Raw genomic sequence first — 72089 nt, forward strand, 5'->3', positions numbered from 1 at the left:
TTAGATGTTCAACCACTATATTCGGCTTTTTCCTAGATCTCAGCCCATTTACATTACAGGTGATAATTGTGATCTCAGGGTTCCTATTAGCAAGTTTTTTTGCCCTTCGCCCCCCATAATTCACCATAAATTGGGTCTGACAGCTGTCTCTTTCCTCAAGTTGGAGCACTGCCAGAAATTTCTGATGTGCGATCTGAGGGCTCCTTTTTTTACTTTTTCACCAAATGCTCCCCACCCCACCTTGATGTACCCTTCCCTCAACCTTTGGTGTTATGTGCACCATTTGAGAGCCTGTGCTGGGGATGGTCCCTCAACATGTAAATATAAATGCCCTATCCTCCTAATACAATCCAACCCTTAAAAAGCCACTTTTACTTCCACTATTAATTTATCTACCTAATCAGAATCTCTAAGATTGTACATCTTGTTCTTCCACATACTCCGCAACATCACAGGAAACTTCATCTGAACTTTGCCCACTAGTTTTTGTAGCTCATCCTTTCTGGCTTTAAGGCTCCCACTGTTGCTGTGCTGCCCATATACCAATATCTTACCCAATTTGACATGACCATCATCCATAAGTCAAGGCTTTCTCACTCAATGCACAAGTTGAAATTTACTCCTTCACAGTATAGCTATGAAATTTGACAAGAATGTTCCTGGGGGGTTTCCAATTTGAGTTCAGCTCAGAGGCATTCTATGATTTCCTTGTATTTCCAAATCAAGATTGACATCCAGTCTGTCCTGCAAGATCCCTTCTTTTTGAAAGTTTGGTCACAAAGCTCTTTAAATCCCCAGCCTCTCTCCCCTCAGGGGTGTTTACCAATCTTAAGTTATTACATTTTGAATGATTCTCTAGCCTTTCAAGATCCTCCATTAACACTTTGTTTTGTTATTCAAGCTCCCCTATCTCCAAAGTATTAGACTGCAGGATAAGACTTGCTTTCTCCATATTCTCCTCCAAAAGGCAAAGTTGCCCTGCAATATCATCAAACGTTTTCTCTAATGCACAGCACAATCCTTGACTTTCTTTCTGATTGCGCTCAGACATCTCAATCTTTTTCATTATTTCAGATCAGAGGCCCAGAAGGATATCTTCCAATGAATTATTCAGGCTGGCCTTTTTATTGGCCAGGTCGACTGGCTCTTCGACACCCCCTCTACAGCCTCTTCAGAGACATTTACACTTTTCTGCACATCTACACTCTCTAACAAGGGGCTCAAGATTCTAGCAGAGGGATCCCCCATGTCACCATCTGCCAGGAGTGTCTCAAAACGATTAACTAATGGAATGGATTTATTTGTTTGACAATCCAACTCTTCCCTCCCACTGTGCCTCTGACCTGGCAATGCAACTCTGACTTCCCTTTCAGCCGACTACGCTGACTCAACATTTTTAGACTGTGCCATTATTCTAAAAAAGGAGTTAAATGAGGGGGTGAACGTTCTGACCACCCCACCAGCTTTCCTCCCAACAAGGTTACAATGTAGTATCCTTGGGATGAGTAGAGTTTTTCACAGACCCAGTTCTGTTGAATACCACATCCTTATTATGTGCCCTTATAAGGGGACTCTCCTGAAGCTGCATCCTTTCAAAACCAGAACACAGTGAACATTTATTTCTGCCTCTTCCTAGGGATGGAATCACAAAATTAGCTGCAGGGGGGTCCAATGAGGTGGCTGGATCCTGAACTAAAGAGTTCTTAGCTGGAACCTACGCCCACAGATCTGGCAGGTCTAGTGCACAGGGCCCTAACCCCTTGTCTAAGTTGTCAGAGGCAAGTCTTTAATTATTGTCTGTTGGTGGGACAGCTGTGACTGTGATGAGAGCAGTCCTTTGGCAAAACAAATAGCAGAACTGTTTGCAATGACCTAATAGTTAAAATCATTCCTGATTGTACACAGTTCCAATAAAATAAAAAAACTAAAGAAAAACAGGTACATTAGTGGTTGGTGCTCTTGTTTGAGGTTTTTAAGGTACCCACATCCATACCACCTTAGTTTGTAGTGGGAATAACTTCTGGGTCTCAGGCTTAGAGAGCCCAGTATACATAATTGAGCTTTGAGAGAATCAGTTATCTTGTACATTCTCTTCAATGCCACTGGTTTTGCACTGTAAATATATTAATTAGCATGAAAGTACAAAAACAAGTTTGAGGTCATACAATTCATATTCACGTGATTTGTTAATGAGAAAACTTAAAAATGTTTAAAAAATATGTTGATTCCAATACATCCAATTTGTTCCATAAAGTTCTACACACACTTTCTTTAAAGTAAATAATCCAATATCTATTCCTTTGGATTACAATTAAAATCTCTCACTCGGCCAAGACATATTTACCAACTTATTTAACTATCATATGGCTTCCTCAGGGCCTCAACATGGTATACATGGAAATTAAATAACAGTGTTAAACGAAAATTAACAAATAAAGGGAGAGAGGATAGCCACTTGCCATATGATGCATTCATAGTTTACAGGTTTGTGCTGAAAAATAATAGAAAGCATAGAACAAAAACAAATTAAAGAACAGAAAAATGAAGATAGATACAAGAGTGAAAAATAGACACGTTATAAAAAGCAAAGTATTTGTCAGATATTACAAATGATACAATAAAGCTAAAATTCTATCTTGAGATGTAACAGTGCCAAAATGTGAAAATGATTCAAAATTAAGAAAAGTTTAGGCTATTAGTTTACAAAAATATACCATATATCACCATGCCAAAGAGTATTGGAACAGATAGTTATTTTCTCTGATTCAATGTTACAAGTCTGTTAAATCTATTATTGTATCTTACATACGATTTCTTGTATGTTTATTTTTCATTCTGAGCTGTTGCTCACCACTTACTATACCAGGAAGTATTGGTCAGTGTGAAGTATGATGCCTAGCATCCAGATGTTCACTTCAGTTTTGAGAGAATTCAAAAGGTCAGATAACCAACAAGTTTAAGCTGCTGACCAGACAGAAAAACTGTATTTTGCACTTAATAATTAATTGTATTTAGTATACCCCAGCTAGTCATGACCCCTACCCTTTGGAAGAGAATATGCTGGACTGGTTAGCTTTCTCTATTGGTTTTCATCATAGGGGTGAATATAATATTGCACTTATCTCTTTAGACCATTATTCATGCATAACCATTAATAAGAGTATTTATAAAAGAGGGAATAAGATGTGAGATTTATAAGCCAGATTAATATTTGAAGGTAAACACAACTTGATCCTTATCGCTTATTTCCATAAAAATCATTACAGGCAAGCCAACTGGATTGTTTTCAGTAACACAATCATTAAATATAGCATGACAGAATGGTCTACTCAGAATCTTTTCTGCTGACAGTCCAGGCATACCCCAGCCTTTATGGGGTCGCACGATTTCTTCTACTTGTATACCCCCCACTGAGTTCTACCAAAGGCATGGGGCCCTTGTTTGGGGCCTTCATTTTGGGTCCTGCTTTATATCCTTGTTACTCCCTTCTTTTCTCGTTGGGGGACTGACTCCTTTTCTTAGGATCACCTCCAAAGAACATTTTGGATACACGTGTACACAGATGTCTTACCCTGTTCTCTGGGGTTATACAACTTTGAATCCACTAGATACTGGTGTAACAACTCTGAAGAATAGTTACTCATGATGAGGTCTTTGACAATCAAATTATACAGATCAATATAAGTTGTAACCTTATTACCTTTAATACCTTCGCTGAAATATCCAGTGAGTCTACCCAAGACTGTAGTGCATCTTTGTGGGGTTTCAGAACATTTTGCGATACAAGTCAGGTGCTCACAATTAATCACCTAACAAACACAAGATATGCTCATTGATCCCATTCAAAAAAGTAAACACTCATTCACAAAACTGGTTTTCAGTACATCCAATTACTATAATAGTCTGCATGTTGGCTTTCTTTAATATTCCTACTGTAGTAAAGTTGAATAAAATGTGGTGTGGCTGGTTAGCCTTACCATGTCATATTATCACAATACCCCAAAGATGGTCCTTTGATTCACAGTAATAAATTCTTAGCTCAGTCCAGGAGGAGTGGCAACAAGCAGTCAGGGATTACTAGAGAAACATGTGTTAAGCATTTCAGAGTACCAGCATGGATGATAAGTAATTGGCATGACTTGAGAGAAATCTGACACGAATTTATAAAAATAGAGTGTATTTCTATCTTAATTTAGACACCAAAATGTATGAGATGTCATACATATAACCAGAGTTATACATTTTTGAAGCAATATAAAATCAGTGCAATGAAATACATAGACAAAAGAAATTGTGATTATTGGCAAAAACCACTAGTGAAAATCGGTCACTTGCAGGTCGAGTTACGTGAAACCCTTACAGGGTTAAGGTCATGTGGGCCCAGGACTAGGCCACAACATTCAAGTCAATTTTACCTACCCCTTGGAGTGTGGGGTTAGGGTTGTTCTGGCAGTCTTTGGTGCTGCAGCAATGTAGGATGGCAACAGTTCCTATAGGGAAAGGAAGAAGAATAAACAGCCAGGTAGGCTGTAGGGAAGTGTAAGGTATCTCCAGATAGGTTAGAGTGTGCCAAGAAAGGGTAAAGGTACTCCTGTGTGGGTCTCAAGGTGCCCTCACACACTCTTGCGGGTATATAGCATCATCATCGGGCTGGTGCTCCTCGTGGGGGTGGCGCTGCAGTCCCTCACGGGCCCGTTTTACGGGGCTCTTTAGTGGAGATCTTTTAGGAGTTTACCGTATTTGTGCATGGGGGTGTGTGGGTCAAAGAGGTGATGGTGAGTGAAATATAAAAAGAGCCCAAGGACACTGACAATTTATTGAGGATGTCCTGAGAGTCTGGTTAAAATATATCACGGGGATGGAGAAGCAAAGTCTGTTGCCTATGTGAGAGGGGAAATTGAACTAATACGATCCCTCTTCTCTCACCCGTGTAGTGAATATGTGTAGATATATCATGGGGTCAACATGTTTCGCGCTATAAGTGGTCCCTAATGGATCCTGAAGCACTTCATCAGGACCTAAAAGAAGGGTGTGTCAACTGGGAATCGGGAAGAGACGCCCTATAATCCCAAGGGTCCTTATTATAGGAGAAACTCTAGAAATACTAGGTAAGGAACACGTCGTTATGCGTGTCCCTAGATGTGGCCCTCCCTCGCTCAGGGATGAGCCTCCTCAGCGTGGCCGTGGAGAGGTAGAGACAGTTGGCGCTCTTCCTATATGCTCTGGATCACCTACCCGGTAGCCACAGCTGCTGGAGTTTCTCCTATAACGCTGTAACGCTTTTCGCCCTAAGTGGGATGGGTATTCCCAGACGTGGGACCCGTGCTCACTACACCACTGGAGTCAAGCTATCCTGGCTGATGACGGCTGATAGCCAGAAACCGGACCTAGGATGCTTGATTCCGGTCCAGGGAAGACATGGCTTGGCAGTTCGGGCTGGACTGTTCCCATGAGGCACAGGGTCAAGACTGATTTGCATATGGCCATGTCTAAACTGGGGTGGTGTAGTGGGCAAAAGAACGATGGATTTAACCCAGATCTCTTGACTGGGGGAGAATGTCTGCATTGTCAGCATTCCGTCCATCATTTGTTTGTTGTAACGCTTTTCGCCCTAAGTGGGATGAGTATTCCCAGATGTGGGACCCGTGCTCACTACGCCACTGAAGTCAAGCTATCCTGGGTGATGACGGCTGATAGCCAGAAACCGGTCCTAGGATGCTTGATTCCGGTCCAGGGAAGACATGGCTTGGCAGTTCGGGCTGGACTGTTCCCATGAGGCACAGGGTCAAGACTGATTTGCATATGGCCATGTCTAAACTGGGGTGGTGTAGTGGGCAAAAGAACGATGGATTTAACCCAGATCTCTTGACTGGGGGAGAATGTCTGCATTGTCAGCATTCCGTACATCATTTGTTTGTTGTAACGCTTTTCGCCCTAAGTGGGATGCGTATTCCCAGACGTGGGACACATGCTCACTACGCCACTGGAGTCAAGCTATCCTGGCTGATGACGGCTGATAGCCAGAAACCGGTCCTAGGATGCTTGATTCCGGTCCAGGGAAGACATGGCTTGGCAGTTCGGGCTGGACTGTTCCCATGAGGCACAGGGTCAAGACTGATTTGCATATGGCCATGTCGAAACTGGGGTGGTGTAGTGGGCAAAAGAACGATGGATTTAACCCAGATCTCTTGACTGGGGGAGAATGTCTGCATTGTCAGCATTCCGTCCATCATTTGTTTGTTGTAACGCTTTTCGCCCTAAGTGGGATGGGTATTCCCAGACGTGGGACCCGTGCTCACTACGACACTGGAGTCAAGCTATCCTGGCTGATGACGGCTGATAGCCAGAAACCGGTCCTAGGATGCTTGCTTCCGGTCCAGGGAAGACATGGCTTGGCAGTGCGGGCTGGACTATTCCCATGAGGCACAGGGTCAAGACTGATTTGCATATGGCCATGTCTAAACTGGGGTGGTGTAGTGGGCAAAAGAACGATGGATTTAACCCAGATCTCTTGACTGGGGGAGAATGTCTGCATTGTCAGCATTCCGTCCATCATTTGTTTGTTGTAACGCTTTTCGCCCTAAGTGGGATGGGTATTCCCAGACGTGGGACCCGTGCTCACTACACCACTGGAGTCAAGCTATCCTGGCTGATGACGGCTGATAGCCAGAAACCGGTCCTAGGATGCTTGATTCCGGTCCAGGGAAGACATGGCTTGGCAGTTCGGGCTGGACTGTTCCCATGAGGCACAGGGTCAAGACTGATTTGCATATGGCCATGTCTAAACTGGGGTGGCGTAGTGGGCAAAAGAACGATGGATTTAACCCAGATCTCTTGACTGGGGGAGAATGTCTGCATTGTCAGCATTCCGTCCATCATTTGTTTGTTGTAACGCTTTTCGCCCTAAGTGGGATGAGTATTCCCAGATGTGGGACCCGTGCTCACTACGCCACTGGAGTCAAGCTATCCTGGGTGATGACGGCTGATAGCCAGAAACCGGTCCTAGGATGCTTGATTCCGGTCCAGGGAAGACATGGCTTGGCAGTTCGGGCTGGACTGTTCCCATGAGGCACAGGGTCAAGACTGATTTGCATATGGCCATGTCTAAACTGGGGTGGTGTAGTGGGCAAAAGAACGATGGATTTAACCCAGATCTCTTGACTGGGGGAGAATGTCTGCATTGTCAGCATTCCGTCCATCATTTGTTTGTTGTAACGCTTTTCGCCCTAAGTGGGATGAGTATTCCCAGATGTGGGACCCGTGCTCACTACGCCACTGAAGTCAAGCTATCCTGGGTGATGACGGCTGATAGCCAGAAACCGGTCCTAGGATGCTTGATTCCGGTCCAGGGAAGACATGGCTTGGCAGTTCGGGCTGGACTGTTCCCATGAGGCACAGGGTCAAGACTGATTTGCATATGGCCATGTCTAAACTGGGGTGGTGTAGTGGGCAAAAGAACGATGGATTTAACCCAGATCTCTTGACTGGGGGAGAATGTCTGCATTGTCAGCATTCCGTACATCATTTGTTTGTTGTAACGCTTTTCGCCCTAAGTGGGATGCGTATTCCCAGACGTGGGACACATGCTCACTACGCCACTGGAGTCAAGCTATCCTGGCTGATGACGGCTGATAGCCAGAAACCGGTCCTAGGATGCTTGATTCCGGTCCAGGGAAGACATGGCTTGGCAGTTCGGGCTGGACTGTTCCCATGAGGCACAGGGTCAAGACTGATTTGCATATGGCCATGTCTAAACTGGGGTGGTGTAGTGGGCAAAAGAACGATAGATTTAACCCAGATCTCTTGACTGGGGGAGAATGTCTGCATTGTCAGCATTCCGTCCATCATTTGTTTGTTGTAACGCTTTTCACCCTAAGTGGGATGGGTATTCCCAGACGTGGGACCCGTGCTCACTACGCCACTGGAGTCAAGCTATCCTGGCTGATGACGGCTGATAGCCAGAAACCGGTCCTAGGATGCTTGATTCCGGTCCAGGGAAGACATGGCTTGGCAGTTCGGGCTGGACTGTTCCCATGAGGCACAGGGTCAAGACTGATTTGCATATGGCCATGTCGAAACTGGGGTGGTGTAGTGGGCAAAAGAACGATGGATTTAACCCAGATCTCTTGACTGGGGGAGAATGTCTGCATTGTCAGCATTCCGTCCATCATTTGTTTGTTGTAACGCTTTTCGCCCTAAGTGGGATGGGTATTCCCAGACGTGGGACCCGTGCTCACTACGCCACTGGAGTCAAGCTATCCTGGCTGATGACGGCTGATAGCCAGAAACCGGTCCTAGGATGCTTGCTTCCGGTCCAGGGAAGACATGGCTTGGCAGTTCGGGCTGGACTATTCCCATGAGGCACAGGGTCAAGACTGATTTGCATATGGCCATGTCTAAACTGGGGTGGTGTAGTGGGCAAAAGAACGATGGATTTAACCCAGATCTCTTGACTGGGGGAGAATGTCTTCATTGTCAGCATTCCGTCCATCATTTGTTTGTTGTAACGCTTTTCGCCCTAAGTGGGATGGGTATTCCCAGACGTGGGACCCGTGCTCACTACACCACTGGAGTCAAGCTATCCTGGCTGATGACGGCTGATAGCCAGAAACCGGTCCTAGGATGCTTGATTCCGGTCCAGGGAAGACATGGCTTGGCAGTTCGGGCTGGACTGTTCCCATGAGGCACAGGGTCAAGACTGATTTGCATATGGCCATGTCTAAACTGGGGTGGTGTAGTGGGCAAAAGAACGATGGATTTAACCCAGATCTCTTGACTGGGGGAGAATGTCTGCATTGTCAGCATTCCGTCCATCATTTGTTTGTTGTAACGCTTTTCGCCCTAAGTGGGATGAGTATTCCCAGATGTGGGACCCGTGCTCACTACGCCACTGGAGTCAAGCTATCCTGGGTGATGACGGCTGATAGCCAGAAACCGGTCCTAGGATGCTTGATTCCGGTCCAGGGAAGACATGGCTTGGCAGTTCGGGCTGGACTGTTCCCATGAGGCACAGGGTCAAGACTGATTTGCATATGGCCATGTCTAAACTGGGGTGGTGTAGTGGGCAAAAGAACGATGGATTTAACCCAGATCTCTTGACTGGGGGAGAATGTCTGCATTGTCAGCATTCCGTCCATCATTTGTTTGTTGTAACGCTTTTCGCCCTAAGTGGGATGGGTATTCCCAGACGTGGGACCCGTGCTCACTACGCCACTGGAGTCAAGCTATCCTGGCTGATGACGGCTGATAGCCAGAAACCGGTCCTAGGATGCTTGCTTCCGGTCCAGGGAAGACATGGCTTGGCAGTTCGGGCTGGACTATTCCCATGAGGCACAGGGTCAAGACTGATTTGCATATGGCCATGTCTAAACTGGGGTGGTGTAGTGGGCAAAAGAACGATGGATTTAACCCAGATCTCTTGACTGGGGGAGAATGTCTGCATTGTCAGCATTCCGTCCATCATTTGTTTGTTGTAACGCTTTTCGCCCTAAGTGGGATGGGTATTCCCAGACGTGGGACCCGTGCTCACTACGCCACTGGAGTCAAGCTATCCTGGCTGATGACGGCTGATAGCCAGAAACCGGTCCTAGGATGCTTGATTCCGGTCCAGGGAAGACATGGCTTGGCAGTTCGGGCTGGACTGTTCCCATGAGGCACAGGGTCAAGACTGATTTGCATATGGCCATGTCTAAACTGGGGTGGTGTAGTGGGCAAAAGAACGATGGATTTAACCCAGATCTCTTGACTGGCGGAGAATGTCTGCATTGTCAGCATTCCGTCCATCATTTGTTTGTTGTAACGCTATATTAAACTGTGTCATACATGGTGAACTGTGTAGAGAGGTCTAGTGCCACTTCTTCCCGAACCAATGATCAGAGGTCCCGATGCTGACGGAGAGGACGGTGACTCTACATGACGGCTAGAAAACTTTAACTATTTGCTGAGGACCGATTCTGACTTAGTAAACGACTTTTAGCCAGAATAGGTAAATATGGGAAACATGATTTTGCATTTAAATTGGCTTTTCTTACAATTTTAGATAAACAATATTCTGTTTGAATTACTGTGTCGGGTGGTTATTTCATTGTCATGTTTATTGAATATTTAGAGTGTTAAGTTGTTTCACCAAATCTATAGCAACTAGTTGATGCCATTGACCTCAGGGTACATGCAGATTGGTGAGGTATAGAAAAGTGTTTCCCCTTATACATGGCACGAATAGAGTGGTAGAATGAATGTTGGTGTTATGGGCCTCACCAGCGTGTGATGTGTGTGTGCGCGTGTGACTTTGAAATCACTCCGTCCGTGGAAGTAGAGGGGATTCGGAAGCTCCGATCTGCACCAATGCGACAGTCAAGTGTGAGCAGTTTGCACTGGCAAGCCTACTGTCAGTAGTTTGCTTGGGTTACCCAGTGTGGCACAACACCGTGCTGCAGCCCTGGAGACCCCTTTACCACCTATGACCTGGGTACCCCATGTACCGTAAACTTGGGACATATAAGGGGGTAATCTCTTTGCCAATTTGGGATAACCAAGTCGAACATAACAGTTTCGCCAGAGAGCACAGGGACAGACCTATTGTTTGTTTAATTAATCATTAATCCAATTTTCTGGGAAGTAGTTAAGTGGTATGATGGAAACTGAAACAATTAAGTGTGTTCAGACAAGGGACATCTTTAGTTTTTACTGGAAAATTCAGGTAGAGCTCTTATCATTGTTATAGGTCTGCAGGCCACATGCGCTCAACACTGTGTAGTGAAGTATAAACCAGCATTACATAAGAAAGTGTTACAAAGAGCACACAGGATGGAATTTTTTTTGAAGAGTGAAGGAGCATGATTTTAACTGTCCAATCATGTCTCTCTGGTCTGTGACTCGGTCACCCAGACCCAGTAGATGAAAAAGAAAAGAACTGCTCTTCGAGGCCGATTTTAGCTCATACATCGGAAGTAATAAACATGGACGAAAATGACAAATAGCTTTCTTCACTCTATTAGTCCACATTCAACACAGTACATTGGAGAGCTAAAACACATTTTGCCTTCCAAAATGTTACTATTTTCATATCATAAAATGCAATCGATTTAAGGATGGAGGTAACAGCAATCAGCTCAGGAAGCAAATTTCGTAATAGATGATTGAAGTAGGCAGACACAGCTTTCATCAATAAATCTTTTTAGTCATTTGCAACTGCATTATAATATAAATGCATAGAACACGAATCCTCGTTACAATTTTAAATAAACCGTGCACTAATAAATCCCATATTTGAATTCTTTCCCAGTCTCCTGCACAATAAAAGCTGTACATTTATTATGCTGCTCATATTCAATTAACTAATTCTCATGAACTTTCATCATGGCTAAAACACTGCTGTGGCAAGTATAAAGATCATGGTAGGCTTGTTTTGAAATAATTTGAGAAATAACATTATATATTTGAGAATTAGCATCAAACGCATTCTATTTCAGCTTTTGGGACATCTATCCATTACTCACATGAAAAAATCTCTAAAAACTGTTTTCTGTCCACCATTGTATATGGTAGCCAAGGAAGGGATGTTCATATTTGACATGCAGAAATTGTCTCAGATTCGATGCTGCACAACCAGCAATTCATTCAAACTGGAGATAAATGCTCTTGTATAGATTTTACTGGGTTGTTACGTTTTATGACTCTCAAAGCTAGTCTCCCACTATGAAGCATTTCAGCTGAAATGAGTCAGCGATTAAACGCTCACCTCTCACATCTGTTGTGAACAGCAGGTCATGAATTAAAATCTAGGAAAGTATAACTCAAATGTCCTTGCTTCTATCAGCAGTAAACTAATTAATAATTAATTCCATCCATTAGAAATCACAAAGGTGCAGTATTTAAAAATAGTTATTAGTGTGATTGTCATGGTAGTGAGTTCAAGGAGAGAAAATGCCGGTGCCTGGTCCCCAAAAACAATGCAGCAGGGTTATACTTTTTCTAAAAATGCACTTATATAGCACCATGAAAAACACATCTTACAAAATCACCCCTGCAGCCCCTAGAAGCAACATGGTATTTACCTCCATTTAACACTTTCTTGTGATGAGCGACATAAGGGACGAAGCACACGACCACCGGAAAATGTCCAGTGTTGACTGCACCTGTATTTGAAAGCAAAACAAAACAAAACAAAAAAAACTTTTGAGTATTGAGACGACATATACCACAATGCATTGGGATGGTTGGTACATTAATGTCATTAGTGTGCAAACCACACCATAAAAATTCTGTAGAAGGTTCAGCTCAATGGTGCTTTCCTTGTTTGCCTGGGCCTGTGGGACGGTTCTGAGCTCGGTTAGGTATTTCGGTGCAGGAAAAAGGAAAAATGTATTATGTCTGCCTATGGAGCCCTACTCTCCCATAAATGCCACATAGAAGTTAACACAAAGGACATGTCTAGCGCAGGCTGCAGCTGTGTATTTCATAGCGAAAATGTTAAGATTGTGAGTAATGAGACTGTGTAGCACCTTATATACCAGAGTGCATTGGAAAGACTGGTACAAACAAGTCTGCACTGGGTAAACCACCCCAGCATACATTTCACAGAAGCATGTGAAGTGCAGAAAACATTTCAATGTCCTGCGTTACACGAACACTTATCCAAGGGACTGGGTGCTAACACATAGGGGCAGATTTACAAGAAAATTATGCATCTGCAGAGATGCGTCACTTTCCCTGCGCCACCCTGCGAAACCCTTGCACCACCATGGGGGCGCCATATTTACAGTACAGCACACCATGGTGCAAGGATTGACAGTTGCGTCAGAAATTCTGAGGCATGTAAATGTAAATGTGCAGATATTTATATAGCGCAAATCACCAACCGGTCTCTAAGCGCTTGCTTAGGGAACCCGTCCTGGTATTCCCCTGTGAGATAACCCAGCAGGGAATCCACAAGGTGAAAGCCAGACATCCCGCCGCGAGGGGCCATTGTGGAGATTAAGCAAGCTATTGCCCAGAGTCGCAGAGTGTGAACCCATAAATCAAGTATGCACTGGAGCGAGAATTATCGAGTCCATGGACAATTTATGGACTCAAGACCCAGCGGAGCCGGGAATTGAACCCTGGTCCTGGGCTGACCTCTGCTTCCAGGTCTGCCTACTCTAACCAGTGAGCCACACTTCTCCACATCTCTTGGGGAAAAAGTCACGCATTGCTGGAGTCGTGTTGCAAGCATGACCCACTCCAGCAATGCATCTTGAGGCCTATTCCCACTACACTGCATCACTCCTTACACCTGCATCAAGTAGGCGTAAGGTTTTGACGAAGTGGCGTCCTAGAAGTGATGCAGTGAAATCCTGCAGGACTTTACAAAATGATGCATCTCCCTGGATGCATCGTGTTGTAAATTGGCTTCATTTGTTACGCTGCTGCTGCATCACAAAAGTGACACAACGGTGGCGCAAAAGTGTCGCAAGGGGCTTGTAAATCTGCCCCAAAGTTTTTGGCTGTGGGTGAATAAGGGCCCTCACATTTGACTGCAGCCTACATCAAATGAATGCTAGAAATGATTTCTACTTTGAATAATATTGCCTCACTCTGAAGTACTCCAATTTTTGAGACCCCAGAGGTGCTAGGGGTAGCACCCTATGACTTCGAGTACTTCCTGATGTGGTATTATAAAATTCTGCATATCTTGATAGTATAACAAAGAACTTGGCAACAGAAGCTGAAATATGAAAAGACATCTTTATTAAACTCAAATGAGTGAGACTACGTCGCACAGAAGCCTTAGCAACTGAATGAGGCAGTCTGCAGAACAGAAACCAGTCTCCTCTTTTATAGAGAATGTTACGCTCTGGGCAACACCGCCCTTCTCTTGCAGTTGGTCATTCACATATTTTACTTCAAAGAACAAGCAGAGTCATGATTACAATCCCACATTTCAGTTCAGCCAGCCCGCAATTATTTACCCAGCAAGGCTCAGATCCCTCATCAGATATCAGCAGGCCCCAATAAACACGGGCACCTCCTGTTTGTAAAACAAGCCATAAAGCAGGAAGAGTCAGGTGTGAAAGAGGTTAGTCAGGGTTCGTGTGGGAAGAAGGAATTTATGATGCCTTGGGCCCTGATGCTAATCCCATTTGGCCGCAGTAAAAGGAACCGGCCGGACAGGGCTGACCTCGGGCAGTGGAGTCAGTTTGCACAGGTCACAGAGAAGTCAAAGTAAAGTGTAGCCTATGTGAGGGCAACTATAAGATGGCCACCGCTCCAAGATGGAACCCACGGAGTCAATGTATAATAACGTATATATAGTGCATTCATAGCTAAAACGTTACACAAAGCACTTGTACATACCGCATTGACCATTCGCGGTTCGCTTATACCGGGATAGACAGGGGTAGGGCCCTGCCTCCTACGCGGTCCCAAATTTTAAAGTACGACAACTCTAAAACGAAGGGAAATCATTTTCTGTTGCTCTGTGCTTAGATGTTACAAAATCAAAATATCTTCACAAGTAACTGGGCCGGCTTTAGAGTGGTGCTGCACCTGGTGCTTACCTGGGGGAGTGGAGTTGTTTGTTTAAAAATTACATATGGCTTAAAAGCACGTCCTGCAGCGATCTTTGTGTGCCCAGCACTTTTCAGACAATATTTTAGCGTAGGACAGCACTGCAAGCCTTCTAGCTGCACTGCCCTATGTAAAAAGAAAAGGGCAGGAATGTGCTGTATCTACAAGATGTGGTGCATTCCTGTCCTTTCTTCCAGCGCTGGCATGCAAACTGCAGCCGAGCACCAATGCAGACACCTTTGTGCCATGGTGCAAGGGTGTCTGTGTTGTTGGCATGATTGTTTTTGTGCCGGAAATGAAATGAAGTATTTTAAAATCGCTACATGTACCCGAGGGTGTCTAGGCGCTGGTTCAGATTAATGGTTTCTTGAAGATTGCGATGGAGTCACCATTAGAAAAGCCAGGTTTTCAATCCTTTCGTAAATTTAAACAGATTGAATGCTGCGCTTGCTCTCACTAGTCAAAAGGGTGTTACAGTAGTCAAGCCTAGATGCATTAAGTACCATGACCACAGTTTTTCTTAAGTCAAAAGGGATAAAAGCAGTAGCGGTCCGTGGAGGGAGTTCCGTGAGGCAGTGAGGCGGGGCGAGGAAATGTAAAGACCGGATTATGGGTGAACAGAGGTAAGTACACATTTAAATAAATAAAACGAATTTCGTTGCACGCGCTGCATCGCATTTTGCGATGCAGCACGCGCAAAGGAATTTGTTTTATTTATTTAAATGTGTACTTACCTCCGTTCATCCATATTCCGGTCTTTACATTTCCCCACCCTGCCCCTCCCCGCCCCGCCTCACCACCCCACGGAACTCCCTCCACGGACCGCTACTGGATAAAAGGGAGCACTTTCTTCAGAATTTCAAGAATAAAGAAGCAGGGACGCCTTCCTGCACAAAAGCAATCAAAATAGGTGATTTCCTTGCTCTCTGTGCGCTGCAGACTGCAGCACACGAGGAAAGAGGAAAAAACGAGGAAATATCTAAACATTTCTCCTTGTTATGCATGCTTTGAGAAGGCATTCGTTTTGGCACCATCCCAGATATAAGCCTTGTTGTAAATCTGGAGCAGTGTCCAAACCCCTGGGGGTTGCGTGGTAACACCTGCAAAACATTCATGGAACGCCCTTTCCACGCAGAGTAAGGCATTGCCTTATTCCATATTTACAAGGCATTAAAAGCCATGCAGGGTGGCTTTGAGTTGCCTTGTGGGCCGGCACATTGTACTCCAGAGCATCAAAAAAGAGACGCTGCGGTGGCGTAAAAGTGCCACAATGTAAATATGTCCCAAAGTGTGAGTGAACTTAGTGGCACTATAGTGTTAGAGGGTGACAGTGAGGGAATCCATGGAGAAGGAAGTAAATGAAGATTGCCAAAAAAGGCTGGTCCTCGAGGGGCCACGAATGCTAAAGCCGGCTGTAACAAATTGAATTTCATTGTATAGATAGAGTAAGCTCATTTTAAAAATAACAGTACAAGGGTGAGATTACAGCTATAATAGCAGTGTTCTGTGGGCATAAATGTAATAACTGCAAACGTACAATGCGAACCATGTTCTGTTCTTAATTTCTCCCATGCATATAGGTTGATTGGAAAATCCTGGCAGTGTTCAAGGACGATACCAAAGGGGATGATGGACGGAGCGTTCGGGCTGGACTGTTCCCATGAGGCACAGGGTCAGACTGATTTGCATATGGCCATGTCTGAACTGGGGTGGTGGAGTGAGCTAAAGAATGATGATGGATTAAACCCGGATCAGTTGACTGGGGGTGAGTGTTTGATTTGCTCAAGTGCTCTGTCCATCATCACCTTTGGTACAGCAGTGTTCAAGGACACAAATATAGTGTATCTGGATGTCATCTTAAGTTCAGTCTCTGCGCCCTGAATCAGTACATCTTTGAAATGCAGTTAAATGTTATACTTCATTAACACTTTACACACTTGACCTCGATTAGCATTCCGCCTAAATTATTTTCTTAACATTTTTCATTAATAATAATGTCCTCAGAGTTGTTATTTTAGAGACGAACTTCATGCCTCTTTCTAGCTTATTTTCAAGGTTAAGTTACTCTGCCCCCACTGAATGTTAACATGTCACACAGAAGTCTTTGGTGTGCACCCTTCAGAGTTACATAGGTGATTTTTTTGCATACTGAAATGTACACCTTGGTTTTCACCCACATGTATTTGTCAAGGTTTACCACATCCTCTTACGCAAAGGTAAGCAAGGGAGTAGCCAGGAAGATAAAATGCCCGCACATTGAATGACACAAAATAACGGAATAACATGAGCGATCATGGCCTTTTCTTTGGAAGCCATTGAGAATTGTTCCTCCCCTGTTGAAAAGCTGCATAAAATGGTGATAAATTCTGCCCTTTACAGTATGACAGAAATTTGGTCAAAAACTGGTCTTACCTATATAGACATATTTCGTTCATTCTTTCCCTTTTGCATCTTCTTTCTATCCTTATCCTCTTCTCCCATCCTGTCCTTCCTTCAATTCATCTTTCTTCTCTACTTTCTCTACTTTCTTCTTTCCATTCTCCTTTAATTCCTCTTTTCCTCTTTCTGTCTGTGCATTCTTTCATTCAGTCTCTCATTCCTTCTGTCGGTTCTTCTTCATTCTAATGTTTCCTCTTATTTCCTTATTTCCTGAGTCATATTCTTTCATCCTGTTTTGTTCTTGTCTTTCTTTTTATCATCCTCTTGCCATTTCTTTTCCCTTCCTTTCATCCTTTTTCTTTGTTTTCCGTCCATTTGTTAATTTTTTCTCGTCTGCCTACATATCCTTCTTTCCCTGTTTGCATACTAGTCTCCTTCCTTCCTTCCTGTGTTTTCACTCCATTTGCCTCAAACTTATTTTTGCTTTACCATTTCAATAATGTCTTTTTTTTCTTCGGATACCAAAAAACAGGAAGCAGTGATGTGGATGAGCTGAAATAAAAGACAAATGCTGGATAAGAAGAATGTGAATGATTTCAGTAGTTTCTGTGACTTTTTTCACGTGAGCATCGGATCTCTAGCATGCTGGAGGCTGGTGACAAGTGAAGGAGCTCCAGGAGGCGGGGTCATGGGTGTCAGTGTCCCTTACACATGATCTTGGACCTGGAGTTTTGTAGTCAGTACTGTTGTGAAGTCTGTACTGGTGTAATTTCAACAGTTTGTGGAGATCAAGTTGCCTAGAGAGAGTGGGTAGCAGACCTCTTTTGATGGAGAAAAAGGGGGAATGGGGTGGTTAGAGGCTTTATCTGAGTCAGGGTTACTTCTTGGAGTTGAAGGATATGATCTCTAGTTAGAGGGAAAGGGATCTTTCATCTGAATAGGGAAAGATTGAATCTGGGTGGGACTTTATTGAGAGACTGCGTTGGCAGGGATTTCATGATTGAAGGTCATTGTTGCCAGTTTGGGAGTTTATGACACTGGTCTGTTGGATTGGAAAGGGTTTCAAAGAAGAATTGAGTGATAGGAGAAGTGGAATTATGGAGTGTGAGAGTTAGAGGTGTCAATTTCTATTAAACAGTGTTTATAATAGGAGGTAATTATTACTGTTGGTGAATTTGTGTGTTGAGTGGTGGTGAGGTGTGGAAGTGGATTGTCCACACCCATCAACAACTAATTGCTCCTATGCCAACACATTTGAGCCTTTCCTTTAACAAAATCACTCCTCATTTGATATGCAGGTTAGAGAGCCGTAACCTGCTGCTGAAAGTGCTGTTTGCGCTTGTTGATAGCCCTTGCACCACGTTGAGTTGCCATATAAAAAGGCCAAGCCACAACACACATTTGACAATCCCTATTATGGCTGTATACTAAGGGAAAAATGCAGGTGGAATGCAGGGACATATCTATGTGATCCTGCATTCTCAGGAGAGGTGAAAATAAGAGGACACGAAAGACTTGATTCTGAACAGCCTTTTTGAAACTGCACAGCTGTGTAAGCCTCACACATGGATTGTGCAGTGTTTCTCTTGAAAGAGGAGTTCAGGAGACATGATCCCAGCAATGGTGGCACAAAATCTAAGGGCCTCCCAAATGTCAAGGACCAGTGCCTTCGTCCCACAATCATTCCATTTTTGGGTCGCCACCTCACCTACTTCTTGAAATCTCACAGAGCTGTGCAACAAATTGCACAGACCCACGGGGTTTGAATTTAAAATACAGTTATATCTCTGATGAAACAACTTTAAGGCCCATACCTCAACAGTGGAACTATCTTGGGTTACATAGATATGATAGTCTGAAGCTCCTAGATGACTGAACTATGCCCCAGGAACTCTCCAAGAATCTACAAGGAGCTGGTAGTGCCACTTTTGAAGCCCATCAGTTCAATTGCCCAGGGATATCTGTTTGGGACATTGGGGGTCCTGTTCGTAACAGTTTTTGAATTTAGGATCCAATTTCAGCACATTAATACCCTCTTTGTCAGTGCACAGACACACTTGTCTAAACCCTGAATGTGTTTACATCTAATATTCAGAGATAGTGATGTGTTTTTCAATATTGTAAAACAGCAGCAGCTCACTAATATTACTGCAATAATCTCTGTGATACCCTCCCAATTCTCATATGTGAGATCCTGTTTTGATCTATAGAAACTTTTTTTATGGATGTTGCATGAAATATAAACACAACATTTCTCTGCAAAATGTCTGTAATAGACTCTCCAACAACACCCATATTAAAAATAGTTTAAAGGAAAACTGTATTCAAAACAATCTGTTAAAAAAGTATTAAAGGTCATCAGGGCAAGACTTTCCAAAGAACAGAGCTGACTATCATGGGTGCCCTGAAAGGCTTGGATCCTGGACCAGAGACCACTTTGCCCATGCCTTAAAACGTCTCTAGAATGGCCTGTCTGCTCTCAACCTCCCCACTCACCCTTCTCCGATGGATAGTGAATCAGGGGTTTCAAACACCGTCAATTCACTTGGTCTATTTGGATTACTTATAATAGTTTCAGTTGTCCAACAAATCTCTTTGCATTGTGGAATAACACTGAGGAGTTAAGTAAACTGTCGGCCACAAAATCACTGTAGTAATGGTGACCTGACTCCGGTGAAGCCCTCTCACTAAAGTTAAAGTTCCACATGATTTTGGCAGAGCTAATTTGCTGAAAGCACTCCCGCTGGGATGGAAGGAGAACTTTTGGTGAAATTTTAATGCCAGTTAATCCTTCCTGTCATGACAGGCCATTTTGCTTTTTTATTGTTTTACACAAACAAGTGTTTAGTCCTGTCACAACATGTAGGATCATTGTTTTCCCCTATGTGATCACACTACTTTTTATTGTGGTTGGTAAGAGGAAGAACACAGTAGTGAAAGGTCTGCCTTTAAAAGGCTGGGTCTTCTAAAGTTGCTTTACTTGTTGTCCTGGGTAGGCCTGGGCAAAATTTCCGTTCCGTTCGCGGAATTTGCGATAATTTGGCATTTCCGCGTTCCGCGGAGTGCGCGGAAATGTCAAAATTTCCGCATTCCGCAGCTTTGCGATAATTTGGTTCTTGCTCGCGCTGTAAAATAATACATTCTCGCGCGCGCGCGATCGCCTTACCTGAATCCCCGCATTCGCCGACAAGTTTTCCCGATCCGGTCGCGTTCTCCATGAGATGTTGTATTGTTTTAGCCATTTGCGCTGTCTCGCGACAGTTCGCGTCCGCAGTGACGTCATGCGTCGCGCGATCTCGTCTTTCTTCTCGCGATCATGCACCGCGAGACAACTGAAAACAAGATGGCCGCGCCCGCGAGCAACCGCAGGGGTAAGTTAGCGACCCGCAACCATGCAGAAAATATCGCGAACGGGCGGGATAAAAACTTCCGCATCTTCGCGATATTTCCGCTTGTTTGCGGAGATTTTTAACATTTTCGCGATAATTTGCGAAAGTCGCTTCCGCAAATTCCGCCCACCCCTAGTCCTGGGTCCACACCATCCGAAATCCAGAGATTCACCATCTCTTTATGAACAGGGAGAATGCAAGTGGAGTGGGACATCAGGCGTTTTGTAACAGGTGCATTGCATATGTCACACTTTATATATAAGACACAGATTTTGGGTATATGTGCTATTTATTGCACTTGATAATTATAAATCCCACAGGGAATATCATTAATCAGGTGTGATAAATAGCACTATTACGAGCTTGTGGAGAACAACCTGGTTTTGGTGTTTAATTCACTGAAATCCCCATGAAATGGGTAAGCACCAATGGTTTTCCACTGTTGAATTTTGGAAGGTTTGTCCTGCTCAAATTCAACGAAGGTTGAGGAATTGAACACATCTGATAATGAAATAATTAAATGATAGTTAAATAAAAACCTCAACTCATAATTCAGATCTCTGCACAAAAAAGGATTTATGCAGGTATTGGCAAATAATGGCCCACTTGTAATCAGACCCTAACCACTTTTCCCATAATCCTTTCCTAGTCTCTCTTCTAAAAGCGTGTTATCTGCTTCCATGAGTTTTTGTATAATGCTCATTTCTCAGTGCCTGTGCCCTGGCATAGTGAAAGCATGAATATCTGGTGGATGATGCTATACCCACTAGCAATGCGTGCAGCCCCAAGTTAAAGTACATAGGCAGCATGTCAATGTTGATCGTGGACCCCAGCATGCACATGACACATACGAATGCTGCCATATTCTAGACTGTGACTTGTATGTTCAGTTACTGACTGTTCTCTGAAGCAACCCAGAACCATTTTTTGAGCCAGTTCCAAGGATTTGAAATAAGCCAAACACGATTAATGTCAATAAATATTAAATAACTGAGAGCCCAGTTTGTGATACCCTTTGAACATCACTGCTGTACCAAAATCTGGCCAAATACCTTAGTGGCACAACCTTGTTTTTCCAGTCATGGCACAATTTAGCCAGCATTTTAAAGTTGGTCAGCCTCTGTGCAGTGGCATCTTTCATTGAGGAAACCTTAAATATGCCATGCCCAGGACCTGTTAGCATCCATGCCTGCATGAGCATATCTCCTGACTCTTCTTTACCTCTCATGTTTATTTCCAAAATCCACCTGATGACGTCAAATATATAGTAAAAATATCTGGTCTGGAACCTAAATGTCAGTATGATGCCAAAAATGCATTCCATCTTTATTTGTGTCTATTCTACTGTGTCTTATTTGTGCCCATATTCCAGGAAATATGTTGAGTGCCACAAGGCTGGCGCTACCACCTGTACCCATTCAGTAACTAACACCCTGCTCCTGATTAACAAAATTAAACCACACTGCCATCCTTGCCCTGCCAGCACAACCACAGTGGATGCTACTCCACCTCCAGTGAGCACCCATCACTGGCCCCAGAGCCTTTGGGTCATGGCTCTCTACAGAATCTGAATTGCACATCAAATACTGATACTGCCCAATGTGGGATCAAGTGAGGAATTCTCCTGTGCTAGACATAACCAGCTCATGCTAGCCCCAATTTAGAGGGATCACTAGACGTAGGCGGACATAGTGTACTGGCTCAATCCTACACTATGTCCTCAGACTAACAAGTCATCTGTGACTCCACCTAAGAAGAAATTAAAAATATAGACCAAAAAAACTAAAATTAATACAAAGCAGGAACTACAGCCATATTCTTTACAAAATCACAGTGTTCAAATGGCTACTATTCTTTGTGTGTGTGTGTGTGACAGGATCCCACCCACACCTCCAGTAAAATCAAATGCATGCAGTGGGCCCCAGGTCCCTCACGTTCTTTGACATGATGGGCTCTCCGTTCTCGTTGACATTGTGCTGGCATTATTCTGGTGGGCAAAGAGTTTAACGAACTGTCCTGGATCCTGCAATGCATATGACAACAGGCAGGAACTTCACAGCTCTGATTGCTCTCAGCACATGAACAGAGCCCCTCGTGAACCCAGATTGTGAACGTTTCTTGCTCCAGTATTCCAAACAGGACAGCCTGACTGGAGTGAGACCTGATGAAGCAAAAAACAGACATAGAACAGGGCCTTATGGGTCCTCTATTTCTCTCCTTTGATAGTGAACGCAAGAAACGGTGCCTTTCTGAGTGACGTATGCCTGAGTCTCAATGGTAGAGCACCTGAGAACCTTGTGGTAGAGGAACAAAGCAATGCTGTGAGGCCATTGGTTTAGGCTTCGGCTTTCCTGTCTCTTGGTGGGACTGGGATCTCAGCCTACCAGTGATAATCGGCCAACTTGATAGAGGTCCATTCAATACTTTTTAATGCAACCACTACCAGAATTGAGCCTGTTTCTAAGCACTCAAAATGTGTGCTGTAAAAGAGTCAGTCATTGTCAAATTTGTCCGATGATGCGATAGCTTGATAGGACAAGTATTCGAGTGTTACTCCACTAATAACATAAAAACCGTCATAAGTCATTATTACACTCTTCTTCCCATATTCACTTAAACTTGCTTGAATTCCATTCATATATGACTACCAAGCAGTGTGCTGTAAGTTCTGTAGAAAACTTGTTTGTAGCTGTCTGTCGTAAGTACTAAAATCCTGAATCATTATACTTTCATACTTCTTCCTCTCAGTGAGTTCTCCAATTGCTTTGGTTTCATTGAGACAAATCCTATGGAGTAAAACTACTGCCATTTACTCTCCAGCGAGTTTTTGAATCTCAGAATGTCACTGTAACACATCAAGAAACTCAACACACTAAATCCAGTTTTTTAGTTTTGAGCATGAGACGTTGGGCTAGGGTGTCCAGCAGTAGTACAGCACCACTCACTCTGTTTTTAACGTCTTGAACTCCACAATATTGATGGACCGTAAAAGTTAAATAACGATTGCCTCTATTAATTCTCACCATTAGGAGATTTACGATAATTAATTCTTAATGAAAACGTAAAATGGCTGACACAAAAAACGTGAGATTTCATACTGCATCTTAAAAGCATGCAGAAGTGTTTGAAAACATGGAAAATGCGTAAACATAAACAAAGAAACATATATTATTTACCTATGCATGTAATTACATGGTTTGAGAAACTAAACTTAATTAACATAGAAAATGTGCCGACAATAGCTTTTAAAAGGTGTCAAAATGAAATAATGTCTATAGAATAAAGCACCTGAAATAATTCAAATACTTAATTTAGCAATGACAGATAGTGTGAAAGCTTGCAGCTTATTCTAGTATTGTGTGATTCAAATGTGTACTCTAGAATGGAAACGTAAATATTTATGTTTTGAAAATGAAAAACGCACGCAAAGGATTTTATGAAGTAGAGCGTAATATTGACAGGTAACCTTTAAAAGAAGAACAGTGATTAAATTAAATTATGGAAAACGTGAAATATAATTATTAATGTGTGTTTTATATTAATCATGATGTGGCAAAGATTCAACAGATTTCCTGTAGGCATCAGACGCTTTTCTTTCCATTGCTCGAAAGGCAGAATCTAGCTGAAGTAGTCATCTTCAGATGCTGTGAGAACTTTTCTTGAAGTTTCTTTCCTGTGTTCTAGGACAATGAACCTACTTTGATTCAGCAACATTTTTGACAGAAATGTATCGATAAAATTACAAACCCAGAGAGAGCGTTGGGGAATGGACAGACTGTGAGCAAAGTGAAGTGTCTTACTTCCGAGGAAAGGATGGAAATAATACCAGTGGCGGCTGGTGACATTTGAAAGTGGTGAGGTGTAAAACAATTGCTGTACAGCACTGTAGTGTAAAAGTGTAGCGAGCAAGCCTGAACCACCTACTGGAGGTTTGGGGGGGTTCTCCCAGAGACGTTTTAATGCAGGGGCAAAGTGGGCTCTGGCCCAGGGCCCCAGCCTTTGAGGGGGCCCCCTGACAGAGTCAGCTCCATTCTCCAGAGTTTTGCCCTAATGACCTTGATTATTTCTTAAACGGATTGTTTTAAATACTGTTTTCCTTTAATTTACGTTTTATGTGCCTGATGTGTGAGAGTCTAGTACAGCCATTTTGCTGCGAAATGTTGTGTTTATGTTTCATGCAGTATACAGAAAAAAAGTTTCTTTTAGATCAAAACAAGGCCTAACACATAAGAAATGGGAGGGCGTCACAGAGATTATTTGCAGTAATATTGGTGAGCTGCTGCTGTGTTACAATATTGAAAACACACATACCTATCCCTGAATATTAGATGTAAACACATTTAGGGCCTTATTTATGAGAAGTGATGAATCACTGTGTGAAAACAGGGATGCGTCACTTCTTAGTGCACCCTCCTTGCGACATGACGGATGCGTCATATTTACTGTATGTCGCATCATGTCGCATGGAGTTACAGATACGTCAGTATTTCTTCCGTATCTATAGGCGTAAAAGTGATGCATTGCTGGGGTGTGTCTGAAAATAGACACAAGTCCAGCAATGTGTCCTTTCACATGGGGGAAAGGGCCTGCATCAGTCTTACACCTGCTGTGAGGCAGGTGTAAGATATTGACGCAATGGCCTCCTAGAAGTGGCGCACTGAGTTCTCATAGATTTCAATGTGCCACTTCTACGAGGCTTTTTGCGGGGGAACACCCACCCTGCATACATTATACCTGGTGCAGGTATAATGTGGTGCAGGGGTTTACAAAGTGACGCATCTGCCTAGATGCATCACTTTGTAAATAGGGCGCAACATGGCACATTTTTTTCGCTGCCGGTGAGTCACAAAAAGTGACGCACCGGCGGCATTAAAGTGAAACAAGGCCTCATAAATAAGGCCCTTAGAATTTGGACGAGTGTTCCTTTGCACTGTCAGGGACCTGATGAAATTAAATTAAAAAAATGTATTTAATAAAGTGCACAGCCACTCAGACTAGAGTGTCCTGGCACATGACAGCGGGAGGAAAACGTGCGTAAAAGACCCATCAGTTATTAAAAAGCCAGGTTTTTAAGTTCTTCTTGAAAGAGAGTAGGTCTGTGGTTAGTCTCAGAGACTCAGGGAGTCTATTCCACAATTTTGCGCCTAGAAAGCAGAGGGATCTGCCTCCAGTGCGGCCACGGCATATTTTAGGCACGATGGCCAGGTAGGCATTGGAAGATCTTAGGGGTCTTGATGTTGTGCAGTGATTAACACGCTTATTTAGGTAGCCGGCTCCTAAGCCATGGAAAGCTTAAAAGAAAATGGTCATCGCTTTGAAGTTGATCCGTTTTTTTATGCGGAGCCAGTGTAGAGACTTAAGAATAGGGTTCATACTAGATCTGGGTTTAGGTCTCAGGATGGCTCTGGCCGCGTTTTGTACTACTTGTAGGCGCTGGATAAGGGCTTTGGGAAGACCGAGGTACAAGCTGTTGACATAGTCAAGCTTTGATGTCACCAGAGCCTGCACCACGATCTTTCTACTCTCATGTGGTAACAGTGGCGGGAATTTTTTTACCATCCGGAGTATGCCAAAGCAAGCTTCAGTTATATTTTGGATTGGAAAGCGCATGGAGAGTGTCTTGTCTATGACAATTCCTACGTTTTTGACTTTCTCCTTTTCCGCGGGCGGGGGCAGCAGATCTATTGGCCACCAAGAGCTCCAGTCAGGCGTTTCTGGATTACCAAAGAAAATAACTTCAGTTTTGTCAGGATTGCACTTCAGCTAATTGATCTTAAGCCAGTTAAAAACCTTTGTGAGGCAGGACCTAATCATTGCACCGTCAAAGTCGGTTCCTTTTTCACATGTAAAAATCAGCTGAGTGTCATCAGCATAAGAACCAATTTTGACGCTCTCTTCCTCTACCAGAAATGCAAGGGGGGATAGATATATATTAAAAAGGGTAGGACTGAGAATGAAGCCCTGAGGGACACCTACATTCATGGCCGGAACCGGGGATGAGAAAGGTGGGAGCCAGATGTCCTGAGATCTATTTGCCAAGAAGAATGACATCCATGTTAAGACGTCCTCCCAGGTCGATGTTAGCAAGTCTCTCCAGGAGCCTCTCATGTGGGACCGTATCGAAGGCCGCAGACAGATCGAGCACTATCAGAACAGCCTTGCCTCCCTGGTCCAGCTTACCCTTGAGAAATTCAGTCACATCCAGGAGAGCGGACTCCGTACTGATTGGGACTCATGAAGGAGCTTCCCATCATCAATGTGTTTTTGGAGGGCCTTGTTTACATGCTTTTCTAATACTTTGGAGAGGGCAGGAAGAAGGGAGATTGGCCTGTAGTTGGCAGGGTCCGTCAGTTTGGCGTTAGCCTTTTTTATCAGTGGAAGAATCTTAGCATTCTTCCATAATTTCGGCATGTTGCCTGAGGAGAGGGAAGCATTAAAGAGCTGTTTTACCGTGGGGTTTATGGTGGGAGCTAATAGGTTCAGGATATTCGCTGGACATGGGTCGGTAGGAGAGCCAGACTTAATGCTTTGGAGAAGGGTCAGTGACTCTTCAAGCTAAAACTCAGGGAAAACTAGTAAAGATGGAGGATCCAAGAGGTGAAAGTTGCTATTGGAACTAAGGTAGAAGGTCAGTTCTTCCTCTGAGATGTTACTGAAGGCTTGTTGGATCACAGAGATCTTTTTGTGGAAGAATTGAGCTATTTGCTTAGACCATTCTTCCGTATATGGCCCTTCCTTTGTGCCTGCTTTCGGGACAGTAAAGGATTTAACTATGCTAAAGGTTTCCTTACTCTTATTTTGGGCATTTTCTATTTTGGTTTGAAAGACGTTTTTCTTGGCTGCCTTCACAAGAATGTAATGAGCTTTTAAAGTGTCTTTATACACCTTCCTGTCCTCAGGTAGATAGGATTTACGCCATTTCCGTTCCATTTCTCTACAATTTCTTTTGCTAGATCTGAGGGAACTGTTAAACCATGGAGCTGGTGAGGCCGACCTCTTTGAGGAGCGGGAAACAACTGGTACCACTGTACCAATGTTGGTACGGAGCCATGAATCTATTGAGAGGGTGTCCGAGTCGGGGCAGCCAGACAGCTCCAGTGAGGAACAACCGAGGGCATCTGCTAACATCGTGATGGATATTTTATGGAACGTCCTGTAGTTAGGGACCCTCTGCCCTGTGTTAGTCCGAGGGGCTGTGGCAGAGTTGGGAATGACACATTTTAATAGGAGGTGGTCAGACCAGGTAATGGGAAGACGTAGGCTTGCTTATATGTCAACGTTGTGAAAGATTTGGTCTAGGGTATGGCCCTTCTCATGGGTGGCCGAAGAAATAGATGGAAACATGTTGCAGGCCTGCAGCGTCCCCAACAAAGAAATTGTTTGAGGGTCTTTTCCACTGTCCATAAACATATTGAATTCTCCCAGAATAAGGCAGTTGTTGTATTTTAAGGCCAGGGAGGTGGTGGCTGTATTAAGTGCAGTAATAACATTTCCAATTGCACCGAGAGGTCTGTAAATCAGAAAAACAGCTATGCTATGATGGGGGGATAAGGTACAGCAGAAGCCTAAGGACTCTGCACCCTCGATGTTTTCCATTGGTATGGGAGAGCAGTCTAGTTTTTAATTGTAAATTATGGTGACACCGCCCCCCTTCCCACTTTGTCGGTCTCTCCTAAAGATTTTATAACCCGTAGGGATGGCCAAGGTGATAGCAGGGTTGGAGGCTACAGACAGCCAGGTCTCAGTGAGAAATAAAAGATCAGGCTGTTTGTCTAAAAGTAGGTCATAAATGTGTGGTTCATGCTTTTGCATAGAACGACAATTTAAAAGGGTGGCCTTTAAGTCCTCTGTTTTCTTATTGTTTTTACGCTTATTGTTGCGTGGGAGGATCTTGGATGCAAGTTTCCTAGGCTGGAGGAGAGACCAGTTGCACTTATTAAATCGAAAGTCTACCTCCAAGCTCGGATCAGCGGCTGTACACTGACATAATGTAGCCGCCAAAGGCTAAGCAGTTTTTCCCTATTGTAATATAGTGGAAGAAACTCACCGGAGGGGAACTCGGCAGCATGGCCAGAGCCAGACGCCTCCGGGATGCTGACGGGCGCAGAGGGCCTTGCCTTTGGCACACCAGCGGCGCGCCGAAGGCACGCGTCCGTTTGCATCGGGAATATATAGGCTAATGCCTTTGATGAAACTGGACCGCTAACGCAGCTGAGGAAGCGGAAACTACGCGGGCGGAAGTGAGGAGCCCGATAGTAGCCCCAGCCCTCCGCACAATCGGCGTATCAGCCACGGCGGACCAGGACTGGAGAAAAAGCGAGATGCGACTCGGAACAGCTAAGGAGGTACAGGCAATCAGAATCAAGTAAAGTGCAAGTGCGCGCAGGTAGAAGAAATTGTTAAAAAGCACAGAGTAATTCAGACACAATATACAATTTAAAAAGCATTAAAAACCTAGTAGCAGGGCAGGAAACACTAAATCTTACTGCTGTCAGCTGCACGCGTCTGTTTGCCTATGATGCAAACTGGACCGCTAATGCAGCTGAGGAAGCGGAAACTGCGTGGGAAACAGGGGCTCAAATTGGATCATAAATTCAAAGCTGTTCTGAACAGGGGCCCCCAAAATATGTTTGGCCCAGGGCCCCCAAAATCCTTAAGATGTCCCTGGGTTCTCCCCCAAGAAAAGTGTGCAAATGGTGCATTTTCAAGCAACTATGAGAAAGCAAGAAGGTGACTGACGACCACATAACCTTACTGCACAAATATTCTTTTCACATATGAACATCTCTAGAAGCCTGTGTTTATTATACGGTTTGCAACAAGGGCTGGCTTAATTTACCACCAAAGACGTGAAGCAGTGCCAGTCGAAAATGCTTTGTGATCCGGCCCTCAGAGAGCACCATTTGAAAAGCTATCAGGTATGACCACATCTTTTAAATTAGCATAACGGCTTGTGCATAAAGCACCATAACAGGGACACGGTCACCAACATACTTGATACCCTCCCACACCTATCTTCATTTATACAACATTCTAATTATCTGTGCTAGATTATGAAATCCATCATAGATTTTAAGTGCTATTGACAATCTCCAGAAACCCCATGTGCTGTAATAAACAGTGCAATGCCCTTCACGCACTTAACATTTCTCTCTCCTCTATTGCTTTGTGTACAGAGACAACCTCTACTAAGACTTAAATCAACAGCCACCATATGTGCTATTCTAGCAGAACAAAAAAACAATAATAAATACACAGTGGGCAGCGAGGCTCTGAATATGAAACAGACAAAGGGTGCTGACGTAACAGAATAGGGAGAAATACAATTCGGATCATGCTTTAAAAATGCAATTGTTAACACTATCTGAAGAAAAATATTTGGTTATAATTATCTGCCGTTTATAATGCCCACTAGCAACTTTGGTTAAAGTTAACACAGCTGTCAACTTTTTTGTGCCGTTCAGAGAGCAGCTGTTTCAAGAACGTTTAAGAAAACGTGCACAGTGGACAGTCGGGACCCGGGACTGAGGAGGAAATAAAATCAAACAGTGTGCTTTTCAATAAAGGTCAAATCCAAGCGTACAAACAAACAAAAATGTATCAGTCAATTCATTACCCTCCTCCCCTTGAATGGAAAATTAAGTAACCCAACTGTGTAGTTGAGGTTTCACTTCAGGCCTGTGCGCGCCGCACAAGCAGTGTGTCTTATTGCATATCTCTCTGAAGAGGAAGTATGAGGCCGAAGGCTCCAAGGGGGACTGGTGCATCCAAATCCAGAGCAGAGACCCTCTGTCCGGTCACCATTGCGCCCTGGGCCCCCACCAGCGAGGAGAAGTTTGGAGTGGGTGAGTGAGTGCAAGCACCTAACATGGGGCAGCGAGGGCTTCCTGGCACTGCCAGCTCCATTGTTTCAAGTGTAACCTCAGAGCAACGAATACAGTGCCGCGAACTGCAGGCTTTTACACACAACGCTGCAATTACACACAGTCTGTAAACTGAGCACAACCCTGACTAATGTGTGATCTTTGTCTCGTGCTAAGAGCCTAGAGGGGACGAGGCAGTCGCGGCTGGCATTACGGGTGGGTGGGGGGTGGAAATAGGGTCTTCGCGGGGGAGACTGGAGGGGTTTAATAAAAAAATATAAACTAAAACTTGCCGTCCTGCACCAAGATGGGTCCCGACTCCTGCTGTCCTGGTCTGCATTTTCAAATTCCTGCAGGCAGCTCTGCTCTCATCATCATCACAGGAAAGTTAGCCTCCCTCCCCTCTCCAATCACAACGCTGCAATGGCAGCGCTGTGATTGGTGAGGCGCAGCGGAGCGCGCCCCACCCGGGTCATTTTCTGTATGTAGACTGCATGCAGCAGCCTACATAGAGAAAAATGGAGAGTGGGCGGTCATGCTCGAGGGCGGGGGGGAGTGGCTTGCCCACTGTTGTGCGTACTGACTGTTTGGTCGGCCCCAGGGCAGATCAAACAGTCAGTACACACAACAGTAGGCAAGCCACTCCCCCCTGCCCTCGAACAGGACAGCCCACTCCCAACCAGGCAATTCTGGATTCTCGCAGTGCGAGAATTAGAAACATAAATGGTGGTAGGGGGAACAACCTTTACAACGCAACTTTTACAACGCACTACCATTACAACGAAACTGTTACAACGCGAGTGCATTGACAACGCAGGACATTACAACGCAAGTCTTTACATCGACTTGCACTAGATGGCGTGCTAACATTTAAAATAGTGTAGTTTACTATCCCAACACCTTCCCTACTGTTACGTGGACTAGAGTTGGAATAGTAAATTACACTTTTTTAATGTTAGCACGCCATCTAGTGCAAGTCGATGTAAAGACTTGCGTTGTAATGTCCTGCGTTGTCAATGCACTCGCGTTGTAAAACTTTCGTTGTAACAGCATGCATTGTAACGTCATACATCCGGTGGTAGTTATTACCATTTATGTTTTTGCCTTCTCGCACTGCGAGAGCAGTGGGGCGACGCCCCCACGCCCCAATGGGGGAGCCTCCATTGAATAATACTATAAATGAATCTGATGATTTTGCAGAAGGATTACTTAATGCTTCCAGATTTCTCAGTGAGGCATTGATCACACCATGAACTGCCCACTGTGGACAACCAATGGAAGCTTTATGGTATGAAAGAAAGGATACTCTGTGATGGTAAACCGTGAACTTTTGGAAGTATAATTGCCCCTTGGAGGAGGAGTTGAGGGTGGCTGTCATTTTCAATTTTCTTGCCTAGCATGCTGTTGGACTGAACTCTGATTTCCCTCTAACGCCAAACCATCGAAATTAACTTTCCTGACTGATCTGGAACCTGCACTTTGCCGGCTGATAAATTGAGCAGGAAAAAACATGTCGTCTAAATGGTAAACTGACTCCTTTCTGTGGCACGCTGTGCTTCAGTTCTACATAATTGGTTTGTATGATCTAAATGCTGAGACTCGATTTTTCACATGTTTCTCTCCCATTCCTTTTCTAGGCAACAAGCAAATGTTTTTCTCTCTTACTGAATCTGTATGTCATTGTTTGGAAAATATTGCTAATTGATTATTATTAAATCTAATTATGAAATGTGATTTCATGTTTCTGACGATTCAAATTGAGGCTTAGATAAATTATTTTCATGAGCAAATTTTATCATATTTGAGTCATTCTTGAAGTGAGCTTACTTGTCTTAAGATTTGTGATTTTGATGACAACTGTGGATTGAAGATGGAACTGTGCAGGTATTTGCCATTTCTTATTCCAGGTCCTCATAAGGAATTGCCTCACGTTCTCTAAGTATCCGAGTATCTGTTAGCTCACAAAAAGACCCATTGGAGGACCAATGTTTGATAATTATCAAAAGTATTTTAAAGATTAAGTATAGTCATGTTATGGGCCCAGTAATAGTATTTGAAGAGATTTTAGTGAGATGAAAATGTTGCCCAGTTTTCCGCTGCATCAATATGAAGGATCATTCCCTGAAGGGTAGGATTACAACACCCAAAATACCGCTGCAGGAGTGGAGGTGGACCTGGTCATCTAAGCGCTGTGCGAGCATGTAAAAGTGCTGCAGGAAGCCCGTGGCAAGGGAAACTGAGCCTCCACTCCCAGGAGGCTAGGACTCCAACTCCTAGAATACCACTGCAGGTGTGGAGGCTGGACGGAACATCCAGCCATGTGTGTCTGTATAAAAGTGGTGCAGGAATCTCACAGTGCCAGATACTGAAGGCTCACTGCCTGAAAGCTAGGACCACCATACCAGTTTAGAAAAATAAGTAATCTTTACTAGACTTAACACAAGACCAAACAACAAAAATCCACACTGCAGTAATAAAAATATGACTTTCAGATGGTAGAGATAGCTTAGTTCAATGTAGATGGTAAAAGCAACACTTTACTCTCAAAGTACCTTAGATGCGTCACGCAAAACAAACAAAAGGGTCACAGGGAAGGTTATGCATCGGTTCTTTGCTTCGGGGGAGGTGATGGATCGGTTCCTTCCTGTAGCACAGGGGAGGTGATGCGTTGGTTCCTTACTGGAGAGGAGGTGATGCGCCTGTTTCCTAATGCATTCCGGTTACGATGCGATAAGATGGCACCTCGATGCAATGCGACGATCTGGTGCGTTGTGACAAAATGGCGTTTTTGATGCGGTGCGACAACGTGGATGCAATGCGTGCACGCCCGACAGCCGTGTGGTGAAATCGATGAAATTTGGAGCCGCGACAGGCCCTGTGACACGCTTCTGCGGTGATGCGACGGCAACCTCTGCGGCGGCGGCACACTTCTCCGGTGATGCGACATGCTTCCTCGGCAATGCGACGGCAAACAGCTGCGGCAGCGACACGCTTCTTCGGCAATGCGACGGCAACTGCTGTGGTGGCGACACGCTTCTTCCACGTTGCGTCGCACTTCCAGCTCCCAGCAACACGCAGTCTCCAGAGGGCCCAAAAAAACAGCAGGCACCTCACTGCAGGTAGAATTCTCGGCAAGAATATTCAGGGGGAGCTGGTGGTAAAGTCTTAATGTCCCTGAGACTTCAGAACAGGAGGCAAGCTCAGCTTCAAGCCTTTGGTGATCTTCCTCAAGATAGTAAAAGGACACACAATTTTCCTTTTCTCCTTTGCTTGGCAATAAGTAACCACTTACTGCAAAATCCTTTGTCCTCTGAAGGCAGAGGGTGTCTGTGCCCAGCCAAAACCAGTTCTGTCCTCCCTGGTGCAGCTTCCTGGCAGTTGGATGAGACAGCATTGTTGAAAGCAGACCTGGCCCAGGTAGCTGAAAGGAAAACTCCTCCCCCTACTCTCTATTCTATGAAGGCTCAGGTCAGTGAAAGGAAATCTCCTCCCCTGACTATCTATTCAATGCAGGTCCTATTCACCCCAGCCCTGACCCATCAGACTGCTGGAGCCCAGACCCTCTCAAGCCCCCTGTCACTCACAAACCAGACATGGGATACACAAACCTAGCAGAGGCATGCTGGATGGTTAGGCAAGAAAATACCTACTTTCTAAAAGTGGTATTTTCAAATACAGAATGTAAAAATCATCCACACTAAAAGATGTATTTTAACATTCTGAGTTCAGGCATACTAAACTCGTTTTTCTACCTTGTTCCCTGGGTCAGTTAGGAGTATAAGATGTTATAATCAAACTGCCCATTCTGGCCTATGGGTGCAGGTAGCCTTGCAATAGTGAAAAACGAAATTGGCTGTAATTCGCTATCAGGACATAACCACACACATCAGGGATTGTCCTACCTTTCACATACAATGCACCTTTCCATTCTGCCTACATTAGGGGTGACTAATATGTAGAACAGGGAAGGTTTAGGGACTGGCAAGTGGGTGAACATTATCAAGTTGACATGGTAGTCCCAGACTGCACACAGGCTCTGCAATGGCAGACCTGAGGCACATTTTACCTGCTGCTTCGGTGGGTGGAACAATCAGTGCTGCAAGCCCACGAGCAGCATTTGATTTACAGGCCCTGGGCACACATGTTGCACTGTACTAGGGTCTGACAAGTAAATCAAATAAGCCAATCATGGAGTCACTAATCCATTACAACAATTTACAATAGGGAGCACTTGCACTCTGGCACTGAATAGCAGTGGCAAAGTGCCCAAATCATCTAGACAAGCAAAAACATAGCAAAAACACAGGAGGCAACAGGAAAAAAATGGAAGGTAGACCCACGCCAATGGTGCCAGGTCTAACAGAACCCTTTTCACAATGAAGGATGGGTTACCTACTCCTCACTTTGAGCTGTTGGAAGTCATACTTGCCTGAGAGTCCTTCAGGCAAGGCACCTGGGCATGATGGGGTTCCCTTTGGATTTATTCAAGTATAATATCAATTCATGGTCCATTCTATTAACCAATGCTTTTACAAACCGTTTTTTAATTGGATTCTGTGATTCTGGTCTTCTTCTACTATTGTACCAATTTTTTAAAAGGTCAACAATCTGGTTGTTACAGACCAATTTCTATCAGTGACATAAAATCTTTGGTAGAGTCTTTTTTAATAGAATTAGAGAATAGGTGGAGCAGAATGGCGTATTTAACCCATGCCAATTGTTGTTTTGTGGGGGCCTAGGAACTCTGGAGCAAGGCTTGAATCTGCACTTGATCCTATACTGAAGCTGAACACTGCCACATGTACCTGGCCTTCGTGGATCTCTCCTGTGCATTTGATCGAGTCTACCGGTCGAAACTTGGCAAGTCCTTCTTGAATTGGAACCAGATGCCCCTCTGGTGCATTTTCTTGCTGATCTACATATGAATTTGGAGGCTTGATTTTGCTGTACCTGATGGTGAGTATTAGTACCCTTTATACTTAGGTGTTGAGGATGACAGGACTGTTTCTTAGTGCCCCTCGTGTTTATTCTTTATATAACAGTTTGAATAATCGATTGACACAATGTGTCTTGGACGTGCTGATTTTCAAATCAGCACCAGTCTCAGCTTTTTTATATGTGTATGACATGGTATTATTGGCCTGCAGCCCGAGGTGTTTGGAGCTAGTGTTTGCAGTGTCCTTGGACCTTATAGACAAGTTAAATGTGGAGACCAATATTTAACAAATCCCAGATCATGGCATGTAGGCATTGTACTTCCTAATTGCGAGCCCCCCCATATTGTTGGCAATAAATTGATGAACGTCTCCCAATTCCCCTATCTTGGTATTGTCTTTGATCCTCCAAATTGTGGGGCCATAACCTATCCATATCCATCAGAAGCCAAAACATCAGACTGTTGAAGGGTGCCTTACCTAACATAACTCCAGTAATTAGAAGTAAGCTGCTTGCTCCTGTAAAAGAAATATATATAGTCGATAATGTGTGCCAGTAGCACTATATGGTACTGGAGGTTGGGGTTATGCTAACAAACATGTTTTTCACCCGGTGGGAAAATCGAGGTCTAATCCATCTTTTGTGTTTACCCCCTTGAGTAGTAGCTTTGTATGATATGAGGAATATTAGCCTAACTCCCTTTCATATTGATGGAACAGCCATCAAATGTATTTCCACATTTACTTAATTGGGCATACCTTTTGATAGCAGGAACACTTGGCTGCATCTCAAGGGGGTAAGGGTCACACTGTTCGAGCATGCAACAACTAGACTGTATGCCCCTTGATGCAGCAATTACTATATATAAAGCCAGGCCCATCTCATTTTCTACCTTTGTGTCTAGGGTGTGGGGGGCACATTTATCCTTCACACTTGCAGAATATCAAAAATAAAATCTTGTGAAGAGTTATGTCATTCTCAGCGTATCGGCCACTATAGTGCATGAGGAGTTATGTTCACATTTTATAGGTGATACAGTAAGGGTGGCACCTATCTGAATTATGACTGTCAATCTGGTGTAGGCCAGAAGCAGCATTGACACAAATGGTGAGTTCTGTCTAAAACTAGCAGGGGCACATAAGATTAGCTGGCTTACATTTGTTAGAAGGGAACTCAAAGCCATTGATAGAATTGACTTGTTTCTTAATCAGCTGACCATAGAAACTAAGACAAGACCACTGGTAAAATGAGAACTGCTAAATCGGATAGTCGGAAAGATATGGGAAGGTAATTCAAAAAAGGGGATGGTGGCGGCTTACCTCTCCCTCTGTACAACACCCCACATTGAGCCATGATTATTAAAAGTGGCACGCAATCAGAGATGCTGTTTGTCAAGATTTAGATTGGGCCTGGCCCACCTTCTGGTGTCTTACCCTTCCAAACTTTTGTTGCAAAAGATTTGATACCATGTCTATGCAACTCAATCACCCCGCAGTCGCAATTGGATATGTTTTTCTTGTGTGAGCTTTATAGAGAACAAAGAACTCAGCTTCTGTTACCTTTTTTGAGAACCATAAATGTTAGGAAGTGTAACAAGGCTAAGACCTATCTACAACTGCTCCGGGCTGACCTAGTATGTATAGCAGTATACAGATATATTTCTTCTGTTTCTAAACGTAGGAGTACTGTGGGGAAATAAGAGTAATATTCTACTTTAATATCTATGGTTTTTGTTTTCTTTATTTTGTTTTTCTTTTTTCTAAACATCCTATTGATCAGCAACCCGTGTTATAAAAAATGTTCTATAATCTTTTCAACACATTGAGGTATTGCATGTTGTTGTATGATGAATTATCAGTCGACACTGAATGATCCTCTAGCCAGGTCTTAGTGGACTCGGTAGGAATATAACTGCTGCAGGATATGTGACTCTCACATCTCACATACATTAAAAATAGATTAAAGGAACAGTATTAACGCTGGTTTTAAAACAATATGTTTAAGAATCTTTCAAGGTCATCGGGGCAAGACTCTCCGAAGAACAGGGCTGGCTATGAGGGGTGCCCCTGAACGGCTTGGGACCTGGGCCAGAGCCCACTTTGCCCCAGCCTTAAAACATCTCTGCTGTCTGCTCTCAACATCCCCACTCACCCTTCTCTGATGGATAGTGATTATATTTTATAATCGAATAAAGATTAGTTGAATTGAATTTAGTTTTCTTTTTGTATCTCTTTTTAAATATATTTCGTTTATGCCATTGGGATGGACTGGAAAGTGGCCAGAGCAATTCGCCAAGGCTAAAATTCATCCACGTATTCCACCCATCAGATTTCTTTCCTTTAGCTTTCTGTGTCACCATTTCTTTTTTCATAATGTCAATGGCATCAATATCAGATGATAAACAACCTTATGGTTAAAGACACAGCAGACATCATAATAGAAGATACTGGATTGGGGACGGCATACAGTGGCAACAGGTCAGTTGGAGCAGCATTGGTACCTTCTGATGCACACATGTTAATTGTTCTTCTTGCCACTTTGAAATGGGTTCCAGGATGCTTGTAAAATCCCTCTGCTATGTGGGCAGTACAGAGTTCAATCAAGTCAATGCTTTTCATTCTGATCCATCTACATACTGAGGGCCTCATTTATGAAAAGTGATGCATCGCTGCGAGAAAACAGCGATGCGTCACTTTTCATCGCGCCCTCCTTGCGACACCAATGATGTATCATATATACAGTATGACGCATCACTCGCAAGGAGTTACAGATACGTCAGTAATTCTGACGTATCTGTAGGCGCAAAAATGACGCATTGCTGATGTGTGTCACAAAAGTGACGCAACTCCAGCAATGGGTCATTACACATGGGGAAGCCCCATGTGAAATGTGCCTGCGTCAGTCTTACACCTGCCACGAGGCAGGCATAAGATAGTGACGCATTTGCGTCCAAGAAGTGGCACAGTGGCATCCTATAGATTTCACTGCATCCCTTCTACGACCCTTTCTTGCATCGGAATGCCCCTCCCTGCATACATTATACCTGGTGCCGGTATAATGTGACCCAGGGGTTTACAAAGTTACGCATCTCGGTAGATGCGTCACTTTGTAAATATTGTGCAACAGGGCTCACTTTTTACACCGCTGGTGCGTCACAAAAAGTGACGTACCGGCGGCGCACAAGTGATGCAAGGGCTCATAAATAAGCCCCATAATATCTTTTGGCAAACCATAAACTTCATTAAACAGTGTCTTTCCTGCAATGAGGCTCCTAAAACACTGTGCTTCTACAAATGGTACCAATGTCGAAAGTTCTTGGGCCCTACACGTGTTCTATTGGCTGAAAGGGTTATTAATATTTGGGCGATAACACAGAGCCTATTTTAAACACGGTGGATGCCCCCTTCACTATGATATCTGCTCTCCCTCTTCAGTTAGAGGATGGGTTCCCAAGGGTGGAGTGAAGGACAGTTCCTCTCTCAAAAGCCTCTCTTTCCAGGTCCTCTGACCGGCATGGACTTAGAAGTCCCATGATATTTGGGCAAGTCTAACTCATGTCAACCCATTTTCGTCCAGTAAGAGTCATGAAAACAATGACACTGCACGTCCTGAAAGAAACCTTGCACCATGTCAGGGACAGGTTTCTGTTGGGGAGGGGGGTTGTTTTTTTAAAGCAAAGTAAATGCAGACAGGCCCACCATGCCACCAATTCAACCTATAATTTCCATCGTTAGTTTTGCCAAAAGGGTGAAAAAACCCTGCTAACACAGAGGAGACGCTATCTTCTGGTGATCAGGCTAAGTCTGGGGCTTTTACAGGCCTAGCCACTGACAGCCTGCCCGCTAGGTTAAGACTAAATGAGGCAATAAGATAAAACTGTACAGTTTATTGGATGGCAGCTATTCCCACTTGTGTTTTCTCTTTCTGATGACAAATTGTTTGAGCAGTCAAGGCTTAGTTTGAGATATGATCAGAGTTTAGAATTCAGATACATGATCACAAAACATAATTGCTTCAATCAAGGTCACTGACCTGTCAGAGCTGTAGCTATAGATAAAAACATTTTTATTAAACCATTTATTGTTTGCAATAACTGAAAAAAATATTGACACATCGTAATGACATTGCGCGCCTCCCCCAGAAAAGTTGAACAGTTTCTGACCCAACACCCTTTTCCTCAGAAGTCTGAAATGTTCTCACACAATACCCACCAGTTCCCCTAACAGTTTTGCCCCTCCCCCCTCTGTTGCCCCCTGCAAGGGTGGAGGGATGTTAAATAGTCAGGGTCCCTGCGGTATTCGTAATGGGCTCCAAACCTTGTCGGATCTCCCTGGCCATCCGCGGGTCTCATACACCGACCTCTCAGCCTGCATGCATCTAATACAGGTTGCTTCACCAGAATTCAAGAGCTGTGTCTTTCAAGGTCTAAAAGCCTTGCTTTTCAAACACAGGTGAGACAGATGAAATATAGATTAAAACATTTAAAAAAAAACATAAACCCTAGCATTTATGATCCCAACTTTTTATCATTTAGAAGATATTAAGTGAGTAATCGGTGTATCATCTCACATTTTGGCGTTTAAGAACTGTTTCGGGATTTGTGTGGTTCTGTAATTCCAGTTTTTGTGTCGGACTGTACAAAAAAAGTGATACATCCACTATGCAAAATCTTAGTAAATCTGTGCCTGCTTTACCATATCTGCAATGGTATCGTGCGTCACTTGTGCAAGCATTTTGCAACAATCTATAGGTAAAATCAAATGTCATACCATCCTGTATTCCCAAGCATGTCTCAATAAAATAAACTACATCCCAGATGTGTGGGATGACCTTTTGAATGGTTGATGGAAGGTCCAACATGTGCCCATTACAATGGAGTCTTAGAAGCTAATACAATGAAGATGTTTGCAATGATGAATTGCTGCAGTACTTGGGCCCTTGGGACTCCTTCTTCTTTAAAAATGTTTGTTGAACCATAGGCAATGGCCTATGGAGACCACTGCCAACTTTTAAACAAACCAAAAGAAAGTAAATATTGCTTTTGTAACCAGCAGGCCAGCATCTCTTTGATGGCCGCCGTTTGTAGTGAGTCACAATTTGTGACCTACCTCACTAATATTTATGAGGAAGGTCAGATTCCAAAGCACTATGATTCTACATTTTAAGAACTGACCTATTAGCATATAGGCAAGGTCTTAACATTATTCACTAGTGCATAAATACTCTTTTCAAATTGCCACCAGTAAATGGACCTTAGTCTCTGTAAGAAGACAGAGCTTTTTTCAGCTGCCCTTCCGTTTTATGCCCCAATTTGGACTACTAGATGCTGGTTTTCGCTAACCAGACTCCATTGCCAGTGCTATCTCTCTAAAACTGTTATGTGCCAATTGGCAATCCCAATTGACAAGGACTTTGCCCCCTTTATAAGTAGCTAGTATATGATACAGTGGTACCCAGGGCATGTGTGGTAAAGGGGTCCCAAGGCTGCAGCAAAGTTTTGTGCCACTCTGAGTGACCCAAGCAAACTACTGAAAGTAGGTCTGCCATTGCAGTCCGCAGGAGCAGTGCAAACTGCTCTAACTCTATTGTGCCCTCACCATGTGTGGCACAGTCTAATGCACTGCATTTATTATATTCCAGGCACCTCTAAAGTAGGCCTCCTCAGCCCAGGGGGCAGGGGGCAGTATACTAAATCTGAGGACATATAAATGCGAGACATTCTCATGGTTGGCAGTTTCATTATGGTACCGCCAAAATATGTTATGTTAGGTATTAAACAACATGCCTTCTCACCAGTGACATGAATCTTGTGCCCTGTGTAACACATCAAGGCAATGCGCTACAGAGGTTGCACCGCCTCTGATATGCCTCCAGACTGAATCCCAGTGGAGGAAACAGCCCTTTACATTCTGCAGGCACATTTACACCTCCAGAAGGCTAGCCACCACTCCAGGGTGAGCAGCCTGGTCTGTGCACTACAATTTGATTTTTCCTATCTTTAGGAATGCCAGAATAGAGGGTTCTGGGTGGAAAAGGGGACGTACCCCTCCGGATGTGGTCGTTTCAGGGAGCAGACTATCTGCAGGGAAAAGCTGCCCATTGACTAGTAGCCCCCGCTCCCCTAACTCCCCTAAATCTAAGATTTAGGGGGCCCCCTGACACCAGGATCTCGGATCAGAACAACATGCATCAAGGACGGACCATGGGGAGACCTGTGTCACAGACAACAGGACTTTGCCCACAGCACTAAAGCAAATGAGGGATACCTTGTCCCTGTGGCAACAGACTTGGAACTGAGTGAACAACCCTCGTCTTTGGCTAAAGCTCAGCACACCCAAAGAGAGAGTTCCCTGTCGAAGCCACAAGCACCCTCAGGTAAAGACACTTGCTGGATCCAAAGAATTGCTGGTCATCGGGTCCTTCATGAGATTTCACAAATCCAGGTGGACCAGTGCATTGTGGGAGTTGTTCTCACACCTGTCCAGAAGTTTCAGGCACCACTACCTCACTCTCCCAGACCCAGTGAAGTACCAGTACCTTTCAGCTGTGCTTACCACTGCCAAGACTTGTTTGTTACCAAATTGGTAACCAACCCCCACACTCAGCACTGTATATACAGGGAAAATTGTGAAACCATCACCCAATAGAAGCTGTGTATTTGTTGTGTTTTTGCATTCTGTTTCTTGCAGCACTGTGTCAGTGGAAAAATCAGCACCAAGGCAGCTCCTGTTCAGCACCAAGAACAGCCAGGACAACTCTGCACCTGGACTCCAGAGGTCAGGTAAAATTGTTCTGACTTTCGTGGCCTGGTCCTGGAGCCCGCATGACCGTAACCCTGTAAGGGTTCCATGTAACCACAATCTGATCTTTTTCATGAATTAATCTGCACTGATTTAATATTACTCCAAAATGCTATAACTCCAGTTACATGTGTGCTATTCCATTCATTTGGTGTTTAAATTAAGATGAAAATACACGCTATTTTCATAAATAGGTGTCCGATTTCTCTTGAGTTGTGTCAATTACTTATCGTCCATGTTGGTACTCTGAAATGCTTAACACATGTTCCACTAGTAAAGCCAGACTGCTCTTTGCCACCCTACCAAGGCTGAGCTAAGGCTTTATTAGTGTGAATTCAAGGAGAATCCTTGGGGTATTGTGATAGTATTATATGGTGAGGTCTAAACCTCCACATCACATAATACTCCACTTGCATACAGTCTACTATTACAATTTGCACACAGTATGCACTATAGAGACACTAATACAACCAGAAATGAGCTTCAGTGAGTGAACCTAGGGGTTTCACTTTATCATGCTTCCTCACCATTGTGCCAGCAGGAAGTCAATAGAAGCAGAACTTCCAGTAGTATGAATGATATAGCTCAATGATATGCATATGCGCCTTGAGGACAGCAAATATTTTGCAATATCGCTAACCTCATCAATGATTTGTTACACAAGTATTATAACTAACCTTCCTCTCTTAAGTATTTTTACTTCCACCTTCATAGTTTTTAGTCTGTTCCCAATTAATGTTTCAGAACAACATATAGCCAAATGAAAACATTTAAAGAAGTGGCCACTATTCTTAAGGTTTTCCTTTCCGGATGATGGCTGTTCATGGTCTATGCATTTGCTGACAGTATCACTATTCACTCAAGACGACCCCATCCCGCATGGATTATCCTTTCTCACTAGGAAATATTGAGAGAATCCTATCACGAGCAAGATTCGGTGGCAGATGTTTTGCTAAATATGTAACACTGCAGTACTTTGACATGTGGTGTGCCTAAAAATGTAAAAATGTATCCAGCATGCAATGGCATCACCTATTCATGTGAAGGTACACCTAGCATCTTACAGCTGTGTCATGAGTTGGGCTTTTTGTTTGATCTGTGTGTCAACTAGTCTGTATTTAATAATTTGACCAAACAGACAATTTCTGAAGAGTTAAGTATAATCTAAGAAATGTGTAACATTTTGTATTGTTGTTTGCTCCAAATGTGACTGACAACTCATTGTGCAATTCTCTGTTTCCGGCCTGCCCTCCTCCTCAAGACATTCCACCTCCTCCCTGATGCCCTGTATGTTAAAAATCTGCGGGGTGCTAATCTCTTGCAGTATTTTGGGGCTATGGTATAGTGCTGAAGTAATTTGTTTGCGGGTTTGGCTGTTGGCCTTTCAGGGCTAATTGCACGTCATAATTTAACAATGCACATCTGGACCTTAAATGATTGTCTGCCACTATCTTGAGAAACAAAATATTGACATACACAAAAATGGGCAAATATATATCGAAAACAATTTTTTGTGAACCGATACTTAAATAGTTTACACACATATATCAATGTCAACAGAAAAAAATATCTGAAGTGCAATAATGTCATAACCAAAAATAATAAACAAATCAAAACCAAGGAAATATAATAACAAACACAAAAACTAATATATCACAGACCAGAAAATCAATATAATTTCGAAAAAGAAAATATGATATAACATTGAGTGGCTCATTATGATTCTGCCCCGACAGCAACTCAGTCATGGGACCGACCGACACCCGATAGGCGGTCCCAAATGCCCCATTAGGATGCGACCAAACATATTTTGGTCGCAGTCCTTTATTTCACTATGGGAGCATGCATTACGGCCATAAACCGGGGGGTGCAGTTCATCCCTGCACCCGGTGGCAGGCTCCTCAAGGTGCCTGTCACAAGCTGAAGGCATCAAAAGGGGCACCTCCAACCGGAGGCCGTGCACCAAAGGAGGCCCTGCTGGGGGCTCCTAACACGCTTTCCGTCATGGTTTCCATGTCTGACAGACCGTTATGGAAACCATGTCAGAAACCGTGATCATAATCTCGAGGGCGGAAACAGCCATCCTTGAAATTACAGGTTGGATTCCAGCGAGCAGAAGGGCTCTCCGAGCCCGTGGGAAGCCAGCCGGAATGACCGTCCAGTTTCCTTCCGACCGCCTCCATCATAATGAAGCGGTTGGAAATAAAACTGAGCAGCCCATTACGATGCGGCTCTAAAGGGTCATAATAGGCCCCTAAATGTGTGTATACTTCAACAACGTGTCAAAATAAAATGAATGTATCGTGAAGAAGAATAACACGTGTTTTCCAAAAATGGAGCAAAAAAAATGTCAAACAAGTTTCAAACCAACCTGTCAAATTAAACTTAAACATATTTAACAAAGGGAAATACTTTTCTAATTATTAACGAGCATAACAAGGCCATAAAAATAAACAACTATATGCTTCCTAAAATAAAATTACTGCAGGACAGTGACATTCTGCCTGATTGCAAACCTAGAAAACAAAGTAGATTTGGCAATGAGTGAAAGCTAACAACATTATTAAATAACTACATTTATGTGAGGATTAAAAAGAATTACAACTGCGGTACATAATTGTGTCTTCCAATTGCATGTGCATCCTCTTCAAGAAGGAAAAAAATGACAGAAGGAATAGAAAATATAGACATGCGCACTGAAAATTCAAAAATGACAACCTCGAAAGTAAGTACACAAAACAAAGCAGATGTACCTGCTAAATGTTTATATTAGACCAAGAGTAGCTAGTATGAAAAACCCAAGGATAGATATATTGGATAACTTTGCAAGCTATATAAACTCCAGGGCAGTAGTGATTATAGCAGGAGACTTCAATTGTAAGTTTGAGCTGGTTGTGGGCTTTGAAACTATTTTAGAGGAAGAGGATATGGCAAGTGGTATTCCAGCTCTGAAGGCTGACACCCCCATTTCTCGTACAAATTGCAGTGGCCCAATTGGTTTTGGTTTCTCTCTGGGCAGGGACTGAGGGCCTGTAATGGCAGGCTGCCCTTGGATAGACCGAGTGCTATCACATTCAAAAGAGGCACCACTATGAGTAGAATTGATTACATAATGGCCAGTGTCAATTCATGGGGCAACCTAATCGATTTAAAAGTAGAGGCAAGAGATGACAATGATCACTTTCTACTGTGCCTAATGCCTAACAATGGTGGAAACCCTCTTTGAAACTTGGCCTTTGGAAAAAAATACCAGCAACAGATACGTAATCCAACTGATAATCAGTAATAATCGTAGAGCACTAAAATGGCCATCTATTGTAGGTAATTCTGAAGATATGACTAGCATCTATAATACCTTTTAGACAAATACTGCTTCGTGTGAGATCCCTATTGTGCATATTCATTGTACTATGGTAGAGAAATTGAAACTGCTCTTGAGTAAAATTCCTGGGGAAGATGAGCCAGCAAATATCATCGAACTTCCCCTGTACAATCCTTGGTTTACTAAGGACTGTCGTAAAGCTAAGATTCAACTACTAGTGGCTGTGAGGTCTAATGATATAGTAATAATAAGGGACAGAAGGCACAAGTATCAGAAATTACTCGTACAAGCAAAAAAAGATTGGGATGACTGCATCTGGAATGATCTGATTGATGCAGTTAAAAATAGAGACCATGCTGGCTTCTGGAAAATACTAGTCCAGGGTAACAAAACTGGAAACACTAGCATGGATCTTTATTTGGATCCAGGCGCCTGATGTTGCCAACCAATCAATATCTGACAACTCTGCAAAGGGAATATATCCCCTAGAATTTGACTGGACTGGATCAAATATTGCTCCTTATTTCAGCCTAGACGATACAATGGCAGCAATAGAAGCTGTCAAGCCAGGGAAAACCCCAGGCCCTGATAAGATACCAGGTGATCTTTTGAGACATGATAAAACAATGTGGGCACCTTATGTAAATCTACTCTGTAACGCTGTGGCTACATGAGCACCAATACTGGGATTATGGAAAGGGGCTGAAATAATTCCTATTTTTAAGAAGGGTAATCAACAAGACCCCACCAATTATAGGCCAATAAGTCTAATAGACACCTTACAGAAGATCTACACAAAACAGATTCTAACCAAGCTCAATAATTGGATAGAGGAAAACAATTTCCTGTCTCAGTATCAAGCTGGGTTTAGAATAAGAACAAGTACAATTGACCAGGTTTTAAGACTACTATGCATAGCATGGAAGTATACAAATCTAAAGGGAGGACATCTGTATATAGCATATATAGATCTGAAGGCCGCTTTCGACCTTATCCCTAGGGACTCTCTGTGACTCTCCCTAGAAACCCAGTGAGACCCCCGAAGATCTTCTGAAGCAGACAGTACAGCTACATAAAGACAACTATGCAAAAGTCAGATGGGGACCTTGGGGTGAATTTACGGAGGCAATCCCTAAAAAAAGAGGAGTAAGGCAGGGATGTGTACTGGCACCTACCCTTTTCTCGCTATATGTAAATGATTTTGTGAATCATCTCCAGGGGTGCAAGCATGACTCCCCAAAGTTAGGGGGGTGCCAGTACCGGTGTTACTTTTTGCTGACAATACAATTCTAATGTCACAAACACCAAAGGGACAACAAAACGTATTAGACTGCTCTAGTGAATTCTGTGCCTTAAAAGGCCTTGAGATAAACTCCAAAAAAACTAAATACATGGCCATCAATCCGCACAAATCTTTTCAAGAAGAATATTACTGTACAAAAACAAAAGCTGGAATATGTGGCTGACTTTAACTATCTTGGCATTATATTAGACACAAAAATGAAATGGAAACCACACATACAAATGCAAGGCTACCTTGCTGCAAACCACCATGGCAATAGTAAGAAGGCAACAGAAGAGCACGTCAAAGGCAGTGCCACCCGCCCGGGAAGTTTATAAGTACAGGGCGTAATCTGCAACCCTTTATGGTGCAGAACTCTGGGGGGCTCACAGTCGGAATATGTTCACAGGGAAAGAAAACAAATGTACTACATTTACCCGTACGCACACCTATGATCCCAATCATCCACGATATTAACATCAGGCGTATAGAGCACCAAGCCACATTAAGACCTTTGTTATTCTGGGTCCGATTGTGGACCATCAATGAGCATGAACGTTACAAAGACGGGTTAATTGAGATACTGAGACTTGATCACCACACAACAATTCCCTGGGCTCGACATATGCAAAGTTAGTTCTATAAATTAGGCTTACATTGTTTTTAGAATGCACCTAACTCACTAACGACACTCTCAAAAAAGGTCTTGAAAAATACATTTTGGACATATATGCAAAATAGCATCCATCATTGCCCTCATATAGGAAGATTAACATTGCTGTTCCTATCAATGAACCCATTTTCCATTTTTGAACCATATATGGACGAAGTTCAACCACAATTGGCAAAGTCATTGTATATGAAGTTTTGTTTTGAGGGCCTACAAGTAAATGTAACACATTCAAATGGTCGCACAATAATAGTGATGCCAGAGAGGCTTATTGTACCCTATGTTCACATAATGCTGTAGAAAATGACTCCCATATACTATTCCTCTGTACAGGTATGCCATACCAAGGAAAAATGGATTACACCCATTTGCCGCAATATGGGAACTAGGTCACATTTAGGAACATTAAGAATTTTAAAAACAGAGACATCCAAAAGAATTGTTTTTAGTTTAAGTAGATATTTATTTGCTGTAAACTTAGTTCGCAAGGGAAAGGGCATTCAATTCTAGTTTATTGCTGCTTGATTTTATAACCAATTTTAGTATTGTATATTTTATATGTTTGTGCGCTGAATTAATACTAGCAATTGAATTATGTACCTTATCGCACTCACACTTTATTAACTCACGAGTTGAATGAATACCCTACATATAATTGAATATGATATAACTGCACAATTATTAGAGCGCTACATTTTTATATTTTATATTTATAATTGATCTACCTCCATAGCTTTTAAGTCAAGAATTAAGTAATTAGATTGACACCTGAAATGTGTGGGCACATCTGACCCTTACTTGATATGTATGGAATGTATACAATTGTATCTTTTATGGTTTTTGAACCCAGTGAAGATTTCTGAAACAAAATTAAATGAAACTAAAAATAACACTTTAGAATATTTAACAATTAAAACAAAGAAACCCCTAACTAAACGTTGCATTACAAAAATCTCACACATTTAACACATTTTTCTTCTCAACCATCTGCAACAAAACATAATTGTTCCAAATACAACACCAAACTCATCTGCAAAGCAAAGATTTGCAACTAAAATGAAATAAAGACAACATCCAGGAAGTAAGTTCAAAAGTATAGCTGCAATGTAAAGTGTTAAAATAAATATACCATTATGTATTTTCTGCCTGGACCTAATTGCTGTATCTTTCATCACTGTTCGCCGGACCCGCTTCGCGGGTCCCGCTTCACGGAAACAATCAGCGGAGTACCTGTAGTTTCTACGTTAGCTGGGGAGGTCTGTGGCAGTGCAGCAGGGCTGCGAGCGTTACTGCAGGGACTCCATCTCCCAGGAGTCCCTGCCTGGCCAATAGCTGACACCTGGCCCGCTCTCCCTGCAAGCCACGACCCCAGCGTATACGTACTTAACCACGCTCACGACCGCGCACGCGGGACGCGCGTGGGTCGAAGCCCGGGCAAAGGGCGGGCAGTCTGTGGCAGTCCGGGGCTGTCCAGGGCCGGGCTGGGTCACCCCCCTGACAACAACACTTGCATCCTTAGACATAGAGGGGTGTATTATTATTAATATCCGGTTCTCACTATAGCTTGTGTTAATGTCCACCCGTTCAGGGAAGGAGGAGAGGGAGGAGCCAGCGGTATTATAGGCACTATGGATCAGTTCATTACATGGGTAGCTGCTGTCATAGAGAAGGAGATTGCAATGACAGAGCGGCGTCTCTCCTAAGAACTTCCTCCGTTGAAACGGTCCTCATTGGGTTCCCTGGCGTTTGTTACCTCGCCTGCATGTAGTTGAGATCCCCTCTCAATTACATCCCCTCCACTGGAGCAATTACGGGTTGCATCTCTGAGGGCCAGTATAGATAAGTTGGAGAGCTTGGCAGCCATATCTATTCCCCCTCTTGTTGATAGTAGTAGTTTTGACCCACACTCCAGTGAATTCCCTGTCCCTACACCCTGCCCTATCATTCCTACTATTCAAGTTAATATCCCTCAGCCACCTGTCTTACCATTGACGGTCTCCAAGAATGTAACTTTTACTAAAAGGAAAAGGATTGCTAGCCCACGTAAAGGCAGCTTCCCAAAAGTTTATAAGAGACCAAGGAAGCATGGTGTCAGGGGAATAGGAACTAAAGCGGGTGAGGGGTTGGGCATGAAAAACCCCGGGATGGAAAAGGGGGGTGATCATTCAGGTCATATGATTGAGGAAGCATGTGTAGATCCAACATCAGACTGTCATTTAGCCCCACCCAATGACTCTGTAACAATTATACAATTTGAAGATCTGATGATAACATTACTGTCCCCGATTTTAGAGAGAGTAAAAGGGTTGGGAGAGAGGTTGGATAGATTTGAACAGGCAACCTTGGATAATTTCTTCTCTCTAAAAACCCTTATCAAACTGCAATCTAAAATCAGGGAGGGGAAAGTGGCACCTGGGTGTTCCCAGCATCCACACAGGCCACACCTACCGCTTCTAATACAGCAAACACTGTAAATATATTGCCTGTGGCTAATGCCCCTGCTGCACAGGTTGTGGATACCCCAGGCAGTACTAGTCAATTAGGCCTAGCACAACCGAGTGTACCTAAGCCTTTTAAAGCCCCGGCAAAGAAGCCTATCCGGGCTGAGCTGCCGGGTGGGAAGGGACCTCTTAAACTCAAGGGAACCTCGAATGGGATTGCCAAAGGCAATGGTCCCGATCAAGCCCACTCGACTAGAACTTGTACTAACCTCCCCAGAGTAACCCAGCCAGAAGAATCTTCCCCTAAAGTGGCTCCAACTTTGCCACCGGTGAATTTGCCCCCCGAGTGCCACCCGTATGTCGCCATACTTACTAACGTACCCACCTTGAAGGATGATTATTATGAATCTCACCAGGCTTTAAAAAATAAAACCATGCACTGGTTAAAGACCAATAGACCTCTTCCTAGGGGTCTAGATGGGTTGATCCTAGGAGTGAGAAGGGTAGGGTGGGTAGGTTATGGTCGTAAGCACCTAGAAGGAGATTGTGTGGTGGTAAACTTTAAAGACAATAGGGTTGCACAAACTGTTTGCAATCAAAAGTATGTAATTGGGGGGGCAAGCATTGGTGTAGTAGATTTGACCTATTTCTACCCCAGGACTGCAGCAAATTATAATGGTTTACATTTTGGTGGGGTTGGAGCAATAACCCTATTTATCCCGAGAACCCTGTCATCCCTCAATTTCTCCAACCGGCAGACTGGCCCGGGTCTTATGGGGGGCCGTCGGGATATTGAACCGACACTTGCCATAGGGTGGCCATCAGGGTTGTAAGCCTAGGTGATGTCCCTGGGCTAAACGAGTTGGGTGAAAGCAATGCCATTCTTCCCTGTCAGTTAGACGAAGCCACTAACCCACCTCAGGACATTAACCTGCCCGCAGGAAGATTAAGTGGGGGAGCAGATTAAGTCTTATAGATCAGATGGAGGGGGCACTAAGCACCGAGCCCTGCAGGGAGCCGGTTGTGGTGGATCCAGACCTTAAGATTTTCAGCTGGAACGTTGCGGGTATCTCGAGGAACCTGGGACTACCAGACTGGAACGCCCTTGTGGAGGGTTACTCTATTTGCATTTTTCAAGAAACATGGTGCAGGGAGCCCTGTCACAAGGTAGGATATTCAACTTATTTTGTTCCCGCTGTCCCCCCTGTACTAGGGAAGGGACGCCCTTCGGGTGGTCTCCTCATATGGGTTGATGTCGCTCTCGATTGCCAGATGGTTCAGCACCCCACCAACTCTCCCGATCTCCTCAATATTACAATAAAGGGTGCACGGGGTGGCCTGCTCCTGGACATCTTTAACATCTATGCCAGAGGTACGAAGGGTGGTATACAATCGGCCACAATATCCCTATTAGAAGGACTGCTCAGGCAGCGCCCCAATAAATCTCTCATCTTGGTGGCGGGAGACCTGAATTGTACGTTCGAGCCTTTGGGCTTGGACGATACATTGGGAAGTGGTGAGGAGGACTCCAGGAGGGGGATTCCTCCCCTAGCGCTGCCCCCTATCAAGAGGTGGACTCAAGTGGCGGTACAGATTAATTCCCTTAACATGGAATTTGACCTTAGGGCTGTTAATGGGAGGACAAAGTCTGACTTAGTGGGAGCTCATACTTATAATAGGCCGAATTATACGTCTAGAATAGATTATATTCTTCTTGACGTAAGTCTATGGAGCATCCTGAGGGATATGGAGATTATACCGACAACTGAGAGTGACCATAATCTCCTCTCACTTGCCCTCTTTCCCCAGTGGCTAACCGATAAGGGGGGATTATCACCTTATATAGCTCCAAACCCCCACAAAGTTTTCCATCCAATTGTGGTAGGCGGCTGAAGTGGGCTAAGCTTATCATGTCCGAAGAGAAAGTGGCAGATATAGGGGCACTCCTGGCTGCAGCACAGTGCAAATTGGAGTCGCTGACCCGATTGTCTGAGGAGGTCACGCTGACCTTCTGCGACTTAACTAGGGCGTTGAGCAACCTGTTTATTCTCCCTAGCATGGCTCCTCGTGCTAACAACAGGAAGTTGCTGCCCAAAGCGCAGGGTTGGTTTGCAAAAAAATGTAGAGACAAGAAAAAAGCGCTGGTAGGGGCTGTCAAATCTAAATCTCAGGTTGCAATTAGGCTCGCAAGGAAAGATTACTCCCAGACCTTAAAGGTAGCAAAAAGAGAGGGGGAGGAGAAGTTCTGGGCGGACCTCTTGGCTGCAAGCTTGGGCAGGAATGCTAGGGGATTTTGGAGCTTGGTAAGAACAAGGGATAGGCCTCTTGGCACATTGCTGACATGTAATATCCCAGCTCAGAACTGGTTTAGCCACTTCCTGTCCCTTTATACCCCTGCCGAGGGGGTCCTTAACGACTCCTTTGCTCTGGTGGTCGAGGCAGGGGACACTGAGGCCGATGCCTTTACTGTCAGAGAAGTGGAGGTCGTAATCAAGTCCCTGGTCCCCCTAAAAGCTGCCGGGCCTGACGGGATACCCGGTGACTTGTTACGTGCCAATCCGAAGAAATGGGGGAAGTTGCTTTCCACTCTATTGAATGCCATTATGGGGGGAGCATCTGTACCTGAATCCTGGAAAGGGGCAGAGGTTGTCCCGATATTCAAGAAGGGATGTCGGGACAACCCCGCTAACTATAGGCCCATAAGCCTTATCGATTCATCCCAAAAGGTGGCAGGGAAGGTGATTTTGGGGAGGATCCTCCAATGGGTGGATGATAAAAATATCCTGTCAGATTTCCAGGCTGGTTTTCGCTCTGGAACCGGGACCATCGAGCAAGCCTTCAGACTGGCGCTCCTGTATTGGAAGGTGGTGGTGCTGGGCAAAGGCAGTCTTTATTTGGCCTTTATTGACCTCAAGACTGCCTTTGACCTGGCACCTAAGGAGGAACTGTGGAGGGTCTTGCAGGGTTTGGGGGTGCCTTCTTATATCCTATCGCTCCTGATAAAACTACACACAGGCAATTATGCGCAGGTGCGGTGGGGTAAGAATGGGGAGAAAACCGACAGAATTCCAGTGAGTAGGGGCGTCCACCAGGGATGTGTGCTAGCTCCCCCCCTATTCTCTCTCTATGTGAATGGTGTGGTTGAGTATCTGTTACAAGAACCTGCTGATGCACCCTCCCTGGCGTGCACTCGGATCCCCACATTGCTCTTTGCAGATGATACCCTCCTCATTGCAAAGACCCCCCAGGGCCTCCAAAAACGTCTTAACCGTTTCCAGGAGTTCTGTTCCCATAGGGGATTGGTGATCAATGTTGACAAGACCAAATATCTGATCATGAATCCTCCTAGGAAACTGGGGCACCTCCCGGTCTTGAACTCCGCTCACCTGGAGAGGGTATCAGAGTTTGACTACCTGGGAATCCGCCTTAGCGACTCTTTGAGTTGGACTCCGCACATTCACAAGATGCTCCTTAACCACAAAAGGGTGGGTGGTGTGTTGCTTAGGGAACATCGTTCTTCCAAAAAACAATTCATTGCCCCAGCTGTGGAGATTTATAAAGCTAGAGGGGTTAGTGCTGCCTTGTATGGGGCAGAGTTATGGGGTACAAGCAACCTCGATGTACTTGCAAAATCGGAGAGCAAATTCTTGAAAGATCTGATGGCTCTCACTTTGAGCACACCCACAGTTCCAGTGTTGCTGTAACTAGGCTGCAGATCAATTGCGGACCAAGCTCGTCTTCGTCCCCTGCTCCTGTGGGCCCGCTTGTGGAGGGTGCCCGAATTAGCCTCCTATGCGGAGGGACTGTCCGAGGTGATGTCAATGGGGGCTGGTATAGGATTAAATGGTTGAGGGACGTTAAACACCTTCTGGGGGAGTTGGGCCTAGGTGAAGCTTGGGTTACTCGATCTGCCCCACCTAAAGCCACTCTAAAGAAATTATATTGGGATTGGGTTTCTTCCAAACTCACTGTCGATCCACGCCTATGTAAGTCAACTGTAGCTTTCTTGAGGATTGAAGACGTGGTAGCTTATGAACCCTATCTCAACATGATTTCCATTCCATTTGACAGCGCTTTATATTTTAAATTTAGAGTAGGGATTCTACCTGTAGGTGACCTGATATCCCGGTGGAAATTGTCCCCCCAGCCCTCCCCCTTTTGTGCCCTCTGTTCCACGTGGGTCGAGACGGTGGCACATATTCTTTTTGAATGCCCTGACTATTGCTCTCCCAGGAGGCGCTGGCTCAAACCACTTTGTAGACTGTTGGGAACTCGCTATTATACTGTGGCCCTACGCATTTTATTGTCCGACACATCCACTTTGGTGGTTTGTGGTGTGTCTAAATCTTTAAAGTGGACTTGGTTGATTCGTGCAAAAAGGCTTTCTGTATCAATTTAATCCTGATTTTAACTGTACTAATTGTATCTATCAAGTTACTATTTGTTTTTTTTTTTCCTTAACTGTTGAACTGCTTTCAAGATATTTTATGTATCGAAATAAAGCCTATCAATCAATCAGTATATTGTTTATAAAACCCACAGAAAAAATAAAAAGTTGGAAACAGCATAATACATCAAATCCCAAAAAGTGAAGCTATTATTAAAGTGTACAGGATACACTTATAGTAAGATGAGCACCATCAGTGACAAAACAAACTGAAAATGCACCAAATGTTCATCAGCTCATGCTATGGTAGGACTATAATAAAAATGAAACACATGAAAGCATTAGAGAACATAATCATCCACCTAAAACTATTGAAGTAGAAGTCAGATATATTTTATAGGACGTAAAAGAGGCCAGTATGAGCTGACAAGAGCTAACAGGAATGGTAGTTAAAAAGTTAAAAATATTATATCAAACATCCTTGAACAAGCAACAGATCAACTCCATGCCTTACCATACCCACAAAGATGAGATGAACTAGCAAAACGTATAGGGCAGCCAGAGAAACCCTAGTAACACCTAGAAAATATGAAGAACTAGACATACCCCAACACTACTCACACATAACAAAGACACATTTTTACTCTATAGAAATCTCATTAATAATAAAAGAATAATCAGGTATGCAACTAATAATCACTTACTAACCTTAACGCAATGTAACACATGAATGATGGCTGGCACTGCTTAGTTGTACCCACCACCATTCAGTCAAATAAACACAACACATGGTCAATATCAAAATACAAACATCCATTTGTGTATGCATTGTTACCTAACACCCAAGGTGCAACTGACAATGAAATGTTTAACAAATATGCAACATTCTGCCAACTATAACCTACAACACAATCATAGATTTTAAAGAAGCAATAATTTAGACCATAATTGAAATGTACCCTGCAATTCAGGGATGTTGCTATCACTTTAACGATAACCTAAGGAAGCACCTACAAAAAGTCTCCCTGAGCATAACATATGCAACTAATATAATTTGCACATGAAATAAAAACTAATAGCTTTAGCATATGTCCCCGTATCAGAAGTCACTACACATTATAATATGCTAACTGCCTCCCCTATTACCAACAACATGAAACAAAACTAATTCCACTAATGGATTATTTAGAGCATATTTGAGTCGGTCACCTGCACCGATTAGGCAATAGATACCAGCCTAAGTAACACATTGGTAAAACATTCATGACAGCTCAACATCCCAAAAAGCTGATAAATAATGCAGTTTAAAGGTGGCAGAGTTCGTTCCAATGGACATTTGGAAGAAGCCAAACTTCACTCTACCAGAAATACATAAAAAAGAACAAAGCTACCAGGAGCTAAAAATGGAACACTCTGTAACTCATTTTAAGCCAGGAAAACCAAACAAATGCATGAACTCTTAGCATTCAAAGTAATACTCTTTACTAATAACCCAGAGCAAGAACCCTCAGAATTATTAAAGCAAATTGCCATCAAACAGACACATGGATGGATAACATTAAGGGCCTGACTACGAGTACGGCAGTCACGAGACCACTGTACCTGTGGAGGCAGTCCGACTGCTGATTCCTCTGCAGTCTTACCACCCAATTACGACCATGTCAATCAGACTGCCACTAGACTGCAGCAACCGCCAGGATCTTGGATCCCGCGGCAGCGACAGTGGGAAAAGCAGTGGGGAATGGAAGAGGTGCTGATGCCGGCACCATCATGCTACTCACAACTTGCATTACCACCAACCTTTTCATGACGGGGACCAGTGCTTAATTTGTAAAATATTAAGTGCCAGGGCTCTGACCGGGAGGCCACTGCAGCTTGCACCACCAATCGCCCTGCTCATTGCTGCCAAAACAACTGCCAACCATCTCTCTCGCATGTAAATGCAACAGTTCAGATTATTCCAGGTCCCCAAAGCTGAAGGACTGACTGGGGAGGCAGGTATTTGCAATTTTAATGTATATTGTATTCCTAAACTACCTTTGTTCTGCTCATCTCTAAATTAGATGAGCAGCGCCACCATGTGGTGGACTGTTCTAAGTATGGTGTTGACAATCAGGTGCCGGTGCCGAACACCGGAAACCAATTAAGTGCTGGTGCTTAGCACCGGAAAGCCCCGGCTCAAATTAAGCACTGATGGGGACCCCACCATGAAAAGGTTGGTGAAAAGGCAGGGAAGGGGCCCTAAACAGGGTCCCTGGGCATTTTAGCCCATTAGGAATTGTGTCTGTGGGCACATGTTGTTCCTCCCTTTTTTTGCACAACATGGTGCCTGGCAACAGTGTGCACGCAACAGTGTAGATATAGCAGTGTGGAAGCATTGCCTTCAGGATCTCTCTGTGAGCCAAAGCATTCCACCACCACACTGCCCGCCTGGCAGTAAACTCCAAATGCAGCGGTCAGGATGTGCCTGTTTGGTGGCATTCTCCCGACTGCCAACGCTGCAGCCTGATGGTCTGAACACCAAGGTCAAAATAAAGCCCTAAATAACTATCAAAACCTTGCACCATAAAAATACTTTATCCCTGGATATCCAGCCTTTGTCATGGTGCAGTTTTTAAGATATCAACTGGGTTTACTAACGCAAATGTCCATCTTCCACCCTAGCAACGAGAATGCCTCTGGGACACCTGTCACCTGTGTGGATCTCATCCACTTAGTCTGCACCTTTAAAGAGGTACAGGGTGAAAAGAGAAAGTTACTGAAAACATCGGTTAACCAAAGAAAAATACACTCGCAAAGACAGGCGATGCTCGCCTGCTTCAATCCAGGGAACCCTCAGATGACCTGTTGTTTTGTCAGATTCCTGCTGAAGGTGGAGAAAAGGTTGCTCCACAGTATACCCCCCAGGCTGGCTGAGGCATACGCACCACATCATGATGGAATCACCCTTACTCAATCCTGATCAAATGAGGATAACATTGGCTGCACTGTTTACACCTGCACTTTATTACATATATATCATCTTTCCTAATGAGGATTAAGTTACAAGAAACACCAACCATCCCTGAGGGCATAACCAGACTGGAATGGACTATTGAACTCAGAGTTTTAAAATTGTAATGTGATGTTTTAAACATGTGATATAACACTTTTATCTGGTGTTAAGGAACAAAATGTACCATGTATTTTAAAATTGTCATTTTAGTGCAATGGTTTTAAGTAACTAAGCAATTAACTAATAAACTTAAACAGGAAGCAAATTAATAACACCAACATGAAAAACAAAAATTCATTCAAAAGTGAAAAATCCTGCTTGATAATTAAAATTTGCTATTATAAATATTGAAAAATAAAAAAAATGCAATGCAAAATAATATCATTTTAAATAAAAAAACATTTTTCTATCACATATAAACAATTCTAACAACATAAAAACATATTGATAAAAAACTAATAAAAAGCATCATAATAAAAATAAAAAATAACATTGCCCACCCAATAGCAAAAATAAATAAAATAGGTTGATAATTGTGATTTCGTAGGTTAAGTCATAGTCAATTAAATGATGATTCAAAAACATCATAAGAAAAATCCCCCAAAAGTTTCAAAAGTAAGCCAGAGAAAAAAAGAACATCTAATATTCCAAGGAATCCATCAAAAACCTAAATAAATAAATAAATAGACATTTCAGGAAAAATAAAAAATCATGGAAAAACTGAAAAAGAAAATTGGTTTAAAATAGCCATTTTTTTTTTATTGAAAGCAAAACAAAACACATCCAGGTTAGAAATAAAGTCCAACATCTAAAATAAAACCTGTGAAGTAAAAACCATTTACATCTCTGGTATAAAGCAATGCACAGTAAAAAAGTGTTAAAATCAATGTTTAAAAATTGAACGCACATATTAGATACAAATAAATATTATGTTTCCCAATAGGGCCTACCACATAAGCTAGCACATACTACACTAACTAAAACTAAATTATATTACAAAGACTAGGCTACCTAACTCTAAACACCCTGGCACTACAAAATTCTTAGAAAAGAGATTTAAAAAATAGTTTAATGTGAAACAGAGGTCAACAACCAGTATCCACAACTGCAAACTGCATGTGCAGCCCAAATAAATGACAAAATATTTCCAAATCAAAGAACAGGCAAATATCACCGGACGGTATGTGTCGGAAATGATACCCATAGCAAGGGGGACGCGGCAAGGGTGCCCGCTCTCCCCTTTGCTGTTTGCCCTGGCAATGGAGCCATTGGCCTGCCACCTCCGGGGGTACTTGAGGGACAGGGCATACGAATTGGGGGTTTGGAGCATGTCGTATCCCTGTATGCTGATGAAGCAATCACACACCTGGCTCGGCCGACCCAATCCTTACCAACTATGATCGCTGCACTAGCACGGTTTGCGGCCGCCTCTGGGCTCTCCGTCAACAAGACGAAATCGCAGCTTTACTCGATTGGATCAGAGAGGGAGTGGGAAGAAACCCAGCGTCCGGCGATGGAACTCCCTTGGGCTGTGGACACGATCCGTTATCTGGGGATATGGATCAGCAGGACTGAGACAATTTTTTATCAACATAATATGGGGAGGATTATCCGTGGACTAAGGGGTAGTATTGCCTTTTGGAACACCCTTAACCTCTCCCTGATGGGGACGATCGCCTTGATAAATATGGTGGTCCTGTCCCGATGCCTCTATACAATGCAAGGGTCCTTTTTTGAACTCTCGCACAGAGGATTCAAGGAACTGGATGCACTCCTGGTCCTCTTATTGTGGAATGGGAAGAGATGCCGGGTTAGTCTTGAGATCATGAAGCGTAGGTGGGGAAAAGGGGGACTAGAGGTCCCGGATTTAGAACTTTACTACTTTGCAGCACGATTGCAACATGCCATAGCATGGCTGGACACGGACCACTCATGGGAGAGATCACTACTAGAGGGTACTTATGGGGATCAACAGCTAGGAGCGCTTCTCTGGCGGGCGGGGGGTCAGCTGGATCAGAGTCCTCCATTGGTGAGACTTGTCGCGGCACTGTGGAACCGGGTGGTACGCCACCTGATTCGGGGTCGACCGTTTGACCCGGAGGCAGACTTCTGGCTCATGCCCCCCTTTGCTCACATAGAACAGGTGATGTCCACGGATAAATGGAAAGATGGGGGCTGCCTGATGCTGTCTGACCTTTACCCGGATAATAAATTCATTACTTATCAAGAGGCGGTGAGCAATTTTGAGCTGGGAGCGGGGCAGTTTCTGCAGTATGCTAAGATAGCGGCAACGGCGCGGCACCTGTGGCCCTCCTTCCCAGAAGCCCAAGAGCACACTCACACCCTGGTCATGATGCATGCTATGGCTGGGGGGCGAAAGTTTGTAACTCACCTCTATAGGGCATTACGAGAAGATAAGAAGAATAGCCCCCTAAAAATAGAAGATACTTGGCAGCGGGTGTGTCTGCAGGAGATTATGCCTAGCGACTGGGAAAAGATACACAAAGGTGTCCGGAGGGTTAAGGTATGCAATTGCTTTAAACAGTTTCAATATTATATAATACATATGACCTATCTCTCACCCAAACGGCTTCGCGCCATTGATAATTCCAGAGACCCACACTGCCCCAGATGTCGTAGTACTCCGGTGGATTTCCCGCACATGGTGTGGTCATGCCCAACGATCCTGGCGGATAGTCCTAGAGGACCTGACTAGGATAACGGGGTGGGTAATTGACCTGGACCCGCGTGCTTGCCTATTAGGCTTTACTCCGAGAGATTCTAGGTGCAAGACGAGTAGGCGGTTCCTGGTTCTGGGCCTCGTTATAGCCAAAAGGCATATCGCGAACCATTGGCTAACCGAACAGGGGCCACTAGTGGCGAAGTGGCGAACAGATTTGAGGGAGTGGGCACTAGCGGAAGAAGTGCATATGCGTAACACCAGGAGAGATCACAAACTACCGGAAGTGCTATTGGCATGGGGAGTAATGATCCAAGAAATAGCGGGACACACCGCACAATCGACACAAGCAAGTACGGGGCCGACGCCTTCTGCAGGGCGGACGGCCCCAGGTTCCAGGGGGCAGACACAAGGGGACCCAGTATAGACGACACGAAGCACAGACCTCGAGTTACCCAGACCCGGCGGGGTGAGAGGGTGAGGGTAGGGACGGGATGGGAAGGGGTTCAGGGGGGGTGAGTCGGGTGAGGGGAGTTAAGTTGCAGTTAAGTTTGATAACATTCATAACAAGCATTTGCAATGCAATAGGTCTCGCATTATAAAAGTGTGAGCAGCTGGCATTGCTAATAATAATTCCACACTAGCTATTGGCTTTGTAAATTATAACTAAATGCCATTATGTGTTTGTTTTATAAAATAGATTAAAAAAGGCATTGTCATGAACAATGCCAATAGCTTAAAATTTTGCAAATGCGAGACCTATTGCATTGCAAATGCAATAGGTCTCGCAGTTACGAGAGTTTAAGCTCTTGGTATTGTAATTAACAAATCCTTTCTATTTATGTTTTCAAAAAGTAATCTAAATTAAAATGCATTGTTATGTGCAATGCCAATAGCTCAAACTCGTGTCAATGCAAGACCTAGTGCATTGCAAAAGCCTGTTTTTAAATGCGAGACCTATTGCAGTGTAAATGCTTGTTTCAGTACTGCGTGCTTTTTAAAAGTTGTAGTCAATACGCAAAATGGAATCCATGTTATCAGCGTTTCCAGTGCTCCTTTATGTTTACTGTCCTAAACGAATCACAATGTTTAAAGCAGATTGCTAAATAGGATCTCCAGCCCCGAGGACAATGTCTCACTTCATGCTGGACAGTGTGTACCCTGTTTTCATGCAGTGCGAAGACGGGGTTAACTAATGCAGAGACTGAGGTCTGTTAGCCTCCGAGGATCAAAGCATTCCTTGCAACACTGCGCTGTGACACGGTTTTGCCATGTGTACAGCACACACTTTGCAACAGCAAGATGGTTTGAAAGTTGGTGGTGACTTTATAAATTTTTCCGAGTGTTCATCGGGCTTGTTGACTGTGTATTTATGCTGTCAGTCCAGAAATTGTTTGTGGTTGTGTGTGTGTGTGTGTGTGTAGTTGTGTCTGTGTGTGTTGTTGTGTGTGTGTGTGTGTGTTGTTTGTGTGTGTGTGTGTGTGTTGTGTGTGTGTGTGTGAGTGTGTGTGCGTGTGGTTGAGTGTGTGTGTGTGTGGTTGAGTGTGTGTGTGGGTTTGTGTGTGTTTGTAGGTGTGTGGTTGTATGTGTGTGGTTGTATGTGCGGTTGTGTGTGTGTGGTTTTGTTTGTGTGTGTGTGTGTGTGTTGTGTGTGTGTGGTTGAGTGTGTGTGTGGTTGAGTGTGTGTGTGGTTGAGTGTGTGTGGTTGAGTGTGTGTGGTTGAGTGTGTGTGGTTGAGTGTGTGTGGTTGAGTGTGTGTGGTTGAGTGTGTGTGGTTGAGTGTGTGTGGTTGAGTGTGTGTGGTCGAGTGTGTATGGTTGAGAGTGTGTATGGTTGAGTGTGTGTGTGGGTGTCGTTGTGTGTGTTTGGTTATGTGTGTGTGTTTGGTTATGTGTGTGGTTGAGTGTGTGTGTGGTTGTGTGTGTGTTCGTGTGTGGTTTTGTGTTTTGTTTGTGTGTGTGGTCGAGTGTGTGTGTGTGGGTTTGTGTGTGGTTGTATGTGTGTGGTTTTGTGTCTCTCTGTGTGGTTGTGAGTGCGTGTGTGTGTGTGCAGTTGAGTGAAGTTTGCATCAAGTTGGAAACTGATGCCTGCCAAAGCATTAAGCATGCAGGATGGCTCTGTCTGCAGTCTCTGCGTCTTTTGACACGCCTCTATGTTCCTTGGACAGTTTACCCAAATGTTCTTGTAACTAAATATTTTTTTATTGTAAATGGCAGACTCTGTGAGAGATATATCCAGACAGAGGCTTCATAAAGAAGCAATGGGGTTTGGGGGGTGGGGGGTGGTTGTGGAGGAAGGAAGGCAGCGGTGAAAATTAGCAAAGGTCAGCTTGCCGATTGCCTTGGCACTTATTTATGGCTGTGTATATGTCACTGGTCACGGCTAAAGTTTCTTAGCAGGGCCTGCATGTTGGCCTTGCTTCAATGCGATCTCTTATCAGCACAGGGGTCCGTCAGCTGTGGCCAGTGTGCCCTGCAGCACTCACGTCTTTCACCCCTGTCAAGAGCCTCTTTCCAGTTACCCTGCAGAACCTGGGTACATTCATGCGTGTCCACTCACCCCATGACATACCCCTCCTGGCAAATAATATTTGAGACACGTCCCCTGGATAAAATATTTTAGCGTATTTCCATTGAATAACTCGTGCTGATACAGATAGATGTGGATACCCTTTTGGCTGACCTAGAGGAGGGGTGCTGTTTTACAGGATGTTTTATATAACTGCAGCTGGCAGGAGAGAAGGGAGGGGGAGTCAATCCGAGGAACAGGCTCGTGTGTTCTCCGTCTCACCCCTGGCAAGAGCCTCTTTCCAGTTACCCGGCAGAACATGGGTACATTCTTGCGTGTCCACTTCCCCCTATGACATACCCCTCCTGGCATATAATAAACAATCTTTGAGACACGTCCCCTAGATAAAATATTCTAACGTATTTCCATTAATTAACTCCTGCTGATACATAGAGATGTAGACACCCTTTTGGCTGACCTAGAGGAGGTGTGATGTTTTACAGGATGTTTTCTATAACTGCAGCTGGCATGATGACAGGGTTAAGAGGTGTAGAGAAAGAGGGTTTAAGAGAGGGATAGAGAGAAAGCTGGAGAGAGAGGTTTAGAGCTAGAGGTACAGAGAGGAATAGAGTGAGTATAGAGAGCGATGGGTAGAGAGACAGGTATACTGTGAGCAGAGAAAGAGGGTTTAAGTGAGGGATAGAGAGAAAGCTTGAGACTAGAAATACGTGGTGTCAAGTAGTGTGGAAATATGCAGAGTGAAATTTTGTTGTGTGGGGTGAAATTATGTGGCATTAAAGTATGTCGAGTGGTTTGGAACTGTGTGGCATGGAGCTGAATTGTGAGTTGTGGAATTGTTTTGCGTGGTGTGGCATAGACTGCAATTGTATGGAAATGAATTATGTTCCCTGGATTTAAAATATGTGGCATGGTGTTGAATTAAGGGATGTGGTGTGGAATTAGTTGGCATGGCGTGGAGTAGGATTATATGGTGTGGAGTGTAATTGTGTGGCATTGAATTGTGTGGCATGGAATTGTGTTGAGAGGAATGGAAGTATGTGTCCTGGAATGGAGTGGAAATATGTGGCATGGAATGAAATTATGTGGTGGACTTTAATTATGTCCCGCTAAGTGGTAGTATGTTATTGAGTGGATTCATTAATAGTGGAGTGGAATTATGTGGCATGGAATGACGTTCCATGGAGTCTAATTATGTGTTATGGCATGGAATTATTTGGTGTGGATTTGTGTGGTGTGTCCTTGAATTGTGGGGTGTTGAGGGAAATTGTGAGACATGGAATTGTGTGGCGTGGTATGCAATTGTGTGACATGGAGTGCAATTCTGCGGAGAGGAAGTATGGGGGTGGAGTGGGATTATGTGATGTGGTGTGGAATTATGGGGTGTGGTATGGAATTACGTGGCATGCAATTGTGTGCCATGGAATGGAATTATGTGGTGTGGAGTTATGAGAAGTGGAGAGCACTTTATGTGGCATGGAATTATGTGTAGTGGAATTATTTTGCATTCACTGAGATCGAAATGTTAGTGTGTGGCGTGAACTACAATTATGTGACGTGGTGTGCAATTGTGTGGAGAGGAATTCAGTGCCGTGCAGTGGAATTATGTGACATGGTGTGAAATCAAGTGGTGTGGCATAGAATTAAGGGGCAAGGAGTGGAATTATGTTCTGTGGAGTAGAATTATGAGATGTGACATGGAATGTTTTGGCATGGAATTGTCTGGTGTGGAATTGTGTGGTGTGAAATTATGTTTTTTTGGGGAGCTTAAATTCAGGTGGTACAGTGTGGTATAATGTGAAATTATGTGGTATGGAGTGGAATTATGTGTCATGGAGTGGAATTATGTTGCATGATGTGGAGTCGTGATGTTGCATGGAGTGAAATTGTGTGGGATGGAGTTGAATTGTGTGGCATGGTATTGTGGGGTGTTGACTAGTGGAATTATGTGGTGTAGAGTAGAATTAGGTGGCGTGAAAGTATGTGGAGAAGAGTTGTGTTGCATGGTATTGAGCGGCATTGAGAGGATTTGAATTGTGCGACATGGAGTGGAATTATGTGGCTTGGATTGGAAATATGAGGGTGGAGTGCCCTTCGGTGGCATGGAGTTGAATTGTGTGGTCCCGAATTGTGTTGCATGGAGTGTAATTTTGTTGCCTGGAGTGGAATTGTGCACCGTGGAATTGTGTGTCTTGAAATGCAATTGTGTGATGTGGAGTGCAATTGGGTGACATGGAGTGTCACTGAGTGGAGTGGAAACCATATAGCATGGAGTGGAATTATGTGACATGGTAATGAATTGTGTGGTGTTGACTGGAATTACGTGCCGTGGAATTATGTGGCATGGAACCGAAGCATGTAAATTTGAATTGTGTGGCATGGCATTACATGCCATGGATTGGCTTTAAGTGGTGCAAATAATTTTTGCATGGAATTGTGTGGTGTGAAATTGTATGGCGTGCAATTGTGTGCCATGGAGTGAAATTTTGAGACATGGTATTGTGAGGAGTGCCACTGTGTGACATGGAGTGCAATTGTGCTGAGTGGGATTAAGTGTTGTGGAGTGGAATTATGTGACGTGGTGTGGAATTATGTGGTGTTGAGTGAAAGTGTGTGGCATATAGTAGAATTCTAGCGCATAATTATGTTGTGTAGAGTAGAATTAGGTGGCGTGAAAAATTGTGGAGAAGAATTGTGTTGCATGGAATTGTTTGACATGGTATTGTGCGGCATTGAGAGGATTGGAATTATGCGACATGGAGTGGAATTATGTTGCTTGGATTGGAAATATGAGGGTGGAGTGCACTTAGGTGGCATGGAGTTGAATTGTGTGGTGCAGAATTGTGTTGCATGGAGTGGAATTGTGCAACGTGGAATTGTGTGGTGTGAAATGCAATTGTGTGATGTGGAGTGCAATTGGGTGACATGGAGTGTCACTGAGTGGAGTGCTAATTATAGCATGGTGTGGAATTATGTGACATGGTAATGAATTGTGTGGTGTTGAGTGGAATTACGTGCCGTGGAATTATGTGGCATGGAGCCGAATTATGTTGATTTGAATTGTGTGGCATGGCATTACATGCCATGGATTGGCTTTAAGTGGTGCTGTTTTGTTTGGCATGGAATTGTGTGGTGTGAAATTGTATGGCGTGCAATTGTGTGCCATGGAGTGTAATTTTGAGACACGGAATTGTGATGAGTGCCACAGTGTGACATGGAGTGCAATTGTGTGAAGTGGGATTAACTGATGTGGAGTGGAATTATGTGTGGTGGTGTGGCATTATGTGGTTTGGACTGTAAGTGTGTGGCATATAGTAGACTAATGTGGCATGGATGTACGTGATGTGCAATTGTGTCGCATGGCAAGGAATTGAGTTGAGGGGAAATATGTTGATCAGAATTATGTGGCACGAAAGGGAAGAGGCATAATGTGACACAGATAGCCATTATGTTGTAGGGGGTGAAATTATGTGGCATAGTATGTGGCACGATGTGGATTTATATGTTGTGCACTGAAGTGGAATTATGTGGTATGGAGTAGAAAAATGTGGCATGGAATTGTGTGAGTGGAAATTTGTGGCCTGAGTGGAACTCTGAGATGTGTAATTGTGTTGCATGGAAATTATGTTGCATGGGGTGAAATGATGTGGTATGGAGTGGATTGAAAAGAGGTGGAGTGGAATTATGTGACTTGGAGGGGTAATATATGGCATGAAATTATGTGTTGTGGAGTTGAACTCCGTTGCGTGGAACTTGGTTGCGTGGGATTCTGTGATGTGGAGTCGAATTGTGAGACATGGAATTGTGCAGCAGGGAGAGCAATTGTGTTGCATGAAGGGCAGATGTGTAACTTGGAGTGCAAATGTGTGATGTGGAATGCCATTGTGTGGTGTGAAATAGTATGGCGTGCAATTCTGTGCCATGGAGTGAACTTTTGAGACATTGAATTGTGAGGAGTTCCACTGTGTGACATGGAGTGCAATTGTGTGGAGTGGGATTAAGTGATGTGGAGTAGAATTATGTGACGTGGTGTGGAATTATGTGGTGTGGAGTGAAAGTGTGTGGCATATAGTACAAATATGTGGCATGGATTTACGTGATGTGCAATTGTGCCGCATGGCAATGAATTGTTTTGAGTGGAAATATGTTGATCTGAATTATGCGGCACGAAACGGAAGAGGCATTATGTGACACAGAGTGGAATTATGTTGTAGGGAGTGAAATAATGTGGCATAGTATGTGGCATGATGTGGATTTATATGTTGTGCACTGAAGTGGAATTATGTGGTATGTACCAGAATTATGTGGCATGGAATTGTGTGAGTGGCAATTTGTGGCACGAGTGGAACGATGAGATGTTGAATTGTGTTGCATGGAAATTTTGTGGCATGGGGTGAAATGATGTGGTATGGAGTGGATTGAACAGAGGTGGAGTGGAATTATGTGACTTGAAGGGGTAATATATGGCATGAAATAATGTGGTGTGGAGTTGAATTACGTTGCGTGGAACTTGGTTGCGTGGGATTCTGTGATGTGGAGTCGAATTGTGAGACATGGAATTGTGCAGCATGGAGAGCAATTGTGTGGCATGAAGGGCAGATGTGTAACTTGGAGTGCAATTGTGTGATGTGGAATGCCATTGTGTGGAGTGGAGTTATGTAGGGAGGAGTGGAATTATGTGACACACATGGCATGTGACTTGTGTTGGTTTGTACAGATTTCTATCTGATTTTCGTCGCGTTTCGCATTATTGGGGCCCCATAGGTCATTTAAGTGCCTGCTGCATGTTTCCTCTGACATACGGTCACTTGAGAGCAATGTATCGGAGTTCAGAGTTGATCAACAGGACCCGATGTGTTCTCGGGCTCAGAGGGGAAACAGCAATTAAGGAGGATGTCTCTGTCTCCCTTAAGGCCCAGGGAGGAGGGAGATGCGAGCAGAGCATCAAAGGGCTGGGTGAGAAGGGAGGGGGGAATGCAAAGGTCAAAGCGCGAAAGTGAAACTAATTCTGTCTGCCGTGTGGCACAGTGGCGCCTGTTGTCTGTTCCCAGCAGAGAGGAAGGAGCTTTAGAATCCGGCTTCATGCGCTTGTGGAGGAGGAATAATTAATCTGAAAAGTTTGCCTTGTCTCCAGGTTACCCAGAGTTCCGTCCAGACTAAAACCTCCCATGCTTGTTCTTTGTAAATATATAGTGCGCGTGCATGTTTACATTGAGGCAGAGAGCAATGGGGTTTTGGGGGTGGTGGTGGGGGATGGTTGTGGAGGAGGGAAGGCAGCTGAGAAAAGTATCACGGGGCAGCTGGCCGATCGCCTTGGCACTGATGTATGTCTGTGTATATCTACCTACTCACGGCTAAACTTTCTTTGCAGAACAAATAAAAGTAGAAATGAATGCGTGTGTGTGAATGTGTGAGTGCGTGTGTGTGTGTGCAGTTGAGTGAAGTTCGCATCAAGTTGGAAACTGATGCCTGCCAAAGCATTAAGCATGCAGGATGGCTCTCTCTGCTGTCTCTGCGTCTTTTGACAGGCCTCTATGTTCCTTGGACAGTTTACCCAAATGTTCTTGTAACTAAATATTTTTTTATTGTAAATGGCAGACTCCATGAGAGATCAATCCAGACAGAGGCTTCGTAAAGAAGCAATGGGGTTTGGGGGGTGGGGGGTGGTTGTGGAGGAAGGGAGGCAGCGGCGAAAATGAGCAAAGGTCAGCTTGCCGATTGCCTTGGCACTTATTTATGGCTGTGTATATGTCACTGGTCACGGCTAAAGTTTCTTAGCAGGGCCTGCATGTTGGCCTTGCTTCAATGCGATCTCTTATCAGCACAGGGGTCCGTCAGCTGTGGCCAGTGTGCCCTGCAGCACTCACGTCTTTCACCCCTGTCAAGAGCCTCTTTCCAGTTACCCTGCAGAACATGGGTACATTCATGCGTGTCCACTCACCCCATGACATACCCCTCCTGGCAAATAATAAATAATATTTGAGACACGTTCCCTAGCTAAAATATTTTAGCGTATTTCCATTGAATAACTCGTGCTGATACAGATAGATGTGGATACCCTTTTGGCTGACCTAGAGGAGGGGTGCTGTTTTACAGGATGTTTTATATAACTGCAGCTGGCAGGAGAGAAGGGAGGGGGAGTCAATCCGAGGAACAGGCTCGTGTGTTCTCCGTCTCACCCCTGGCAAGAGCCTCTTTCCAGTTACCCGGCAGAACATGGGTACATTCTTGCGTGTCCACTTCCCCCTATGACATACCCCTCCTGGCATATAATAAACAATCTTTGAGACACGTCCCCTAGATAAAATATTCTAACGTATTTCCATTGATTAACTCCTGCTGATACATAGAGATGTAGACACCCTTTTGGCTGACCTAGAGGAGGTGTGATGTTTTACAGGATGTTTTCTATAACTGCAGCTGGCATGATGACAGGGTTAAGAGGTGTAGAGAAAGAGGGTTTAAGAGAGGGATAGAGAGAAAGCTGGAGAGAGAGGTTTAGAGCTAGAGGTACAGAGAGGAATAGAGTGAGTATAGAGAGTGATGGGTAGAGAGACAGGTATACTGTGAGCAGAGAAAGAGGGTTTAAGTGAGGGATAGAGAGAAAGCTGGAGACTAGAAATACGTGGTGTCAAGTAGTGTGGAAATATGCAGAGTGATTTTTTTTTGTGTGGGGTGAAATTATGTGGCATTAAAGTATGTCGAGTGGTTTGGAACTGTGTGGCATGGAGCTGAATTGTGAGTTGTGGAATTGTTTTGCGTGGTGTGGCCTAGACTGCAATTGTATGGAAATGAATTATGTTCCCTGGATTTAAAATATGTGGCATGGTGTTGAATTAAGGGATGTGGTGTGGAATTAGTTGGCATGGCGTGGAGTAGGATTATATGGTGTGGAGTGTAATTGTGTGGCATTGAATTGTGTGGCATGCAATTGTGTTGAGAGGAATGGAAGTATGTGTCATGGAATGGAGTGTAAATATGTGGGCTTGAATGATATTATGTGGTGGATTTTAATTATGTCCCGCTAAGTGGAATTATGTAATTGAGTGGATTCATTAATAGTGGAGTGGAATTATGCGGCATGGAATTACGTTCCATGGAGTCTAATTATGTGTTGTGGCATGGAATTAATTGGTGTGGATTTGTTTGGTGTGTCCTCCAATTGTGGGGTGTTGAGGGAAATTGTGAGACATGGAATTGTGTGGCGTGGTATGCAATTGTGTTACATGGAGTGCAATTCTGCGGAGAGGAAGTATGGGTGTGGAGTTGAATTATGTGATGTGATGTGGAATTATGGGGTGTGGTATGCAATTATGTGGCATGCAATTCTGTGCCATGGAATGGAATTATGTGGTGTGGATTTATGAGAAGTGGAGAGCACTCTATTTTGCATGTAATTCTGTGTAGTGGAATTTGTTTGCATTCACTGAGATAGACATGTTACTGTGTGGCGTGAACTACAAGTATGTGACGTGGTGTGCAATTGTGCGGAGAGGAATTAAGTGCTGTGAAGTGGATTTATGTGACATGGTGTGAAATCAAGTGGTGTGGCATAGAATTAGGTGGCAAGGAGTGGAATTATGCTCTGTGGAGTAGAATTATGAGATGTGACATGGAATGGTGTGGCATAGAATTGTCTGGTGTGGAATTGTGTGGTGTGAAATTAGTTTGGTTTGGGGATCTTAAATTTAGGTGGTAGAGTGTGGTCCAATGTGAAATTACGTGGTATGGAGTGGAATTATGTCTCATGGAGTGGAATTATGTTGCATGATGTGGAGTCGTGATGTTGCATGGAGTGAAATTGTGTGGGCTGGAGTTGAATTGTGTGGCATGGAATTGTGGGGTGTTGACTAGTGGAATTATGTGGTGTAGAGTAGAATTAGGTGGCGTGAAAGTATGTGGAGAAGAGTTGTGTTGCATGGTATTGAGCGGCATTGAGAGGATTTGAATTGTGCGACATGGAGTGGAATTATGTGGCTTGGATTGGAAATATGAGGGTGGAGTGCCCTTCGGTGGCATGGAGTTGAATAGTGTGGTGCCGAATTGTGTTGCATGGAGTGAAATTGTGTTTCCTGGAGTGGAATTGTGCACCGTGGAATTGTGTGTCGTGAAATGCAATTGTGTGATGTGGAGTGCAATAGGGTGACATGGAGTGTCACTGAGTGGAGTGGAAACCATATAGCCTGGAGTGGAATTATGTGACATGGTAATGAATTGTGTGGTGTTGAGTGGAATTACGTGCCGTGGAATTACGTGGTATGGAACCGAAATCATGTCGATTTGAATTGTGTGGCATGGCATTACATGCCATGGATTGGCTTTAAGTGGTGCTGTTTTCTTTGGCATGGAATTGTGTGGTGTGAAATTGTATGGCGTGCAATTGTGTGCCATGGAGTGTAATTTTGAGACATGGAATTGTGATGAGTGCCACAGAGTGACATGGAGTGCAATTGTGTGTATTGGGATTAACTGATGTGGAGTGGAATTATGTGACGTGGTGTGGAATTATGTGGTTTGGACTGAAAGTGTGTGGCATATAGTATAATAATGTGGCATGGCTGTACGTGACGTGCAATTGTGTCGCATGGAAAGGAATTGAGTTGAGGGGAAATATGTTGATCTGAATCATGTGGCACGAAAGGGAAGATGCATTAAGTGACACAGAGTGGAATTATGTTGTAGGGAGTGAAATTATGTGGCATAGTATGTGTCATGATGTGGATTTATATGTTGTGCACTGAAGTGGAATTCTGTGTTATGGAGTAGAATTATGTGGCATTGAATTGTGTGAGTGGAAATTTGTGGTCTGAGCGTTATTCTTAGATGTGGAATTGTGTTGCATGGAAATTATGTTGCATGGGGTGAAATGATGTGGTATGGAGTGGATTGAAAAGAGGTGGAGTGGAATTATGTGACTTGGAGGGGTAATATATGGCATTAAATTATGTGGTGTGGAGTTGAACTACGTAGCGTGGAACTTGGTTGCGTGGGATTCTGTGATGTGGAGTCGAATTGTGAGACATGGAATTGTGCAGCAGGGAGAGCAATTGTGTGGCATGAAGGGCAGATGTGTAACTTGGAGTGCAATTGTGTGATGTGGAATGCCATTGTGTGGAGTGGAGTCACGTAGGGAGGAGTGGAATTATGTTACACACATGGCATGTGACTCGTGTTGGTTTGTACAGATTTCTATCTGATTTTCGGTTTGTACAGATTTCTATCTGATTTTCGTAGTGTTTAGCATTATTGGGGCCCCATAGGTCATTTAAGTGCCTGCTGCTTGTTTCCTCTGACAGACGGTCACTTGAGAGCAATGTATCGGAGTTCAGAGTTGATCAACAGGACCCGATGTGTTCTCGGGCTCAGAGGGGAAACAAAAATTAAGGAGGATGTCTCTATCTCCCTTCAGGCCCAGGGAGGAGGGAGATGCGAGCAGAGCATCAAAGGGCTGGGTGAGAAGGGAGGGGGGAATGCAAAGGTCAAAGCGCGAAAGTGAAAGTAATTGAGCAGAGCATCCAAGGACTGGGTGAGAAGGGAGGGGGGAATGCAATTAGCAGAGGAGCAGCTGTGCACGTGCATGTGTTCTCGTGCACTCAAGGTTTAGGCCAGCCAAAAGTGTGGGTAGCACTTTGAGAAACCCACATATAAAATGTCTCTTCGAGCCTTTGGCTCGCGAGACCTAAAAATGAAAAGGAACATTGAAAGGGAGGACTCCTCCGCGAACGAGACCTGTGGTCTAATTCCTGATTTGTATTGTTACAAAACCATGCCTCACCTCAGCTGAGATGGAAGTGATTGATGCTGAATATTGTATGTGTAGTGAAGGCAGCGTTTTAGATACATACATTGCTATGTTAGCATAAGCGCCTTAGA

This window comes from Triturus cristatus, chromosome 7 (genome assembly GCF_964204655.1).
Source record: "Triturus cristatus chromosome 7, aTriCri1.1, whole genome shotgun sequence".
NCBI classification, from domain to species: domain Eukaryota; kingdom Metazoa; phylum Chordata; class Amphibia; order Caudata; family Salamandridae; genus Triturus; species Triturus cristatus.